The 52,076-nt window shown below is 47.7% G+C and overlaps 4 protein-coding genes across 10 annotated transcripts; 3 read left to right on the forward strand and 1 right to left on the reverse strand.

The window, feature by feature from the left end:
* Nucleotides 1-2,734: 2,734 nt before the first annotated feature.
* LOC135974849 (myb/SANT-like DNA-binding domain-containing protein 2) lies at nt 2,735-5,391 on the reverse strand. Its single transcript, XM_065563891.1, has 2 exons — nt 4,465-5,391; nt 2,735-3,338 (listed from the first exon to the last, which is right to left on the reverse strand). Exons 1-2 carry the CDS (start codon nt 5,009-5,011, stop codon nt 2,824-2,826), a joined length of 1,062 nt encoding a protein of 353 aa, XP_065419963.1. The 5' UTR covers nt 5,012-5,391; the 3' UTR covers nt 2,735-2,823.
* A 1,354-nt stretch (nt 5,392-6,745) lies between these two features.
* Nucleotides 6,746-17,725, forward strand: EIF3D (eukaryotic translation initiation factor 3 subunit D). Of its 2 annotated transcripts, none has more exons than XM_005312936.4 (15): nt 6,746-6,943; nt 8,002-8,135; nt 8,577-8,622; nt 9,048-9,184; nt 9,286-9,371; nt 9,868-9,940; nt 10,138-10,250; nt 10,472-10,604; nt 11,362-11,509; nt 11,747-11,877; nt 12,806-12,891; nt 13,211-13,340; nt 13,788-13,930; nt 15,754-16,034; nt 17,569-17,725. In XM_005312936.4, the coding sequence occupies exons 2-15, from the start codon at nt 8,013-8,015 to the stop codon at nt 17,580-17,582; spliced, it is 1,644 nt and encodes a 547-aa protein (XP_005312993.1). In that variant the 5' UTR covers nt 6,746-6,943; nt 8,002-8,012; the 3' UTR covers nt 17,583-17,725. The 2 variants fall into 2 exon arrangements, with proteins under 2 accessions (XP_005312993.1, XP_005312992.1); XM_005312935.4 differs by having other exon boundaries at nt 6,803-6,943; nt 10,135-10,250.
* A 3,673-nt stretch (nt 17,726-21,398) lies between these two features.
* On the forward strand, nt 21,399-34,492 carry FOXRED2 (FAD dependent oxidoreductase domain containing 2). 4 transcript variants are annotated; one of them, XM_005312937.4, is made up of 9 exons: nt 21,399-21,660; nt 22,273-22,830; nt 24,035-24,286; nt 25,160-25,429; nt 26,091-26,257; nt 26,982-27,147; nt 27,685-27,926; nt 31,044-31,214; nt 31,981-34,492. In XM_005312937.4, exons 2-9 carry the CDS (start codon nt 22,292-22,294, stop codon nt 32,241-32,243), a joined length of 2,070 nt encoding a protein of 689 aa, XP_005312994.2. In that variant the 5' UTR covers nt 21,399-21,660; nt 22,273-22,291; the 3' UTR covers nt 32,244-34,492. The 4 variants fall into 4 exon arrangements, with proteins under 4 accessions (XP_005312994.2, XP_005312995.2, XP_065419982.1 ...); XM_005312938.4 differs by having other exon boundaries at nt 21,416-21,660; nt 32,037-34,492; XM_065563910.1 differs by lacking the exon at nt 21,399-21,660 and adding an exon at nt 21,853-21,976.
* Nucleotides 34,493-37,187: 2,695 nt separating this feature from the next.
* TXN2 (thioredoxin 2) lies at nt 37,188-50,435 on the forward strand. Of its 3 annotated transcripts, none has more exons than XM_005312939.5 (4): nt 37,188-37,530; nt 38,110-38,378; nt 43,421-43,544; nt 49,770-50,435. In XM_005312939.5, exons 2-4 carry the CDS (start codon nt 38,110-38,112, stop codon nt 49,884-49,886), a joined length of 510 nt encoding a protein of 169 aa, XP_005312996.1. In that variant the 5' UTR covers nt 37,188-37,530; the 3' UTR covers nt 49,887-50,435. The 3 variants fall into 3 exon arrangements, with proteins under 3 accessions (XP_005312996.1, XP_008174988.1, XP_065420024.1); XM_008176766.2 differs by having other exon boundaries at nt 37,530-37,583; XM_065563952.1 differs by lacking the exon at nt 37,188-37,530 and having other exon boundaries at nt 37,938-38,378.
* Nucleotides 50,436-52,076: the final 1,641 nt, after the last annotated feature.

The raw sequence follows: 52,076 nt of genomic DNA on the forward strand, positions 1-52,076 counted from the left end.
AAACCTAACTTCAGTACCAAGCAAATTGGTTGAAACTATAGTAAAGAACAGAATTATCAGACACATGGATAAACACAATATGTTGGGAAAGCATCCACGTGCCTTTTGTAAAGGGAAATCATGCCTCACCAATCTATTAGAATTTTTTGAGGGTGTCAACAAGCATGTGGACAAGGGGGATCCAGTGGATATAGTGTACTTGGACTTTCAGAAAGCCTTTGACAAGGTCTCTCACCAAAGGCTGTTAAGCAAACTAAGCAGTTATGGGATAAAAGGGAAAGTGCTCTCATGGATCAGTAACTGGTTAAAAGACAGGAAACAAAGGGTAGGAATAAAAGGTCAGTTTTCAGAAGGGAGAGAGGTAAACAGTAGGGTCCCCCAAGGATCTGTAGTGGGGCCAGTGCTGTTCAACATAACTGTAAATGATCTGAAAAAGAGGGTGAACAGAAAGGTGCCAAAATTTGCAGATGATACAAAATTATTTAAGAAAGCCAAGACCAAAGCTGACTGCAAAGCGTTACACAGGGATCTCACTAAACCTGGGTGACTGGGCAACAAACTGGCAGATGAAATTCAGTGATGAAAAGTGCAAAGTAATGCACATTAGAAAAAAATAATCCCAACTATACATACAAAATGATGGGGTCTAAATTACCTGTTACCATTCAAGAAACAGATCTTGGAGTCATTGTGGATAGTTCTCTGAAAATATCTGCTCAATGTGCAGTGGCAGTCAAAAGAATTAATGTTAGGAACCATTACAAAAGGGATAGAAAATAAAAGAGAAGATACTATAATACCACCATATAACTCCATGATACGCCCACACCTTAAATACTGTGTACAGTTCTGGTCACATCTCAAAAAAGATGTATTAAAATTGGAAAAGATACAGAGAAGGGCAATTGTCTACACTACGGGATTAATCCGAATTTAGATAATTCGGATTTGAGAAACAGGTTGTATAAAGTCGAAATGAATGCGGCCACACTAGCACATTAATTCGGTGGTGTGCGTCCAAGTACTGGGGCTAGCGTAGATTTCTGCACCGTTGCACTGTGGGTAGCAATTCCATAGCTATCCCATAGTTCCCGCAGTCTCCCGCGCCCATTGGGATTGTGGGTTAAGATCCCAGTGCCTGATGGGACAAAAAACATTGTCGCAGGTGGTTCTGGGTACAGCCTCACTTCCTCCCTCCCTCCCTCCCTCCCTGCATGAAAGCAACGGACGGCAGACAACCATTTTCGCGCCTTTTTTCCTGGGTGGGTGAACACTGCAGACTCCATACCACGGCAAGCATGGAGCCCGCTGAGCTCAAGACAGCACTCATGAATATTGTAAACACCTCGCGCGTTCTCGTGGAGTTTATGCTCAGCCAGGACCAGAAAAACGAGGAGAGGAGGCAGCGGCAGCGGCAGCGCAGCGACAAGCATGATGAGGACATGGACACGGACACGGATACAGAATTCAGTGAAACCACAGGCCCCGGTGCTTTGGAGATCATGTTGTTAATGGGGCAGATTCTAAACATGGAACGCCGATTCTGGGCAAGGGAAACAAGCACAGACTGGTGGGACCGCATAGTGTTGCAGGTCTGGGACGATTCCCAGTGGCTGCGGAACTTTCGCATGCGTAAGGGCACTTTCATGGAACTTTGTGACTTGCTGTCCCCTGCCTTGAAACGCCAGAATACCAAGATGAGAGCAGCCCTCACAGTTGAGAAGCGCGTGGCGATAGCCCTGTGGAAGCTTGCAACGCCAGACAGCTACCGGTCAGTCGGGAATCAATTTGGAGTGGGAAAATCTACTGTGGGGGCTGCTGTGATGCAAGTAGCCAAAGCAATCACTCAGGTGCTGCTATGAAAGTTTGTGACTCTGGGAAATGTGCAGGCTATAGTGGATGGTTTTGCTGCAATGGGATTCCCTAACTGTGGTGGGGCGATAGACGGAACCCATATCCCTATCTTGGCACCGGAGCACCAAGCCACCGAGTACATAAACCGCAAGGGGTACTTTTCAATGGTGCTGCAAGCACTTGTGGATCACAAGGGACGTTTCACCAACATCAATGCGGGCTGGGCGGGAAGGGTTCATGACGCTCGCGTCTTCAGGAACACAACTCTGTTTAAAGGGCTGCAGCAAGGGACTTACTTTCCGGACCAGAAAATAACCGTTGGGGATGTTGAAATGCCCATAGTTATTCTTGGGGACCCAGCCTACCCCTTAATGCCATGGCTCATGAAGCCATACACAGGCAGCCTGGACAGGAGTCAGGAGCTGTTTAACTACAGGCTAAGCAAGTGCAGAATGGTGGTAGAATGTGCATTTGGCCGTTTAAAAGGTCGCTGGCGTTCATTATTGACTCGCTCTGACCTCAGCCAAAGAAATCTCCCCATTGTTATTTCTGCTTGCTGTGTGCTCCACAATCTATGTGAAAGTAAGGGGGAGACCTTTATGGCGGGGTGGGAGGCTGAGGCAAATCGCCTGGCTGCTGATTACGCGCAGCCAGACACCAGGGCGATTAGAAGAGCACACCATGAAGCGGTGTGCATCAGAGAAGCTTTAAAAACCAGTTTCATGGCTGGCCAGGCTACAGTGTGAAATATCTGTTTGTTTCTCCTTCATGAAAACCTGCCCCCTTTATTGACTGATTTTCTGTAAGGAACCCACCCTGCTCCTTCCCCCAGCTTTCTTTCAAACCAAATAAAGTCACTATCATTTAAAAATCATTTATTCTTTATTAATAGATTAGAAAAAGAGGGAGGGAACCCGGGTGGTATTTGGGAGGAGGATTACTGGGAAGGAAAAAGCCACAAAGAAAAGGTTAAAAAAATGACAGCCTTTTGCTTGGGCTGTCTACTGGGGTGGAATGGGAAGGTGTACGGAGCCTCCCCCCACGCGTTCTTACACGTCTGGGTGAGGAGGATACGGAACATGGGGAGGGGGGAGGGTGGAACAGGGGCTGAAGCGGCAGTCTGTTTTCCAGCAGCCGTTCCTGAACCTCCACCAGACGCTGGAGCAGCCCCAGCGTTGCTTCCTTCATCCTCTGGTCTTCCTGACGCCACCTCTCATCTCGAGCGTCTCTCCTCTCCTCACGTTGGTCTCTCCTCTCCTCACGTTGGTCCCTCATGTCCTCACGTTGGTCCCTCCTCTCCTCACGTTCACTGACTTCTTTCCTATACTTTGAAACTGTTTCCTTCCACTCATTCAGATGAGCTCTGTCACTTCTGCTGGATTCCATAATTTCCGAAAACATCTCTTCTCGCGTCTTCTTCTTACGACGCCTTATCTGTGATAACCTTCGGGATGGAGGAGGGAGGCTTGAGGAATTTGCAGCTGCTGTAGGGAGGGGAAAAAAGAGAGAATTGTTTTAAAAGCTACATTTTGCAGAACAATGCTTATACTCTTTCACGGTGACCAACACTGTTCACATTACATAGCACATGTGATTTCTGTGCAAGGTCGCATTTTGCCTCTTAATGCTGAGTGCCTGTGGCTTTGCTGCTAGAGATCACAGGTCTGGGCAACAGAATTCTGCTTGCATGCGGCCATGGTAAGCCATTCTCTTACAGCTTCTGCGCCCTACTTTCCCACATACCAAGCATAGCTTGTAGAGTGCTGCAGAAGCCTGGCCAATCTCAGCCAGTTGGGGGGGGGGCAGTGTGGTGGGGCTTGTCTGGGCCCCTTCAGGCAAGTAGAGTGCTGCGGTTTTTCTGTTAACATTCAGCAGCACCAGAAAACAAACTAACCACGGTACCCCTCCCCCCCACCGCGTGGCTGGTATCAGGGAAGATCCCTACAGGCACCAAACTAACCCCCCCCCCACCGCCGCCCCCCCCCTCGCCATGAATTCTCTGGGATGATCACAGTACCCCTCCCCCCACCACGTGGCTGGTAACAGGGAAGATCCCTGCTAGCCAAACGCGAAAAACTCAGGGCCAATTTCCCATCTGCGCTTGGCTAACTGCAGGGAAGGATTTATTTTCCGCCACAGGCAAACAGCCCAGTAGGAACGGCCACCTCTGTCCCCTTAATTAAGTTCCCGTATTTCAACCAGGTTACCAGGAGTGATATCACTCTCCTGAGAATTACACAACAAGATAAAGAACGGATGTTGCTTGAATGCCAGCAAACACCGGGACCATACGCTGCCAGGCTTTGTCAGGCAATGATACCAGATTACTTGCTGCAAGCATGGCGTGGTCAAGTGTCCTACCATGGAGGAGGGAATAAAGATGCACTGCCCAGAAACCTTCTGGCAAGGCTTTCGGAGTACCTCCAGGAGAGCTTCATTGAGATGTCCTTGGAGGATTTCCGCTCCATCCCCAGACACGTTAACAGACTTTTCCAGTAGCTACAGACTTTTCCAGTAGCTGAACTGACCGCGAATGCAAAGTCAGGCAAAGTAATCATTAAAAACCGTTTGCTTTTAAAACAAGTTTTATATTTTAAAAGGTAAACTCACCTGAGGTGCCTTCCATGGGGTCAGAGTCTTGGGTACTGGCTTGGGAGGCTTGGGAGGCTTGGGAGGGTACTTCAGTCGGGGTGATAAAAAGATCCTGGCTGTTGGGCAGAATGGAGTGCTGTGTGCTCTCTGCAAGCTCATCCTCCTCCTCCTCCTCCTCTACCCCATCGGCAGAATCCTCAGGCGTCGAGACTATCCCCGACCCAGAATCCACGAACACAGGTGGGTTAGTGGTGGCAGCCCCCCCTAGAATTGCATGCAGCTCGGCGTAGAAGCGGCATGTCCGCGGCTCTGACCCAGAGCGACCGTTTGCCTCCTTTGTTTTCTGATAGGCTTGTCTGAGCTCCTTGACTTTCACGCGGCACTGATCTGAGTCCCTATTGTGGCCTCTCTCCATCATGCCCTTGGAGATTTTTTCAAAAATTTTTGCATTTCGTCTTTTAGAACGAAGTTCTGCAAGCACTGAATCCTCTCCCCATACAGCGATCAGATCCAGTACCTCCCTCACGGTCCATGCTGGTGCTCTTTTTCGATTATCAGCCTGCATGGTTACCTGTGCTGATGAGGTATCTGTGGTCACCTGTGCTCTCCACGCTGTGCAAACAGGAAATGAAATTCAAATGTTCGCGGGGCTTTTCCTGTCTACCTGGCCAGTGCATCCGAGTTCAGATTGCTGTCCAGAGCGGTCACAATGATGCACTGTGGGATAGCTCCCGGAGGCCAATACCATCGAATTGCGGCCACACTAACCCTAATTCGAATTGTTAAAATCGATTTTGGCACTACTCCGCTCGTTCGGGTGGAGTACAGAAATCGATTTAAAGGGCCCTTTACATCGAATTAACTAGCGTCGTTGTGTGGACGGTTACAGGGTTAATTCGAATTAAAGCTGATAAATCCGAATTAAAGTCGTAGTGTAGACCAGGCCAAAATTATTAGAAATATGGAACCGTTTCCGTATAAGGAGAGATTTAAAAGACGGAGATTGTTCAGCTGAGAATTGGCAACTAAGGTGGGAAATGACAGAGGTCTATAAAATCATTAATGATGTGAAGAAATTCAATAAGGAAGTGTTATTTATCCCTTCACAGAACACAACTAGGGTATGAAATTAATAGGCGGCAGGTTTAAAACAAACATAAAGAAGGACTTCTTCACACAATGTACAGACAACCTATGGAATTTATTGCCATGGGATTTTGTGAAAGCCAAAAGTACAACTGGGTTCAAAAAAGAATTAGATAAGCTCATGGAGGATAGGTCCATCAATGGCTATTAGCCAAGATGCTCCAGGTATCCCTAAATGTCCAACTGCTAGAAGGTGGGACTGGAGTGGGGGACAAGAGATGGATCACTCAAAATTGCCCTGTTCATTCCCCCTGAAGCATCTGGCATTGGCACCTGCAGACGACAGGATACTGGGCTAGATGGACCATTGGTCTGACCCAGTATGGCCATTCTTATCAATATCTCCACTTTATAGATGAGAAACTATGCAGACGACAGGATACTGGGCTAGATGGACCATTGGTCTGACCCAGTATAGCCATTCTTACCAATATCTCCACTTTATAGATGAGAAACTAAAAGGCCACCCATCACCCACCCCAATTAACTAATTCCTGTGGCAATTCATGTTCCAGCATGGTACCAGCAAAGGAGATGTACTACTGGAGTTCAGTTTTAAATAAATAACACCCCCCCTTCTTTTCTTCAGATGATGCTCTCTATGTCTCCTGTCCCCCTATAAAGCCCACGGCACATAGGTGAGATGAGGAATATTTGTTATGCTGAGCAATGCCCTGCAGGAACAATGCATACAGGTGGCAAGGCCTAGCTCTGAGACACGAGGATGTGGTGGCACCACACTTATGGGTCCCATCATGGGGCCTTAGATTAGGCCCTCACCCCCACAGCTTGGGTCCTAGCTCAGCCTTCCCAGGGCACATGGGCCCCGAGCAACCTCAACCCCCTCCAGCTACCCCGCATTGCTGGACTAGCCTGGGCGGGTGGAAGGGAAGCAATGCATTATGGGACACTGGGGGATATGCTGGGCGTAGGGCAGGGCTCGGTGCATTGTGGGAATGGATGGTGATGACACGCAGTGCACTGTGGGAAATTGGGGGACTGACTGCGCTCTCTCTCTCTCCCCCACTTGGAGCCAGCCTCGAGACTAGGGTGGGGTCTTTCTAGCCTGGCTCGTAGCGAGCTCTCGGCGCTCTTTGACGTCCTAAAATGACGTGTGCTCTTTTCGTTTACGACAGCCCTAGCGGGCTTTTGTGCTTTACGGTAAGACTGTCTCCCCACCGAGCGGGAGCGGAACCGCCCTGTCTGCTTTTACGACAGTTCGTCCGGGGGCGGGCGCGGAGTGATGACGTGTGTGACTGTGTGCGCGTTGCCCAAGCCCAGTCTTTCCGGCAGCCGGCACCCCCGGCCCGCTCGCATCTGCCTCCATCGGGACCCGGCCGGGCCCCCGCAGGTGAGGGGGGCGCGCAGGGCTCCGGCCGGGGGGGGCGCGCGAGGCCCCACGCGCGGCTCAGAGTCTGCCGGGCCTGGATCCGCCCCGGACACGGGACCCCCGGCCCAGAGGCCGCCTCCCGCGGGGAGCCCAGGCCTCGCCGGGCCTGCTGGGGCCTCAGCCCGCGGGACGAGACCGGCCCGCGCAGCTTCTGCCCTGGCCGGGACAGAGGCCCGGCCTCCCCGCTGGGCTGCTCGGCTGGACCCTGGTTCCCGGGCACGGCTCCCGCACACGCAGAGCCGGGCCCTGCCGCTCCGCTGAGCCGAGTGACCATGTGCGGTGCGGGGCTGCTGGCTCGTCACTTGTCACTAACCAGCGGGACTCGCTGCTGCGGGACCTACCCATGACCCAACATGTAGGCCCATATCCTCGAAGGTGTTTAGGTGCTTAGCTCCTGCTGATTTGAGTGAGCGTTAGGTGCCTAAATACCTTTAAGGATCTGGGTCTTAGTGACTCAGGATTAGGTGTTTCTGTGAATAAGGATAGCTGCTTCAATGACACTAGCTAGGACAATAAATAACTATAAGGACAGTAGATCCCCAAGCATAAAGGCATAAAGTGATCTCCAGCTGTGGTCAGAAAGAAACATCCATCAGGGGAAATAATTGTGCTATTATGCACAGTAAAGAGAGAAATTAAACCTTTTTTTCTGGGGCTTTTTATATTGCCATTGGCAGAGGCAGGTTACTTGACTATTGATCAGTTTTATCTAGCAGTTCAGTTCAGGTGATAAGATTCTTACACAGGGAAGTAATTATTACATTACATACTGACAATGCTGTCAACTCCTGAGACCTTCATCTTTTCCTTGACCCCCAGGAATTCTGGGCAATGACCCTAACCCTGGAAACTTTTCTGTGTGTGTGGCCTCATTGAAAATCTTATCACCTACTCTTGTCTTTTGAATGGGCATCATTGCCCAGTCAGTGTCAGATTAAGTTTCCCAGCAGCCTCATCTTCAGTCTTGTAGGGTTAAAATGTTCCTAACACTTGACCACCCCCACCCCATTTTTTTAAAGGATTTTAGAAGATGGCTAAATTCATGACACCTGTGATCCAGGACAATCCCTCGGGCTGGGGTCCATGTGCTGTTCCAGAGCAGTTCAAAGATATGCCATATCAGCCCTTCAGTAAAGGAGATCGTCTGGGAAAGGTACCTGTGCTAATGCTGCTAAATGAATCACTGGAGCAATCAGTTAATGCCCATGGCAATTCCTTTTAGCTGTTCTTGTCATGTTGGCGGTCTGAGTCCTGTACTGTTCCTTACAGTGCCCCTACACACACACTCACACATACCATTGGTGCTCTGCCCCTTATAGCTTCATTATCCCCTATTGCAGTTGCTACAAGAAGTGGTATATGAACTGTGACCTCTTATTAGTGTCTGTTAGCAGAGTGGGGAATTTGAAAGAATATTGATGGTCATAAAATGATTGTAAGTTATGTTCTGGAACATAAAGCACTGACTGCTCTCGCTAAGTGGCATCCATCTGCATTAAGAGATTATGAGATTGTGGGGAGAGTGTTTGAAATGTTGGTTGACACACACTCATCAACTTTGTTTCCTGTTGTCTTTTTTTTTTTTTTTAATTAGGTTGCAGACTGGACAGGAGCCACTTATCAGGACAAGAGATACACGAGTAAGTGCTATTTTGGTGGCTGCTCTTGTCTGAGATACTTCATATGAGGTTTCTTCCGTCATCATCCCTGCCTCCCTCTCTCATCACTGTCTTTAGTGGTGTCTATGAAATCTGTGTCCTACAAATCTCCACCAAGTGAGAGAAGTTTCTTGAACTCAGAAGTGTGCCCTACCCTTGGAGAGAGGCACTTGGGGCTGTCTCCATCCTTCGGTGTTGCTCCTGGCTTTGAGCTTCCTTGTGAAAGGGAACTTGTCTGGGAGTATGGGGGACCCTCCCCCATTGGGCTGCTCTAAGAGAAAAGCCCTACCTCTGGTTTCAAGCTCGGGTGAGCCAAGTGACAGGGCGGGAGTGCTAACTCTGAGTTCTTCTCATGAAGCTTGGTTTGCAGACGGGCAGCAAGATAATTTGGGTCATTGTGTCCTCAGATAAGTACTCATCCCAGTTTGGTGGGGGAAGCCAGTATGCGTATTTTCATGAGGAGGATGAGACCAGCTTCCAGCTTGTGGACACAGCACGTACACAGAAGACGGCATACCAAAGGAATCGTATGAGATTTGCACAGGTATCTTGCATATTTCCTGAAACCTTTCTGAAACAGTGGAATTGCTGTAAAGGTCTCATTTATAACCTGAACATCCGTTCCCTTCTCTTCCTCATTCTCAGAGGAATCTTCGGCGAGACAAGGACCGCCGGAACATGCTTCAGTTCAACATGCAGACCCTGCCTAAGAGCGCCAAACAGAAGGAGAGGTGAGGGCCCCAAACCTGAACTCACTGCTGGTATTGGAGTCTATGATCAGGTGTCTAGGTTTGCTAATTGGCTTCTGTCAATTGAGTTATTGTAACAAAAACCCAAGACTTCAAGACAGGTCTTTTGCTAGGCTCTGCTGTGGTTTGAAGTGCTGGTTTCATGTGATGATTGTGGAATCAACAAGGTTTTCTAAGCCAAACTCAGGAAAAGAAATTACTGTTGTAAAAGTAGCATGTGCACCTTCTGAATGCTGTGGTGCAATCTTCAAAGGCTGGGTTGTCCCACTAAAGTTGCCATTTTCAAAGAGTCATTGAGAGCAGAGTTCCTAGTTACAGTGCCTCAGCCAGCTGTGGGGTCCAGTCATTCAGCAGATGCTCTCAGTGGCTTGGGACCTGAGAGCCCAGTGGTTTCAGCAGTGACTTGGGAAGGTGGGAGTGCTGGGGATGCGCCGTTGGAACTATTTCTCATGAGGTTGTCACATTCCTCTATTTACAGAGACCGTCTACGTCTACAAAAGAAATTTCAGAAGCAGTTTGGGGTGAGGCAGAAATGGGACCAAAAATCACAGGTAAAGTAAACTGATTTTTAACTATACTGTTTGATCAGTTCCTCTGGCTGCCCCTGTTATACAGACCTCGGTGTACCCTGTTCCCTGTGGTAGCATTCCTCTAACCCGCTCCTCCTGCTGCTGTTCTCACACAAATCCTGATGTGCTGTGTCTCTCTATTTCTTTGTCCATCTGCCCTTCCTCTGGCCACACAGCAGAAGCCTCGCGATTCTTCTGTTGAAGTTCGCAGTGACTGGGAGGTGAAGGAGGAGATGGATTTCCCGCGGCTGATGAAGATGCGCTATCTGGAGGTGTCAGAGCCACAGGACATGTGAGTTAAATACAGCTAGGGCCCCTGTGGGTATTTCTTTTGGCGTAATCTGTGTGGAAAGGGATGGGTACTGGCTTGTGATCCAGTTTCATGAAGTTCCTTTTGGAGGAGGTGCAAAAAGTCAGTAGAAATACTCCTGCCAGTCACTGTTGTCCATTGACACTCCGAGATGGGGTTATTTGTGCTAGTGTCTCATGACTATGCTCCCATTATGTCTTCAGAGAGTGCTGTGGTGCCTTGGAATATTATGACAAAGCCTTTGACCGCATTACCACAAGGAATGAAAAGTCCCTGCGGAGCATCAAGCGCATCTTTCACACTGTCACCACTACTGATGACCCAGTCATTCGCAAGGTATAATTGTCCTTTCTGCCCATCGGCTCACAAGATACACTAGTATGTATCTTTCTGTGTGATATTCTTTGGACCCTGCGGTTCCCAGTCTGTTCTAAGCCAAGGGGTCCAAGATGGTCCTGCTTTCTGGAGCGAGAAGAGATTAACAGAAATAACCCAGGACCCAGCTCTTTAGACAACAGAAATTTGTGATCTCCATAGCAAAGGGAATGGTATTGGCCAAGGCAGGAACTCATTAACACATGGATAGATATCAGCCAAAGGAAAGCTCTGTTCTGGAAGGGCAGATAGGCAGACCTAAAGGCAAGAAGTATGATGGAGAAGAAAAATGTCAGGGTCACAGATCTCATTCCCAAGATTTCTGGTCTTGAGAGGAAAGGATAACTCTTGAGAGTGTTGATGAAGTCAGGGACAGAGGATAAAGAACTTATTCTCATCCTTGCAGATGCAGTTCTCCCTTCTGCTCTAAGTTCTGACTTTTCTCCCCAGCTTGCTTGGGCATTTTCAGGGCTGGATTGTCTGGGCAGCATTTGGCTGCCCAACTTGCTGAATGAGTTCAGATAGGATCAGTAGCATTTGACATGTTTGTGTCCAGATCTCATTGGTGTGCATCAGAGTATTGTATCAGCCCAGCCTCCAGAGTCCAGAAGAAAGGAATCTGTGTCTGGTTTGCTAAGGCTGCAGTTTACTTTTGGGTGGTGGGGAGAAGAATGTATGCTGTCTTTGCTCACACTCTTCCCTCTGTCTCCGTCTGCAGCTGGCGAAGACCCAGGGGAATGTGTTTGCCACAGACGCCATCCTGGCCACACTGATGAGCTGTACTCGGTCTGTGTATTCCTGGGACATCATTGTCCAGAGAGTTGGATCCAAGCTCTTCTTTGACAAGAGGGACAATTCTGACTTTGGTGAGGAGGATCAAGGTTGGGCAAGGGGACAAGTTACAGCTTTCTGCATTTAGTGTTCCTTACCCCCTTTAAGTCAATATTACATCTCAAGTGTCCACACTGTGTCTGGAGCAACCCAACTGCTGCACTGCCTGCATGTGCTTTGAACAGATTTGGGGCACAGTATGGGGGTTGAGTGTCCTTTTCAGAGGGGTAACTATCCTCCTGATGATCGTTTGACCTTGGCTTTTTTTCCAGACTTGCTGACAGTGAGTGAAACTGCAAATGAACCACCACAGGACGAGGGCAACTCCTTTAATTCACCTCGCAACCTGGCCATGGAAGCAACCTACATCAACCACAACTTCTCCCAGCAGTGTCTGAGAATGGTAAGAGGCAAGTGGGCTTTAGCAAAGCCTGTTATGCAGACAGTACTGTGGAAGACTGCGTCTGCAGGTCTGGAACTTACTATTAATATCAATGCTGGAGCAGCCTCTTATTAGAGCAAGAGGCACCTTTATTGGCAAGGTTACTTTACATAGAAAACATTCCAATTTGGGGTGTGTGGATTAACTTTATGGAGATGGGGGGGGTTGTAGGGAGAACACCCCTCTTCTTCATGGAGCATTCCATGAACTGAACCAGTCAGGACTGTGACAGCATAGAGGCAAATTAAAATGCTCCGTGGAACGCTGGATGCTGATTGGCTGAGGGAAAGAGTCTTTAGTTCCAGGGGGAGTGGGGAGGGGAGTGGCTGATGGTGATGTAGGCAAATTGGAGAAAGTTCAGAGAAGAGCCACAAAAATGATTAATGGTCTGAAAAATGTGACCTATGAGGAAAGATTGGCGGGGGGCGGGAGTGGATAGAAAAGAGAAAACTGACGGGACATAGTTTTCAAGTACATAAAAGGTTGTCATAAAAAGGAGGGTGATAAATTGTTCTCCTTAACCCCAGAGGACAGGATAAGAAGTAGTGGGCTTAAATTGCAGCAAGGAAGATTTAGGTTAGATGTTAAGAATAACTTCCTGTCGGGGTAGTTAAGCAGTGCAACAAATTATGTAGGGAGGTTGTGGAATCTCCATCATTGGAGGTTTTTAAGAGCAGGGTAGACAAACACCTGTCAGGAATGGTCTACTCTAGATAATACTTAGTCCTGCCTCAGAGCAGGGAACTAGACTAGGTGACCTATTGAGGTCCCTTCGGGTCCTATGTTTCTATGATTTTATTATTCATATCTATGATTGTGTTTCTGATCAGCTGCCTTAATTCTCTCAAGTTGTTGGGCTTCTCGTGATCTGTCCTGGTTTTCTCTGCAGGGGAAGGAAAAATACAAGTTTCCCAACCCAAACCCATTTGTGGAGGATGACATGGATAAGAACGAAGTGGCCTCTGTTGCATACCGGTGTGTTATTTGCTTGAAGCGTGTGCATAGGTTTAGGGAGGGAGGTTCAGAACGGGGGTGGAGTGTGACTTCTATTAACAGCTTGCTAGTGGTGGTGTGACTGAAGTTTTATTTCCCATGAGCATTGCCACACTCTGTGATGAGAGAGATTCTGGGACTTATGCTTCAGGCTGGTATCTCTCACCTTCATATTGGGTTTGAAGGAAGAGGGGTGAAATCCTCACTGTGGGCTGATAGGGGAGGAAGGGAATGGCTTTTGTGAGTGCTGAAGTGGATCCAGGAGTGGGGGTGGAGAATAACATAGATTCTTTGCTTGCAGGTACCGAAGATGGAAGCTGGGAGATGACATAGACCTGATTGTACGCTGTGAACACGACGGAGTGATGACAGGAGCTGGCGGAGAAGTGTCATTCATCAACATCAAAACACTGAACGAATGGGATTCCAGGGTGAGGGAGAACCAGATACCAAACTTCTCTAGCTCCTCCATTGATGTCTGATGTACCAGGTACAGCAGGCAAGACATGAGATAAGCTGCTTGCGTTACCCCATGTATCTGTTATGTCATTACATTCCATCAGAAGAGAATGACTGCAGAGGACCAGCAGTGCCAGCTAAACTGACTCCGCATCTCCCAGGTGCTGGGTAGTCTGTTTGAACCCTCTTCCAGGCTCCTGCGTTCTATGTGATAGCCAGTCCGATGGAGCTCTCCCTTGACTTTTTTCCCCAACCAGCACCCTATATATTGGCCAATACTCCAGAATCAGAAAGTCCTTTTAAGCTTCCCATCTCTTCTCTGCATAGTATCATTGGGTAGCTCACTATGTGTTCTCATCATAGTTGCAGAGATAATAGCACCCATGGTTTGTTGACTGTGGTTTGACCTCTCTTTTCAGCATTGCAATGGAGTAGACTGGCGTCAAAAGCTAGATTCTCAGAGAGGAGCTGTGATTGCCACCGAGCTGAAAAACAACAGTTACAAATTAGCCCGCTGGACATGTTGTGCGCTGCTGGCTGGATCAGAGTATCTTAAACTTGGGTGAGGCCAATATAAGATTTGCCAGTCAAGGACCTTCTAAGTGCTTTTGCTGTCGTGTGTGTGTCTGTATGTGAGTAAGAGAGAGCTGTTTTTAGGAGCTGTGTAATCACAGAATTCCGTCCCATTTTTATTCTGTTTGGCAAACCAAAAACTTCTTTTGAATATATTTTAGCATTGGTGACTGGGGCAGAATGGGGTACAACACAGACTGTGATTTGGGGCAAGCTGCTTCCCCACAATGTCCTGCTGACTGACCTGGAAAGACCACCTGTACATGTGATAGTGGAGTTCAGTCTCCATGGCCCATTCAGTTCTTGGCTTCTCTGCTGAACGTGAGAAACAATTATAGTGATTAATGTGGTACCGATTTAGATCTTGACTGAGACCCCCAGCACATTCTCCAGTGATGTATTGGCGGAGGCCTGTGACTTGAAACTGGCAACTTAAAAGTGAATGGCCCTATGTCCCATTACTGATCTCCTGAGGAATCCATTCCTGATGTTAGCTCTCCTTCCAGTCCCCAAAGCACCTTAGCCAAGTGGCTTTTTCCTTGTTTGCTTCATAATGTTGGCACGGAGTTGATGCAGTTCTCTTAATTAGAACCCCCTCTGCTGGCCAGCCGACCTAGTCAGCTGTACAACAGAAGCTGTGGGTGCTGGTTTGTACCATGTATATTTCTCTTTCATTAACATTTTAAATCAACTTTGTTGCTGTGATACACTTTCTCTTTAACATTTTTTTAATTGCTGGTGACTGGGTGTTTAAAATAAGATGCTTGATATTTTAAATCTAGCTTCTTTGCAGTCTCTCTGGTTTCTGTCCATGTGACATGCAGCTGCCTCAGACTATCTGTTGATTGAATCAGAACTCCCTGTTAATGACTCTTTATTGTTAAAATTCTTGAGTCTTTCCTGTTTGTGGGACCCGGGAGTCATCTCCTTTATCACCTCTTTTATCTTGGATGATGGAGGCTTAGCAACCCTCTGTTTTGGTCTACATTAATCTGACCTGGTCTACATTACAGAGTTGGGTCTACATAAGGCATCTTGTGTTGACCTAACTCTATAAGCACTACACTCTACACTCTAAACTCTAAACTACAATGTAGCTCCCACTGATGTAAATCGCCCACTATATCGCCTTAATAACTCTACTTCCGTGACAGGTGTAGTACTTAGGTCGATGTAGTTAGGATGACACAGTGTCCATATAGACACTAAGTATCAGAGGGGTAGCCGTGTTAGTCTGGATCTGTAAAAAGCAACAGAGAGTCCCGTGTCTGACGAAGTGGGTATTCACCCACGAAAGCTTATGCTCCAATACATCTGTTAGTCTTAAAGGTGCCACAGGACTCTCTGTTGCGTCATATAGTACTTACATTTCCTGTTGACTGTCAGCCCCACCAGGAGCCCCCCTGCTGCTGGGGCTGACTGCCCAAGCTGTGAGCCCTGAGGTCGTGGGGGGGGGGCTCCAGCCATCAGCGCCCCACACAGTTACGTCAATGGAAGTGCTCCTGGTAAGGATACGCACCGCCGATAAAAGGACCATAGTGTGGTGTGAAGCACTGCTTTAATTACTGCAGTGGCTGTACATTGACTTGACTTAATTTGGTAGTGTAGACAAGCCCTCAGTTACTGTCTGAGACACAGGAATGGCTCCCCACCAGGGAGTCCTGTCCATTTTCCCCTTTGAAGTGGGGAGGTTGATTCCTGCAGCTCAACCCAGAAGTTAAAATCTAAGTGATCACCTCATTTTGGTGACTTCCCTGTGAAGTCTGGGCTGGGGCATTGAATTTCCTGACCTTTTTTCCCTTTCCTCCCCAGGTATGTGTCCCGTTACCACGTAAAGGACTCTGCGCGCCATGTGATCTTGGGCACACAGCAGTTCAAGCCTAATGAGTTCGCCAGCCAGATTAACCTCAGTATGGAGAACGCGTGGGGCATCCTGCGCTGTGTCATTGACGTCTGCATGAAACTGGATGAGGGCAAATACCTCATCCTCAAAGACCCCAACAAGCAAGTGATCCGTGTTTACAGTCTCCCTGATGGTACCTTCAGCTCTGATGAGGAGGATGATGATGAAGAGGAGGAGGAGGAAGAGGAAGGTCTGTAGAATGCTCAGGGGCTCTGGTGAAAGGGGTAATGTAACTAGGGGATTAGATCTCAGAATTTCCAAGCTGCCTATCAAGGTGAGAGGTGGTGTGTGGAGAGTACAGTCACTGTGAGTCATTCGATCAGTGGTGAAAACAGAGTAAAAGTGTTAACTACTCCCAGAGACTGGAAGGATAATGAAATAAATACAAAGGAACCTAGAAAAAAGCAACAGAGAGTCCTGTTAGTCTCAAAGGTGCCACAGGACCCTCTGTTGCTTTTTACAGATTCAGACTAACACGGCTACCCCTCTGATAAAGGAACCTAGAGAGATCTAAAAACGTGAGAAGACAGTTGCAACAAGTCTCACCATGGTGGGAGGGGAGGGAACTAATTAATCTGAGAGGAAAACATAATCTGAAACACTGAGTGGAAAGGGGAGTCACTTGGAAAGGAAAGCTCAGCTCAGTAATACCGTGACATTGGAGGGTGGTAGTGATTGATTTCAGCACAAATGGCAGGTGCTCAGTGCTACTGAGACTCAAGCCATTATCATGACATTTTAGATCAGGGGTAGGCAACCTATGGCACACGTGCCAAAGTCGGCACATGAGCTGATTTTCAGTGGCACTCACACTACCCAGATCCTGGCCACCGATCCGGGGGGCTCTGCATTTTAATTTAATTTTAAATGAAGCTTCTTAAACATTTTAAAACCCTTATTTATTTTACAAGTTTAGTTATATATTATAGACTTATAGAAAGAGACCTTCTAAAAAACGTTAAAATGTATGACTGGCACGCGAAACCTTAAATTAGAGTGAATAAATGAAGACTCGGCACACCACTTCTGAAAGGTTGCCGACCCCTGTTTTAGATAAAGAGGAGGAAATCCGAAGTGAGACATTAAAAATGAGTGGCTAGACCAATTAAGCTAATGAGTCCATTTCAAATGGATGACTGGAAAGGAGTGCGGATGCACTAGTCATGCAGACTGGGAGACTTTCTATAAGGAAGGAAGATCCAGACTCTTGCCTGGGGCAAGTGCTGGCTTGCCTCTCCACTACCTGAAACAATCCCTGATATCTGGCATGTGCCCCTCATGTTCTATCTCCATTGTGGGAGGCAAGCTGACTTGAAACTCATGTTCACGGGCTAGTTAAAAAGGTTTTAATGCTGTTTGTAGACTTGAGCAAATCTGTTGGACTTGGATCTGATCACTTTTTGAAGGTTTTCTGAACAGTCATAATAGCTAGAGACATTTTTTTTAATTAAAGTTTTTAAGATTCTCAAGTGAATCATGCAGCAACAAAAATCATCTGTAGCAATTTATGTAGTCATGTGATTTTTATTGTAGACGTGGCCCTAATGAACAGTCTTGTACTGGGTGAAAAGGGCAGGCAAGATTGTGACATGAAGAGTAAAAGATATTACATGTCTTTTTATTATATTGTTTTTTATTATTATTATTATTATTGTGGCATTTTCTCAGGGGAGGGGGTGTCTGCTGCTGCATTGTTCCACTATAACCTCTTTTCTCTCTTTCAGAGGAAGAGAGCTAAACCCTGTGGTCAGGGAGCAGGGGCTTCAGTGACCAAATGCTCATCTCACCCTGTGTTGGTGGTGGGTGGAATCTTAGCTGACCCTTTGCACCGTGCTCATTTACAAGTATAACAAACGGAATAAAGAGTTTTGTTCTGTTTAATGAGTTTGTTGTTCATTGTCTTATGGATAAATATGCTGTACGCCAATACATCTACCTTACAGATGTGGTGTGAAAAGAAATCCTGGGACGAAAGCAGCCTCTGAAATGGCAAGTGAGCTGTTGTAATAAAGTATGCTGCTTTACAAAAAGTTTACCACCTCCAGCTTTTTTTTTGGTCTTCTCTGCCACCATTTTGTGCTAGTGTTTTCCTGCTTCACCCAGTTAGGAAGAGGTGAGCATTCTTCTCTACTGCAGTAAAGGAAAGAGAGGTTAAACAGTTTTTCCTCTTCTCCCTGGTACAATGAGTGGTGAGATCAGAGACCTGAGAGCATCTGAAATATGTGTAACTATCGGTCCCCCTTTCTGACTGAGAGCATGCTGGTATAGAGCCAATATGAGTATTCGCTCCTCTGACAGCTTGTAGTTTCGGCACATCAAAAAGTGCCTTAGATTGGGGTTTCTCCCATGAAGGAATTCCCAGTCAAGCTAATATAGATGTCTCAGTTGTGCAGATGGGGTTGGTACTAATAGTTTTGGCAGGCTGAACTGGTTGGATGAGGGTACTGCAGGGTTTTCTCTATCCCACCAGTTCCCCTGTGGCCTTATGTCTTATCTGGTGCAGGGAAAAGAACATGCTAATCTTCAGGTTGTAAGTGTGAAAAATGGGGAGTGGTTTCAGAGAGGTAGCCGTGTTAGTCTGTATCAGCAAAAACAACGAGTCCTTGTGGCACCTTAGAGGCTAACGAATTTATTTGGGCATAGGCTTTCGTGGGCTAAAACCTACTTCATCAGATGCATGGAGTGGAAAATACAGTAAGCTATAAATATTACAGCACATGAAAAGATGGGAGTTGCCTTACCAAGATGGGGGTCAATGCTAACAAGGCCAATGCAATCAAGGTGGAAGTGGCCTATTCTCAGTAGTTGACAAGAAGGGGTGAATATCAAGAGAGGGAAATTTAATTTTTGTAGTGACCCATCCACTCCCAGTCTTTATTCAGGCCTAATCTGATGGTATCCAGTTTGCAAATTAATTCCAGTTCTGCAGTTTCTCATTGAAGTCTGTTTTTGAAGGTTTTTTTGTTGAAGAATTGCCACTTTGAAGTCTGTTATTGAGTGTCCAGGGAGATTGGTCACCCTACTAGGAGAGCAGTTCAGACAGCAAGTGTGAAAAATCGGGACTGGAGTGGGGGGTAATAGGCGCCTATATAAGACAAAGCCCCAAATATCGGGGTTGTCCCTATAAAATCGGGACATCTGGTCACCCTATCTCCTACTGGTTTTTGAATGTTACAATTCTTGATGTCTGATTTGTGCCCATTTATTCTTTTGCATAGAGACTGTCCGGTTTGGCCAATGTACATGGCAGAGGGGCATTGCCGGCACATGATGGCATATATCACATTGGTAGATGTGCAGGTGAACAAGCCCCTGATGCTGTGGCTGATGTGGTTAGGTCCATGATGGGGAGTTTAATTCCAGGCTACTGTCAATAGGTTGCTAATCCCCTGCCTCCCAATGTACTGGTGTATTAGTGGAAGGAGTTACTAAATACCATTTCATTAGCACTTTGGATCGCAAAGTGCTTTTCAATTTAATACATAGCACTCATTTTGCCTGCCACAGAGGCCTAACTGCCTCTGCCATTTGAGAGTGCCACCCTCTTAATAATGCAATGTATTACCAGTCCTACTTTGGTTAGTGTATCTACAGCTGTAATAGTGGAACCTCTTAGGGCAAACTACTTCCCCTGAATTTGCTGCCAGGTGTGTATACAGTACTTCCCTTGCTTTAGATCATACAGATGGAATGCTGGTCTGCTCTTCTCTCCCTGCACCAACCTCTTCCAGCAAGAGTTACTTCTCAGCCTCCTGCAAAGAGATTTCACGCAGGCCTGAAATTCAGCTCCCTTCCAGATGCATCAGGCTGTGCCCCCTCTCCATGAGTTACCCTAGACTCCTCTTCATCCTGGAAAGAAGCATTTGCCCCCTTAGCCTTATTGGGTGGGGACAGTGCTATGCAGAGGCCTGTACTCTCAATTGTCCAAGGTATCAAAAGTCCAACTCACCCTGTTACATATAATTGTTTACAAGTCAGCAAAGTTGGACACGAATAAACTAGTACAACCTGGCTTATTTATATTAAAAGAACTGTGATACGGGGTCAAGTTGAGGTAATAAGAGAATGAGCAAAGTCTAGAAATTAGAGAAAACATTTATAGTTTAATCACTGATGTGTTTTGATTGGTTAGTGGTAATGGGAAGAGGTTGCCATTCCTTTGACATTGTTTATTTGGGGGCTCACTAAATGAGAGCAAGCAGGGGAGATACAAGTACTGGAAGAAGTGAGCTTTTTGATTGTAGATGTCATTGTCTCCTAGGCTTTACCATCACACCATGTGGCTTTCTGGAGCTTGAGGGACTTCCAAACTGGGCCAGAGAGTGGGACCTAGATGACATGACTCCCCTCGCCCCACATACTTTGGCTAGAGCTAAATCCCAAACAACACCTGGAATGCAAGGCTAGGGATCCTGCTGTCACCCCCACCACCACCCTCGTATCATATTCCTTACCCACTTGACTTCTTCTCTTTCTCAGCCTTCTGTCTAAAGAGAATCTGGTTTCGGCAGTGGAGGCAATTCCATCTTTTGCAACACTGTGACTAGAAAGGCAACTAAAAGCAATGCCTTAAAAGCCTGTCTCACCATTGCTGATGACACTGTGCTGTGCCCGTGTTTCTGCAGCAGTGAGGTTGCAAGTGAAAGTTGGCACCAGAAACAGAAGCTGCATTGTCTTATTTTTGCTGCTATTCTCCCCATTTGTGTGGTTGTCTTATTTTGTCTTAAAGGAAACAGGATCAGACTTCAGCAACAACTCCAGCCCATCTCAACTCTTTCCCATTTCCCCAAAAGGGACACTTATTACCATGTCTAACACCAGCTAGAGATAGGGTCACACTTACAGTGGCATGTACTGTACAGATACTGCACAGCCAGCTTGCACAGATACAAAGAGCAGTGCAGACAGTGAAGCACGGCTTAGGGGAGTAGAGTGCCCTACACACCTGAACCCCAGGGTATATACTCTAAATGGCTCTCTGCACACCCAAGCTGTGCCTCCCATGTATACACTGCTATTGTTGACAGGGCAATAGTGCCCCACTGCCTACCCTGCCGGAGCCTTTCCCCTCTACAGTGCACAGCTGCCGGAGCCTTTCCCTGCCCTATGGAGCTGCAGCAACAAGTGTGGGCGCAGCCTGCCTTCCTCTGTGGCAGGTAGCTGCAGTGGTAGTGCCGGGACTCCGCATGCCACCGTGCAGAGGGGGTGGAAGCCTGTCAGATGGGGGTTTCCTATCACAACACTGGGCAGCGAAAGGAAAGGCCGAGAACTGCAGCTGTTTTAGGGGGAAGGTCTGGGGGACTGGCTGCCCTGGGGATCGCTCAGCCCTGGCTGCAGGGTTCAGCCCTGTGACAGTAACCCAAGGTGTCAGTGCCCCAGGCTGGAGCTCACCCGGGCACCTCCTGGCCCTGGCTCATCCCCCACCCCAGGCGCCCTGGGCTCTGCCTAGCCTGACTCAGCTCCCCGCCCTCCCAGCCAGCGGGGGAATTCATCTGGGCCTGCCCCTTTAAGACTCCCGCTGGGAAGCTTCACCCCCGACACGTGACACGGGTGTGACAGTGCGGCTCTGATAGGAAGCGAGTCGCCTATATCACGTGATACGGCTCCACCGGGCAGCTAGTAGCGCCGATCCTATCTCAGTGCCCGCCTGCCCCTCGGGAGGAATAGCCTCTCTTGCAACTTCTCTCGCTGGTGGGGTATAGTCTATCCGCCGCAGGAGGAGCACAGTCGCCAGGACTCTATGGTCCAAGTTTGGTGTTTACGGGGCGGCCGGACGGGACCTGCCTGGATCGATTCGCTACAGCCTGACGGATCAGGTGTGTCAATACATCACATGTTACGCACCATATGGACGCTGGTCACGCCTCTTTCCTTATTGGGCGAGGGGGGGGTGTCAGTGGGGTTGTGCCTATTGGCTAGCAGTGAGGGTCGAGTCACCTTTCCCCACTGAGGGAGCTTAGCAGAGCAGCGACACCCCATTTCCCTATTGGCTGGAAGCTTCACGTCCCCTTTCCCCATTGGCTGGGATGGAGTGGGGCGCGCGGGGGGGGGGTGATTCACCCTATTGACTGGAGGCTTCACATCCCTGCTTCCCATTGGCTGAGGTGGAGTGGGGCAGTGTGTGTGCAGGAGGTGTGTGACACCCCCTTTTTCCTTTGAGTGGGGGGAAGTTCACTTAGGGGGTGGTGCTCCCTGGTCATGTGGGATCTGCCAAGATGGAGGAGTACCAGGGAGGGGAGAGGGTTTAGCACCAGAGACTGGGCAAGGAGGTGGCAAGATGTGGACTAGGTGCATTCATAGCAGCGCCTGGTGGGTCTGCAGTGCCCGTGCAAAGGTGGATTCACCCCAAAACTGAGCGCTGGAGTGATTTCCTTGTAACCCCACTGGGCTCTTGCAAGTTTCTTGTGACTGGATTTTGTTTTGAACAGAGCTGGCCTCGCTGTTCCCATGATGGCCCCGCCTGCTGCCCAGTGTGCATGGGGCCTGCTCCTAACCTTTACCTTCTACATGGGCTCTTCCTGCACTGACGGTGCCTCCGCCCTTAAACACCACAACTATTGCATCATTGGTGCTGGCCCCTCAGGCTTGCAGATGGCCTATTTCCTCCAACGTGCAGGCCGGGACTATTTGGTCTTTGAGCGTAGCCATGCGCCTGGCAGCTTCTTTGCCCTTTATCCACGCCATCGCAAACTCATCAGCATCAATAAACGACACACTGGCAAGTCCAACAGCGAGTTCAATCTTCGCCATGACTGGAACTCCCTTCTCAGCCATGACAGCCGACTGCTTTTCCGACACTACTCTCGTGACTTCTTCCCTGAGGCTGACACCATGGTGCATTACCTTGAAGACTTTGCTTCTATGTTGGAGCTCCGGGTTCAATACAACACTGCCATCATCCATGTGAGACTGGAGAGGGACTCACAGGCATGGAATGGCCATTACTTCATTCTTACAGACCATAACAGCCAGAACTACAGATGCAGGTAACCAGCAAAGTGAGCCTGGTCGGCTATGCAGCTTTCCATGAGCCTAGTACATAGCTACCTGTTGGGTTGTAGGTGACATGACATAATTCTTGAAAAAGTGCCACCTTCCTTGAGCAACATGCCAACAGAAAAACTGTGCCGCCTGCTTATATCCAAATCATTAATGAGAGCATGAGGCATTATTTTATAAATGTCCAACTGACTCAAGGCTTTAACCAACTTCATCAGTGGCTTACAGCCTCTGCGAGAAAATGTACTTGGCTACACATAGTTTGCAGAAGTTTGAAGTGCTGACAGGGGTGTTATTTCTGTTCCCGTGGTAAAGCAGTTTCAGTAAACAACCATTTTGGCATAAAACCATGAAAGTTTTGAGTCTGAGATGGTTGTATTCTAAACCCCATTATATGATTCCAGTTACTCGTTAGGAGCCCAGAACTGGACTAGCAGGTCAGGACTGAGGTGCATTGTCTGAAGGATGGATTTGGGGCAGAACTGGAATAATGGGGTGCTACCAGTTAGGAATGAGGTGCTGTCATATAATTGTGTGGACAGCTCAGAACTGGAACAGTAGACAGTGCTGCTAATCAGGATTACCTGATATTCCTTTCCACCTCTTAGATGTTGCCCTAACATTAAATAACAGTTGGAACAGAGGGCCAGTGAGATGATTCTGCTTGCTTTATTATCATCTAGTTTATTTTTTGAAATTGAGATATTTTCTGTCCCATAATAAAGTGACATGGAGCACTCCATATACTGTATTAAAAGGCAACACATTTAAAATGCGTAGAAGGAAATACTTTCCATGCGCCATATAGTTAACCTGTGAAACTCACTGGCACTGGGTTTTTTTTAATACAAAAAGCTTAGGGAGACTTGGAGAAGATTAGACATTTATGCATAACATCTGCAATGGCCTTTGGTAGGATAAAATTACAAGGGTTATTGACCCTCATGGTATGGAGAATAAGCAGATCAGTAATTGAAGTTGGGATGACGCTTCCACCCATGCTATGTAGCACTGAGCAATGAAAATGCATTAAACAGCTGGGTCAGTATGGCAGGCTGCAGAACATTACACTGAACAAGGTAGCAGTAGTGTAATCCTGTACTACAGGAGGTGGATGGTGGATGAGATCTTATGTGGCAATTCCTATGTTCCCTAATGTTGACAATGCTTTCTCATCATGTCTCTTTGCAGCCTATTGTTGGTAGCCACTGGAACATGGGTTCCCAATGTGGTAAACTTCCCTGGCTCAGAATATGTTGAGGGCTATGAATCTGTGTCCATCAACCCAGAGGACTTTGCTGGCCAGAGTGTGTTGATCTTGGGTCGGGGGAACTCGGCCTTTGAGACAGCAGAAAACATTCTGGGCGTCACCAATTTCATACACATGGTGAGCCGCTCCCGCGTTCGCCTCTCTTGGGCCACCCACTACGTTGGAGATTTAAGGTATGAGGCTGCTCTCCTTCATGGTTTTAATGTGAATTGAATATTAACCAAGTGAAATTGCCATTGGCTGATGAGACTGGTCAGATTGGTGCAGCAGACTAATGGCTTGGAGGATTAGTAATGGGATATGGGGCCTTTCACCTTTAGGCCCATGTTTTAATCCAGCCCAGGTTTGCAGTTACTGAAAGTTGTCTATTTCATGGCTGTGAAATGAGTTGGTAGGGGGAGTCTCTGACAGTTCCTAATGGAAACAATCATAAAATCTGTCATCATTACAATCACTAATTGGCCTCTTGCTTGCTATCTCAGAAGGGAGGCCCAGGATTGATTGGACCATGGAAGGATAGTCCAGTGGTTAGGGCACCAGCTCAGGAGACCCAGGTTCAATTCCTTGCTCTGCCACAGATGCCCTGTGTGACCTTGAGCAAGTTTCGTCTGTGCTTCGCTTCCCCACCTGTAAAATGGGGATAATAGCACTGCCCTACTTCACGAGGGTGTTGGGAAGATGAACACGTTAATGACCATGAAACACTCAGATACTCTGGGAATGGGGGCCAAAGATAGAATGGAGACTGAGCTCTCCTTTTATTGTTGTGAGGTGTACTGGTGAGGCAGTATGAAGGAAGCTTGCATTGCCACTATCTACGTTGTACCTGCTTGGGTGGTACATAAAGGATGCCTGTCTCCAGCACTGTCAATCTGGCACATCTCACCAGCACCAAATTCCCACAGACACAAAATGCACCAATTGTGGGATAGCTATCGTGTGCTTCGGGACAGAATCGTAGGAAGCGTAATACACTTGTCATGTTTCCAGGAGCAGTTTTTGAACCCCAGATCCCTCTTCTTTCTTATATTCTCCCTGTTCCTCAGAGCAATTAACAATGGCCTCCTAGATACATACCAGCTGAAGTCTTTGGATGGGCTCCTTGAGGGTGACTTGGAAGATCTGGCTATTGTCAAGGATAAGAAAGGGAAGCTGCACATCACTCTCAAATTCTATCTGGAGAACAGCAACAGCAGTGCAGGTGCAGAATCCATCACTCTCCCGCAGGATGAGCTGGACAACTTTGCCACCCGGGCACCCTATGACCGTGTTATCCGCTGCCTGGGTTGGAAGTTTGACTTCTCCATATACAACAGGTGAGGGTGAACCGGGGCCTGGAGGAGGAAGGAACAGAGAAAGTGAGATTATGTATGTGGGTGTGTGAGAAAGCGTGTACCACTGCTCTCTACCAGATGGGAGGTCAGACCTGAGTGAGTGGAGTTGTTTGAATTTGCAGACCTGCTTCCTTGGCTCCCTGGGGAGAGGCCTATGTCTCTGGAGCTGAAGGCCCTGAGTCCCTGATGTCCCGTGGGTATTGTCAGCTGGTGATTGCATCAGTGGTGTACAGATCCAGATCCATACAGCGAAGCTTTTTTCTAGTCTTCATCCCTCAGTGCATATTCTCGTCACTCTCTGCCTTGGCTTGTTTCCTAATACAGACTGGAAATGATCTCCGTAACTCTGCTTTCTTCTTAAATGGGAGTGTTACTCATAGACTCATAGTGTCAAGTGGCTCAGACCCAAATGTGACCCCATCCAAAACCACCTTAAAATGGATACTCTTGGTTTCTAATAAAATTCCCTCGGTGTGCTCCTGGCTGGAGAAAGGAATGAACCCTTTTGAGGGCAGTGGAAGCAGGAAGCGAGATCTTTCAAAATGACCAAAGCATAACCTGTGCCCCTCCCGACACGCTCGGCCACCTACCCTCAAATCTCCCCTTCCTGACTGGCTTAATCTGCTCTTTTTTGTGCACCCAGATCTCTTAGACTGATGCCAGGGAAAGGGAATAAGAAGAAGTATCCTCTGATCAAACCCAGTTATGAGGCAAGAGGCACCCGGGGGCTCTTTGTTCTGGGCACTGCTAGCCACTCTATCGACTTCAGGAAATCTGCTGGGGGCTTTATCCATGGATTCCGATATACAAGTGAGCGGTGGATGTACAGAATGGGCAAAAGTTGGGAAAGAAGGGCTGAGGTGGGAAGGAACAATTCACAGGCTAGTAGTGGATTAGTGAATGTTACCTGATCACCTTCAGTCTTTAGTATATCACACAGTCCTCATTGTGAGGATGTGATATATCCAGTTTGCGATTGCATAGCAAGGTATGGGGTGAAGGACAGGCTGTGGAAAAGATTTTGGCCCATATCTGTTGTCTTTAGTTATGTCATTTTTTGTTTTTGTCTTTGTTTGCGTGTTTGTCTTCCTATCTCTTGCCTTCTATCTCTTATTTATATAAAACAATGCATAAGTTCTTGCCATCACGTATACTGTCTTGTGAGTGGTTGTGGGTGAGAGGTCTGTTTTGTGGAGCAGAGTTTTGGACAGAGGCCTTAATATTTTTTTTAAATTCTTATACTTGAGAGTGCTGCTGCTCTGGTGAAATGATTCACAAAGAGAACTCCCTTACTTTCCAGACGGTTAGAATCACCTCAGCTTTCTGAGGACTGTCCACTCATTGTGAGCAACCCTGGGGAGAATTCTTAGTGGCGATTGGCTGAGGTGGAGATCACATGATTTGCTATAGTCTCGTATCTATCTTGTCTATCCTGATGTTGCTTGTATGTGTCTCCTTGTTGTGCGATTCAGTATCTTAAAGGTGTGAGCTGTATTTTAAAGTGAGCCTTTTCTTTCTTGACTTGCTGTCCTAGCTCGTGCTGTCCATCACTTATTGGAACATCGTCATCACGGAGTCCCCTGGCCATCATCAGTTTACCCCATTACACAGCTGACAAATTCCATCATCAAACGGGTGAATGAGGCGTCTGGACTATACCAGATGTTCAGTGTCCTGGGTGACATCATTCTGCTGAGAGAGTGAGTGAGTAATTATTCCTGGCACTCTACTCCATCAATAAGTCCCTTCTCTTTAGGGGCTAAAACAAACCAAAAACTCCTGCTGAAGTCAAAACTGTATTTCTGGATTCCCCTTTGAATGTCCCTGATGAAAAGCTTTCAACAAGATATGCTGTCTCAGTTTTGGATGGGGAGAAGCAGGGCTTAAATTCTCTCCAAATATTTCCCGGAGCCCCAGGGATCAGAGCTCCAGCCCCATGGGGTGCACTGGGACTCTGCGCCGGATGGCTTCGGCTGAATTTAAGCCCTGAGGAGAAGGGTCCCTTGGTCTGGAAATAATGGAGACTTGTAATAGGATATTGAGCTTTTTAAATCTCTACATCACTAGGTGTGGTCCAAACCAGATGAATAATGACTGAAAGTCATTACCATCTGATGGTGTTCAGTGGCCTCAGCCAATGAGGATATATTGCATGCTATATATTTGCCTTAACCCCTTGTTGACTGATTAGATTGTTCCTTGTAGAAAGATCTCATGAATGTGGTTGTGACTCCTAGGAATGCCACGGCATTTGAGTACCTGGAGGAGTATCCAGTCGGGATCCTGGCAAAGCTGGAATTGCACACAGGGAGAAAGGCCCACAACGGGCTCTTCGTTGTCATCATGGAGTATGGGAAGAATTTCTCTGGGGCTGACAAGGATGTCTTCTACTACAATCGAGCAGTGGGGGAAGCAGAACATGCCTGGCAGTCTAACTTCCTGCATCCTGTTATTTATTACTACAAACGACTCCCCACAGGTAAGCTGACAAGCATCCCTCCTCACCCTTCTACCCTGATTATCCCATATGTACAAGATGGAAAGTTAAGGATGGTTCAGGACAAGAGGAAATTTTGAGTCCATCCTAGACATCTTCCCCTGCTTCTTTGAAGTTGTTCCCCTGTGGTATACTAGCCACTGCTGTAGGTGCTCATGGTGTACTTGTAACCAACCCACCCCATCAGTGTATATTAATTTGTTGTCTCTTGTCTGATCCTTGGAAGCCTCTTGGGTCAGGGATCATCTGTTTGTACAGCACCTGGCACAATGAAGTCCTGGTCTAGGACTAGGGCCCCTAGGCCCTACAGTAGTACAAATAATAAGAATACAAAATAAAGAAATGGAAGAGGGAAGGGAAGTTCCTTTGGAACTCATCAGCGCTGCTCTTCAGTCATCCAGAAGACATCACTGATGAGTGGTGTCAGATATGGCAACTTCCTGCAATATCTTTGGGCTACAACAGCTCCTCCAGGAAGTGAAAACAGTAGAGGATGATTTAGGGAAAACCCTGATTATAACATCTCCAGAGAAGTAACATTTCCTGGGAAGGCTCACATATTCTGGTTCAAATCCACTGACCAACAGACAAATAAAGGACTTTTGGATAAATAGCCCAAGCTTAAACCGATTCAGGGCCTTCATTCTGGTCTAAAGACTGATATGAACCGGTGTTGGGAGCAAGAAATCTTTAAGTGGGTGCCCTCGAGGGACCACAGAGAGGGAAATACAGGTGCGTTTACCCTGAAACTGTGACAAGTGGCCAGGTGGTGGTTGAAACCTCAAGTTGGGGGCAGAAAAGGAGTGTTGGGGAACATTTCAACTGTCCAGAAGAATCCAGTATCCTATGGAAGTGATGTGCATGGTTTCCCTTTGCCTGGTGCCATGTGTGATGGGTTGGATCACAGAAAGCCCGTTGGGAACTGCCAACTGATGTGCCAAGACTACTTCTGCCCCTGCTTTCCTGCCTTGCCAGCCTGGGACTCCAGCACCCTGTCTTGCTGGGCCAGACACGCCAGTCTGCTCCAACACAGACCCAGGGTCTGAACCACATTCCCCAAAGCTGCAGACTTAACTGAAAGCAACTTACAGACGTGTTCCTGTCTTTAACACTCAGATGCCCAACTCCCAATGGGGTCTAAACCCCAAATAAATCCGTTTTACCCTGCATAAAGCTTACACAGGGTAAACTCATAAATTGTTCGCCTTCTGTAACACTGATAGAGAGAGATGCACAGCTGTTGCCCCCCACAGGTATAAATACATACTCTGGGTTAATTCATAAGTAAAAAGTGATTTTATTAAATACAGAAAGTAGAATTTAAGTGGTTCCAAGTAGTAACAAACCAAACAAAGTGAATTACCAAGTAAAATAAAATAAAACACGCAAATCTAAGCCTAATCCAGTAATAAAACTGAATACAGATATAACCTCACCCTCAGAGATGTTTCAATAAGTTTCTTTCACAGACTGGACGGCTTTCTAGTCTGGGCACAATCCTTTCCCCTGGTACAACCCTTGTTCCAGCTCAGGTGGTAGCTAGGGCATTTCTCATGATGGCCCACTGACTTTGTTCTGTTCCACGCACTTATATATCTTTTGCATAAGGCGGGAGTACTTTGTCCCTCTCTGGGTTCCCACCCAGTAGCGTAGCTAGGGGGGAGCAAGGCAGCGGCCGCTCCCCCACTGAGCGCAAGTGGCGCCTTTTTAATTTTACTCACCCGGGAGCGAAAAAAAAAAAAAAGGCGCCATCCGCTGCAGCGCTTTTACTGACGGGGCGGCGCTCCGGGTCTTCGGCGGTACTTTGGCGACGGGCCCTTCACTAGTTCTGGGTGTCTTTGGCGGCACTGAAGCTTCATCGCCGAAACGCCGCTGAAGACCTGCGGAGCGAGTGAAGGTCCCGCTGCCGAAGTACCGCTGAAGACCCGGAGCGCTGCCCTGTCAGTAAAAGCACCGCAGCGGGTGGCCCCTTTTTTTTTTTTTTTCCGCTCCCCCTGTTCCCACCCCCTCCTTTTCAATGGAAAAGCACCAGGTTAAAGATGGATTCCAGTTCAGGTGACATGATCACATGTCACTGTAAGACTTCATTACCCACTTACCAGCGCACACGTATACAGGAAGAGTTACAAGTAAAACAGCCATTTGCAGTCAATTGTCCTGGTTGATGGGAGCTATCAAGATTCCAAACCACCATTAATGGCCCACACTTTGCATAATTACAACAGGCCCTCAGAGTTATATTTCATCTTTCTAGTTTCAGATACAAGAGTGGTACATTCATACAAACAGGATGATCACACTCAGTAGATTATAAGCTTTGTAATGATACCTTACAAGAGACCTTTTGCATGAAGCATATTCCAGTTACATTATATTCATAATCATCAGCATACTTTCCTAAAATCATATAGACTGCAACGTCACACCATGTGACTTCTGAGTTGTGTAAGTACTGCGGTGCCTAGTGTCATTGCCAAAGTCAACTGCTGTCCTGTGGTGTACCCATCTCTGAGACATCGTATACTGACAGGAGAACCCCCAGCTCTGACGAAAGAAGCCAAGAGCAAGATTTAAAAGCAGCATAACATCAAAGCAAATAAAAAAGCACACACAGTGAATTTCCCTGGGAGGATCCAAAGATTAGAGTGTTGACATTTCACCTCCAGGGACCTAGATTCAAATTCTGGCATGGGTCACAAGGGAAGTGAGTTGATTAATAATAACATAAAGCCTAAGCACAGTTTGGCATGACTGGCTGGTTCAGAGGGATCAGAGCTAAAATAGTAATGATGGGTGTCGTGTGTGCGTCCATCCATCCAGGATTGGAAAAGCAGGGGGTGCTGCAGGGCAGGAGTGAGGGGCATTGACAGAGCTGAGAGTCAGTCCAGGACTGGAATAGCTGAGATTTGTGCTGCAGATCAGAACAAGGTGCAGTGTCCGAGATGTTGAAAGTTAGGGGGGCCAGGACTGGAAGCTGGAATAGCTGCTGCAGTATTAATTTCCCATCTCCTTGAGCTCTTCCGAATTCCATTTTGATTCTGGAAAAGGAGGACAAAAGCATATTTTCTCCTTGGTTAATATGATCTGTTCTGTCAACAGTGCGTGAGATGAGGCTCTGTCCTCCAGACTGGCCTCTCCCCCGCCCAGATGCTGTCCATCATATTGTGGAGGATTTCCTGACAGACTGGACTGCCCCAAACGCCCATATCCTCCCACTTAGACGCTTCCTGGAGAATTGCCTGGACACTGACCTGCGCAGCTTCTTTGCAGGTAACCTGGACGCTAACTGGAAATGGGGGATGGGAGACATATCTGACTGAGATAGGATTGTAGCAGGCCAACAGTTTAGTTAACATGAAAGATCCCTCTGACTACTGGGCAGCTGGGAAATCTTACTACTAGTTGGATGCACTCCATGAAACAGGAAGAAATGCTGGGTCATATCAGGAGCTCACCCATTCCAAAATGGCCTCTGATCTTAAGTGCCCCAAGAGGCGGAGGGACAGGAGGGTGCCCCTTGGCAGGTCCTGTCTCCTGGAAGTGTATTGCTAGGTCTTGATTCAATACCCCACAGGCTGCAGCTTCCCCGCTCCTCCATCTGAAATGAGATTTGTGCTGACAAGTACCACACCTGCTTTCAGTTGGAAACAGTAGGGACAGCTTGTGGGATGAGAGAAAAGAACTCTGTGATACCAAAGCTGGAAAACTACAGTCTCTCACCTCCTGAGCTGGAGAATGGGTTAGGAAACCTATATATGAATTTCATGGGGCCACAGAGGGAAGCACTTCTGAGCTACCAAATTGAAGAACCGGGTTTCAATCTCAAATTCTGTTCCTCCCTCTCTGAATTTACATATTCTGCGGGAGACAATTAATTACTCTGGATTAATCAAGCCAGGGTGCTTGCTGGAGAAGTGCTGTCACTGTCCCTGACCTTTATCCTGTTAGTTCCGAATGATTGACTTGTTGGGAGACCCTGAATTATTAAGCATTTACAGAGCATCTCTACATAATCTTGTTTTGGTTTTATTTGTAGAGTCCTGTTTCCTGTTTGCTCTGACTCACCAGAAGCTGCCTCCCTTTTGTCAGCAGGGATACATGCGAATGCAAGGGCTTGTGGGTAACGAAAGACTTAGGCACCATGCAGTGGAAGCCGGCCTACTGGAGGACCACACTGTTATGCACTTTACAGATGAACTGCTTGGTGGCCAGAGAGGTTCACGTGACCAGTTGCTGAAGGAAAACGTGATACCAGGTAGCCCCCTACATTATCTTGTGACTACCAAGGATGAACTTTAACCTTTCCCAATTCATACTGAAACCCCTGGGGACTGTTGTGACAATACCATAACACACATCTGCAGCAGGATTCCAACCTCTTTCATGTGCCATTGGCTTCCTACCCATCCCTCCAGCTGTCCACATATTGCCAAAGACCTGCTCAGATCTGTTGTGACTGATGGAACCGATGTGCTCTGGAGGATAAGTGAGAAGCTGAGATTCAGTGTGGCGGAGGCTTCTCCTTTGTCCCTGCAGAGCCCACAGTGTTTGAAGACAGTGTTGTATTTATCTTCTGGACCAATGTCTGGGGCAACATCTAGGGATCACAGGTATGGGGAGGGAAAGAGAGAAGAGATGCACAGATGGCTTAACGTGAAATATTTTCGGTTTTGATGTGACACAGTCACATGTCTTGAGGGCAGGTTGGAGACTCTGATCGTTGGATGCTGTGTCCAGTACATTCTTGTTTATACTTGAAGATTTGTATGTTCACTGAATTCAGAAGCAAAATTTTTCATGCACTTTGATGGAGACAATGAGGTGCATGCCAGTATATTTAGTTTTAGTGCAGGGTAATATAATGTCACTGCCTGGACAGGGGTCCCAAAAGCCACCTCCCTCTTTAATGGTGAGCAGCTAGCCTAGGAAGCTTAGACCCAATGTGAACTGTCAGTAGATAGGGTAGCAGGGCCAATCCATTCCTTTACTTGGTGGAGTTGGTATTCTTTGCCAGCTGCTCCTATTTAGAAGGGATAGTCCCTGTATTTTTTAGCAAAATCCTGTCCTATTTGCACTATGTCCTTCCAAAAAGCTTCCAATGCATTTCACTCTATTTAAAATGTGTATTCCTAGTTTTCTTCCCAGATGTTCCTATTTACAGCTTTCAGATGTATGGTAAATTGTCTAGCTGCGTTTTATTGCTCATTATCTGATAGGCACAGACCTCTCACTTCTTGGAAACCACTAATCAGGGCAAGGAGTTTGAGTTCAGTCTTCCTATGTCCCCATGATTTCTGAGAGGTAGAGGAGGGGCAAGTGGGAATAGTCTTCCTGCTCTCCCCATATCTATGAGAATACCTTGCATTTGTGCTTCCTGGTAAAATGGGTGGAGGAGAGGGTGGACCTGAATAATCCCTCCCTATTAGCTGATCCCTAAGTAGCCTTTCCCAGGGACCCCTTAAATTTTCTTGCTCTTTGTATAAAGACCCAGTTCCTATAGCTCTTTGCTGCTAGAGATTGGGGAGCAGTTGAGATGAGTGAAGGATTGGAAGGGGTGTCATTCTTAACTGGGAACACTGATGAAAATGCTGCTGCTATCAAAGGATCCTCTTAGTAGCTGCTACTGGGAGAAACAGGGTTGGCATCTCAGCTGGTGTAAATTGGTATTGCTCCACTCCCTTTAATGGAACTACATCCGTTTGCACTAGATGCAAATCTGGCACAGAGGGAGGTGGTTGAAAAGTCTGTATTCACCAAGCAGCCCACACAACTCAGCATGGGAATCCTACATGTGGACTATCCAAGGGGGGTGGAATTAGGAGGGCTAGTGAGAGCGTTAACAGGCCTGTCTGACCTAAAGGTTCAGTTTCATTGTCTATGAAATACTAAAGCCAAGAGCAGGCCCACTGTACGTACACATGCATGTGTGCACACACACACACACACACACAAAGCACCCTCTGTAATATCCACACACAAGATCGTAAGACTGTAAATTCCTAGTATGTGGGTTCCCTTAGATTGCAGTTCTGCTCTGAAAAGTGACTACAAATGACACCTTCTTCACCAGTGTGTGCTCCCTGTTGTGTGTCCGAATCAGATCTGTTAACTTCAATGTCAGAAGGTTTTACTGTTTACTCTTGCCACCCATGCAGAGCCAGAACAGCTGACAGAATGAATCATGCTCATTCCGACTCACACGTAATCAATAACATTTGTTAAGTTCCAACTTCATCTTTGGTGGCGCTTGAACCAATCCAAATCCATTGTCCGTCTGGAATCCCAAGCAGGGATGATAGTTAGAATTGTTTTCCTAATTGTAAAGCAGACAAGTTGGATCTGGATGTCACAAAGGAGCAATAAACACAAACTCTCATGGTGCCATTTTTGTAATAACTTTTCATAGCAGAATATCATTTTAATACTGATGCCCAATTTAATTTTATTGTATCTCCTGTTGAAGTGGATTGCTGCCTCTTGTAATTGGTTGTATATGTTTTGTAGGGTTATATTCTTCCAATGCAGTATAAAAAAACGTCTACATCGCTCCCACTGTTGGCTTTTTAACCCTTTGCTCAGAGGGGATAGGTATAGGTGCAGGTATGGCCAAAACCATGAGAATCAATAGGAGCTTTTCTACAAACTTCAGTGAGCGTTGGATCCAGCCCATAAAGGGAGTAAGGGATTCAAAGTATGCAAAGGTAGACTGACCACTGGTATGAGAAAAGCAATTAACAGCAAAACAAGCCACTCTTACATCCTACCCCCTATATACTTGCCATGTTCAATCCTCCTTTAATCCCGTCCAACAGATTTTGGACAAAAGGAGCTTGTAGGACAAATAAATTGCAAGGCTAATACTCATCTGACCAGTGCCATTTACCCTCCCTAATCACAGCACTGCCTTTGCTCTCACCCTCTAGGACACAGTTCGGGCGGGAGTCCGAGCGCCTTTTTTTTTTTTTTTTTGCTTTGGCAAAAATGGTAGAGCCGGCGCGGCAGGGGGGTGCGTGCTCAAATTTTTTTTTTTACTGATAGGGGTGCGCGATCAAAAAAGTTTGGAGACCACTGTTCTAGAAGGGGGGGGTGTGTGTGAGACCACTGCTCCATCTGAGACTAAAGAGGTGCCTTCAATCTTCAAAGCTGTTGATCCAACAACACCTTTCATCTAAGCTAAATGTTTTTATAAAGCCCTTCCCCGCCATGCTATGAAAGACACTTCCCACCCCACCTGCCCTTTGACAGTTTTTAGATCTTTTAGTTTAACAAAGACAGAGAATAGATTGTGTTGTTTCCAAAGTAGTGGGATGCTGCTGTATTGCAACTAGCAGGGACTAGTTACTTATGGATTTGGGCTCACTGCACAAAACTGGGATCACTTTGCTTTGTTACTACCCTAGCTTGTACCCACTGTAAAGCAGTGGGCAACAAAAACAATAGGTTAGGACGGTTCTTGCCATCTGTCAGGTGAATAAACAGGGCTAGAATGAAGGTGCCACAATTAGCAAGGTTTTATTTGTGGTAATGACTATCATTGGCTTGAAATTTTTTGCCTTTTTGCACCTTGTAGCAGAAGTCACTGCAGGTGGCAGCCTCAGTGTACAGTGAGGTAGTAAGCTAAGGGTTGGCTTATCAGTCTGTTGGCACAAAGACAATAGGCAGGATAATAATCATCTGATATTTACATCATCCTTCATTTTCTTTGGAGCCTGTAGTGGAGCAGCTCCCCCACTCCAGCAGAAAAATGGTTAATGTCAGCCGTGTGGGAGAAGGTTGTGGCTGAGAGCTGCTAAGCTGAGCTGACTGGGGAAGCAGCTGCAGTTGGCCTATGCCCCATCCAGGCCACAGCTGGCCTGTATAAAAAGGCTGTGAGCCAGAGGCCCAAAAGAAGTTTCTCTCTCTCTCCAGGCTGGGCGAGAGCAGGGTGTGGCTGCCTGCAGAAAGGGTACTGGGAGTGAAGTAGGGCTGGGGCGAGCCACAGGAGCTCCAGGCTGGCAACTCCCCAGGTTGCAGGGCCTGCTCCAAGGCCCATAGAGGTACTGGGAGGCAGAGGAAGGCAGTAGGTCTAAACCCCCTTTCCTATGATGAGTGGCTTTTACACTGCAGTCTGCCCCAGGGAATGGGGGCTTGGTGATAACTGGCAGTAGCCCAGACTGAGGCAAAGTGGGGATTAGAGTGTTGGGGGTTTCCCAGAGAGGGGAGACCCATAGAGACTGGTGGGGGTATTGCCAGGGGGCAGCCCCAGGGTAAAGGGGCACCGGGGTCCAGTGGCAAGCAGGACACTGGCCTGCAAAGGGCACTTCAGAGCTGGAAACAGAGCTAATTCCCAGGAACCAGCACGAGGCGCCGCGCCTGTGAGCCGTCGCCCCGCCACAGGGACAATCTGAAACACACTGGCCATTCTACACTTGTGATGCTGCACACACACCACTGTGGTGGGGTACTAGGTTCTGTATTGACACATAAGGAAGAATGACACTTTTGGGTTGCCAACATCATTTAGCGTGGGTGTTCTATGGAGGTTTTGTTTTTCTTAAACCTCCATCTCCTGAACTCAAGAGTCTGCATCAGAATTGCAGCATACTTTTTAGTCACTGAAAGTCATAGTTGTGAAGCAAAGCTTGAAAAGAAGGCTCAGAAACACAAAGGGAAATAAAAATAATCCACTATATATTGAAAAACAAAAAACTTGGGATTATTAAGCAACTTATTGTTTTTAGGACCTGACTCATGATTTTGAAGCACTTGAATTTGACAATCTATGTTTGTACATCTAGCACAATGGGGTCCCAGTCCTGACTGATGCATCCAGGCCCACGTTTCTAGGTCTAAATGTTAAAGGAGGAGCAGGGTGAATTAAGCAACAGCAGCAATGCATCTGCTCCTCTTTAAGCTGTTTAGTCGTAGTGACCAGGGACCATTTGTCAAATGCCTCCTCGATTCACTGACCCCTCGCTCTGAGCTGGTTTGCACTGGCCTCGGGGGCACAGTGTAAGGTGACCAGACGTCTTGATTTTATAGGGACAGTGCTGATATCTTGGTCTCATGTAGGCGTCTGTTACACTTCCCAGTCCCCGTCCTGATTTTTCACACTTGGTGCCTGGTGAGCCCAGCAAGGTGTCACATGGCCAGGCCCACCCCAGGGCAGGGAGTGCGCTGTGAGGCCGGGCAGGGGGCACAAGCTGCGCTCCCCCCCACGGTGCAAGGTCTGCGCGCAGCGGATGCAGCAGGCGCGCGCCCTATGCTCACGGGGTGGGGGTGGGGGTGAGGGAGGCACTGCCGAGCTCGGCAGTTCATGGGCGCAGCGGGTGGAGGACGGTAGAGGGGTCATGCTATTGAACAGCCCTTCTCAGCAGCCAATCAGCACCCAGGAGCCCACCCTGGATTCTGAAGGTAGCCAACCAAAGCCTAGAACTACGCGCAGGGTCCTGAAGGACATCTTCGCCAGCCAATCATCTTCCAGACCTAGAAAACAGCGGCCCGAAGTTGCTGTTCAAGGGCCAATCAGCGGGAAGCCGTGAAAAATTCTATTTCCCTAGCCAATCAGCTCCCCGGCAGCGTCTCCGTCACCTCCGCCGCCGAGAAGGTGAGTGGGGGGAAGTTGGGGACAGCGCTTTGCCGCCGAGCCCAGCGTGCGGGGTGACTGCGCCGGCCGCCTGCGGGGCGGGGGACATGGGGGATAGGGGGGAGTGAAGGGCTGGCACGGTGCGGGAGGGGGAGCGCGGAGCAGGGCTGGCACTGGGGGGGAGGGGGAGCACGGGGGCAGGGCTGGCATGGTGGGGGAGGGGAGCACGGGGGCAGGGCTGGCATGGTGGGGGAGGGGAGCACGGGGCAGGGCTGGCATAGTGGGGGAGGGGAGCACGGGGCAGGGCTGGTATTGGGGGGGAAGGGGCTGTGATGGTAGTGGCTGTGGATAAGAAGGAGGAGCACTGGGAGGCTAGCATGGCACAGATGGGGTGGCAGGGCATGGAGAAGGAGCACTTGTGGGGAGGGATGGCATGGAGGGGCATTGGCTGAGCTGTAGGAAGCGGGAGGGAAGCAGCAGTGGAATTGCTGGAGCTGGAGAGCTGTTCAGAAGCATAATATCCAGAAATGTTCCTTCTCTGCTCTCCTTTGCTCTATGGCATGGGCTGATCCAAAATGCCTTTTCCCCTTCATTATACAGATGGCCCAGAGGCTCGTGCTGAGGAGGTTTCTATCCATCTCCCCCCAAAAGCTCTCTGTGCCACTTGTGTCGATCCTCTCCAAGGTGTCAGCAGCACCATGCTACCCTAGATCACTTGTCCCTCTTACCCAGATCACTGTACCTGCTTCCATTAGGACGTTTTCTACCACACCTGTCTGCAGGGCCACCTTTAACATCCAGGATGGGTCTGACTTCCAGGACAGAGTTGTGAACAGCCAAAAGCCGGTGGTGGTAGATTTTCATGCACAGTGAGTATTGCAGAGGTGGGCAAACTACAACCTGCAGGCCATATCCGGCCTGCGGGACCATCCTGCCCAGCCCCCGAGCTCCTGGCCCAGAAGGCTAGCCTCCGGCCCCTCCCCTGCTGTCCCCCCTCCCCTGCAGCCTCAGCTTGCTCTCTCCGCCACCGGGTGCAATGCTCTGGGCAGCGGGACTGTGAGCTCGTGGGGCAGCGCAGCTGCAGAGCCCGGCCTGACCGGGTGCTCTGAGCTGCGTGGTGGCAACGGCATGGCCCAGCTCCAGCGCTGCCAGTCACCGGTGCTCCAGGCAGCACGGTAAGGGGGCAGGGAGCGGGGGGAAGGTTGGATAGAGGGCAGGGGAGTTCGGGGTGGTGGTCAGGGGCTGGGGATGTGGATAGGGGGCGGGGTGGTCGGGGGGGAACAGGGGGTTGAATGGGGCAGGGGTCCCGGGATGGGGCAGTCAGGAAGGAGGGGGAGTTGGATGGGGTGGCAGGGGGCAGTCAAGGGCAGGGGTTCCAGGGGCAGTCAGGGGACAGGGAGAAGGGGTGGTTGGATGGGGCAGGGGTCCCAGGGAGGGCCATCAGGAATGAGAGGGGAGGGGTTGGACCTGGCCTCATATAGAACTACACTTACTCAAGTTTGCCAGTTTAGCTATACCGGCAAACCCTCTTAGTGGAGAGACAGCTTCTATCTCCACAAAAGCACTTTTGTCAGTATAGTTCATACCGGTTCCTAGAACAGAATAAGCCTTGCCAGCAAAAGGTTACTGTGTGCCCCTCATTTTCCTCCCCCAGCTCTCTGTTCCCATTTCCCTACATGGCAGACACTCTGTGTGGCCCCTTTTCTCCATTTTCCCCCATTCTTCCCTCCACCCATTCCAAAGCATTCCACAGCCTCCCCCTCAGCAGGGGTTTTGTGTGCCCCCCCCATCACTCTCTTATCTATCCTGCAGTATCCCATTCTCCCCCCGTGGCAAGAATTCTATGTGGACCCTCATTACCCCATGGCCCCTATTCCCACCTTCCCTCCCAAACTAGGAGCTCTCTGTGTCTCCCTTTCTCCCTCCCCACATACCAGGGTCCCCCACTTTCCTCCCCCACCATGTCAGAGGCTGTGTGCACAGCCCTATTTCCTCACCGTTATTTTTCTTTCTGGGAGAGAAGTCATTCAGGATATCAATGTGTTAAATTCTATTGGGAGAATAAGCAGAGATGAGACAGGATATGTTATGCTGGAAGACATTAATGGCTACCATCAACCAGTTCTTTTGAGCTGTAGATAATTGCAGAAGTGGTTGTGACTGGGCTAAAGAGCTGGCAGGGCTTCATGTGTCCCCCACATTGCCCCTTCTGATTTCCTGATTTTTTTTTTTTTTTTTTTTTTTACCACAAAATCAATAGGGTTCTGGCCATTGATGTTTAGAACATTCCCTGGAGTTTTGGAATTGATCAAATGCAGCGTTCAGAAGCTATTGCGTGACACAGAACTAAACTTTGTCTACGCTTAAAAGTTATATCAGCATAGCTGCATTGCTCATGGGAGTGGAAAAGCCACACCCCTGACTGACACACCTAAGCTGACAGAACCTCCAGTGTAAAAGCAGCTACATTGAAGGAAGAGTTTCTCTGTTAACATGGGTATTGTCATTCAGGGAGGTTGTGTTCCTACACCACCAGAAAATCTTCGGTCATGTAGGCTGCCTCTGCACTAGGGATTGTGCTGGCATCGGCTCTGTAGTGCAGACATAGCGAAATACTCTTGAGTTTAGTATAAGGTTTTAGCAAGTTTGGTCAACAATACAGAATGCTATACAAAACGTAACGCTTAGGGTATTTCACTGAGATGTTAACATAGATTGTGTAATTGTCATGGATCCATGGGATCTGTGCTATGCCTCAGCTTTAAACGATCCCTTGCAGCCAGAGATGACATATACCAGCTGATTGGGGTGGGGGACACAGTTTAAAGGTTTGGCTGCCCCAGAACAGCTTGAGTCATGGCACCCCACCAGGCAGGTGTCCTCCCTCCCTCCCCCCCAACCTCAACGGCCCCTCCCTGCAGCTCGCAGCTGTTGCTCCTGCCTCTCCCCACAGGGCTCAGCTCACTGGCCCCCCCAGCAGCTGCCTGACAGGGAGGGGGTCCAGCCATCCCATGTGACGGAGCAGGGCTAGCAACCCCTGGCAGAAATATGGGGAGGCACATGATCCTGCATTGTTCCCCGCCCCTCCCCACCACCACCACACACACACACAGGAACCTTGTCAGTGTGCCAGATCCCTAAGGGGGCCCATTCTTCCTTAAAGGTCGGCCACACAGCTTCAGCGTCTCCAAAACTGAGTGTCTGGGCTCTTGAGCTCTACTCAGCAAGTCCAACTTAGATAACTCCTTGTCAGAGACATTTCCTGTCTTCCAGGACCAGTGCACCTCAGCAAGTATTTGCAGTGACACCGAACAGAGTAGGGTTTATTAGTCAAATGTAACACAGCACTGGAAAGTCCTTAAATTAGCATAGAGAATTAAAGGTTAAGACATAATCCATACTGGCCAAGCCAGTGCAATCAGCCAGCAAAGCGGCCGTGGAATCCGTTTCCGCTCTCTCCATATTTTTCTCTTTGTCTGTCAGTCCCATGTCTCTCCAAAGACCAGCTTGTATCTTAGCATCTTCTCATCTCTTGGTCCATTGTCTTCCTCTTGCTGAGTTCACATGTTCCACCTGCCGGAGTTTTGTGTGGAGTTCTCTGTGGATCACTGTCAATTGTTCAGTTGTTGGGATTCCCATAGTCTTTCTGGATCCTCCAATGATATGGGTCAGTCCCTTCAAGGACCCATTCATACTGCCCCAGACAGTTAGGTGACCCAACACCTCATATCTCCTGCTCTACACCTATAGGGTGGCAATCCCTAGTCAAGTAAGTCACTGCCATGCATATCATTCATAAGAATATTACAGAAGATTCCCACTTCATCACAGTAACAGAATGAACAAGCATAACAACCCCGGTCTTAGTAAGCCTTTTATTTACTTAATATTATTTTGGCTTCCACCTTTTTCAGCCCACAGTCTTACAGCGACAAACACCAGAATCTATTTTATTGCTACATTTTACTGCCCTACAGTTCAGCTCTCTCCCATTATGGCTCATGAGGTTCTCTCCTTACTGTGTCATAAGGATACTTGCTAGCATTAAATGTGCTGCACAAACTCGTTATGTTTTCTTTATTGACATTTAGGCCCAAACAGACAACTAAAACAAATTGCTGCATGAAAGCTGTGTATTACAAGTGATCTGTGTCCTCCAAATTAATCTCCATGCAATTTTTAAATCATTCCCAAATACTCCTCTTGTTACCTTCATGTTTTCTTTAGCAGCTACTAGTTCCCGGGTGACCCGAAGTAGTTGCTGAGAAGTTCATAGCTTCATCTATAATCAAATTAGATAATGTCTGTCCCATTTTTTTTTGAACGCTGTTTACACTGGGGAAAGACTTTCACCAGCAATGAGTTGTTTGCAAAAGCCTTTGCAAATACCCTCAGCAGTTGGCGTTGATAAAGATTTTTGCCATTGACTAACAACGAAAATATTCCAAGATTCTATCTGCTAAATTATAATAATAGTAATTTTCTGTCTCATTTGTGTCTGGTGCACCTAGTGCCCCCAAGCAACATAAAGGCCCCCTTTGTGCTTGGTTCTGTACAAATACAGAGCATAGAGTCTGGAAAACTCTCAATCTAAATGGACAAGAGCAACAAACTGAAATAGAAACTAATGATGACTGGGGCCATGAAAAGGAGGATCAACGTGTATGTCTGCAGGTAGAGAAACCAAGAGCTATTGGGAGTAGCATAGGGAGCAAAACCAGCTCTGGTTTCAATCTAAAACATGATGTAAGGGTTTGGGAATTTTATTCTTCTTTTCTTTGTAAGGATAGGTGGGGTTGAGATCAATGTAATTGGGGCAGTATTACTTCAAGTGCAGTTAGAGGAAGAACTCAGCACTTTGACTAGCACCAATGCCTTCCATTCAAACTCTTCCTAATACCAGAGTTTGGTACAGGTAGTCTCTGTTGTTGTTTTTTTTCTTTTTTAAATAGCTACAGCCTCTCCGTGACAGTGATTTTGCTGTGGAAGAGAGCCCTTAGGTAAACACAGCAATCACTTTGGAGACTGAGGTGTTTCAAGAGTAATGGGCTAACACTGAATAGCAGCCTCTTCCCACCCTCCCCTGATTTAATAATGCCTTTCTTATGGAAGCCTCTCTCTAAACTGTGTAGCAATCCAGGCTTGGTCTAGGCTTAAAAGTTCTGTTGGAATAGCTGCGTTAGTCAAGGGTATCAAAAACCCACACCCCTGACTGGCATAGCTTTGCTGACAAAATCCCCAGTGTAGATGCAGCTATGTCAACAGAAGCGGGCTTTTGTTGGCATAGCTGATGTCATTCAGGGAGGTGGTGGTCCTACACCGGGAGAAAAACTCCTCTTCTCAGGCCTGGTCTACACTTGACACTTAGGTTGACCTAGCTACATCATTCAGGGCTGTGAAAACTGTCACCCCTGTGCAGCATAGTTAAGTCGACCTAACCCCCACTGTAAGACACGGCTAGTTTGATGGAAGAATTCGTCCATCGACCTAGCTACTGCCTCTGAAAGATGGATTATCTACGTTGGCAGAAAACCCTCTTCTGTCCATGTTGGAAGCATCTATGCTACAGCAGCAACGCTATACCTGTGCCGCTGTAGTGTAGACATACCCTCAGTGTAGGCTGTGTCTATGCTAAGGGGCTATGCCAGCATAGGCTCCATAGTGTAGACAGTCTCAGAATCTGTGTTACTTTCGGACTGTGATTCTGAGTCTAACAATTGCAAAAGTGGTTGGTTAATGTTCACCCTTGGTGTTTAAATTGTGGTAATTTCCCATAGTGTAAAGGTCAGTGTAGGGAGGAGGGGTTAGGTGGTGATCAGGTTGCCTCTGAAATACCATGAATGGTGTGAATCTAAACTATGGCTGCCCGGCAGTTCCTTGTGTAATGCCTGCTTTTTTTCTCCCCTGTGAGGTGGTGCGGCCCCTGCAAGATCTTGGGCCCCAGGTTAGAGAAGATGGTGGCCAAGCAGCAGGGGAAGGTACTGATGGCGAAAGTGGACATTGATGATCACACAGACCTGGCCATTGAATATGAGGTATGGGCCAGGAGCAGGAGGACTCTGCTCCAGCGGTGGCTAGGAGGGGGCACGATGGTATCTTTATAATAAGGAAAGGCTTGTCAGTAGGGCTGTCAATGAATCACAGTTACCTCACGCGATTAACTCAAAAAAATTAATCGTGATTAAAAAAATGAATCACAGGTTTAATCGCACTATTAAACAATAGAATACCAATTTAAATTTATTAAATATTTTGGATTTTTTTCTATGTTTTCCTATATATTGTAGTCTGTTATAGTTGAAATCAAAGTGTATATTATTTTTGATTACCAATATTTCCACTGTAAAAATGATAAAAGAAATAGTATTTTTCAATTCACCTCATACAAGTACTGTAGTGCAATCTCTTTGTCGTGAAAGTGCAGCTTACAAATGTAGATTTTTTTTTTTTTTGGTTACATAACTGCACTAAAAAACAAAAAATGTAAAATTTCAGAGCCTACAAGTCCACTCCGTTCTACTTCTTGTTCAGCCAATCGCTAAGACAAACTTTTGTAGCCAGCATTGCAAGGTATTTATGTGCCAGATATGCTAAACATTCATATTCCCCTTCATGTTTCGGCCACCATTCCAGAGGACACACTTCCATGCTGATGATTCTCGTTTAAAAAAAAAATAATGCATTAATTAAATTTGTAACTGAACTCCTTGAGGGAGAATTGTATGTCCCCTGCTATGTTTTACCAGCATTCTGCCATATATTTCATGTTCTAGCAGTCTCGGATGGTGACCCAGCACATGTTGTTCATTTTGAGAATACTTTCACTGCAGATTTGACAAAACGCAAAAAAAGTACCAATGCAAGATTTCTAAAGATAGCTACAGCACTCGACCCAAGGTTTAAGAATCTGAAGTGCCTTCCAAATCTGAGAGGGACGAGGTGTGGAGCATGTTTTCAGAAATCTTAAAAGAGCAACACTCTGATGTGGAAACTACAGAACCCAAACAACCAAAAAAGAAAACCAACCTTCTGCTGGTGGCATATGATTCAGATAATGAAAATGAGCATGTGTCAGTCTGCACTGCTTTGGATTGTTATCGATAAGAACCCGTCATCAGCATGGACGTGTGTCCCCTGGAATTGGTGGTTGAAGCATTAAGGGACATATGAAGCTTTAGCGCATCTGGCACATAAATATCTTGAGACACCAGCTACAACAGCCCCATGAGAACGCCTGTTCTCACTTTCAGGTGATATTGTAAACAAGAGGCAAGCAGCAATATCTCCTGCAAATGTAAACAAACTTGTTTGAGCGATTGGCTGAAAAAGAAGTAGGACTGAGTGGATTTGCAGGCTCTAAAATTTTACATTGTTTTATTTTCTATTGCAGTTTTTTTGTATATAATTCTACATTTGTAAGTTCAACTTTCATGATAGAGAATGCACTACAGTACTTGTGTAAGGTGAATTGAAAAATACTATCTTTTATTTTTTTCAGTGCAAATACTTGTAATGAAAAATAAATACAAAGTGAGCACTGTACACTTTGTATTCTGTGTTGTAGGGACCTGGTGTCTCCCCAGTACCTAGTGGACAAAGAACACTGCTGCTGTATTCTACAATAAGACCCTGCAGCAAAAGGATTAATATTCACTCTCCCTTGGGAGAGGAGAGCTGTGCTCCTTCCCCTTAGGGATTAACGCAGGGGCGGGCAAACTTTTTGGCCTGAGGGCCGCATTGGGTTTTGTAAATTGTATGGAGAGCCGGTTAGGGTAGGGGGGTCATGGCCCGGGCCCCACCTCCTATCTGCCCACCCCCCAGGACTCCTGCTCCATCCAACCCTGACGGCCCCTGGGAGAGGTTGTGATTGCTTAAACAGTGCAATGAAGTATTTGAAGCCAAGAGATGTACACCAGGCACTGGGTAAGGATTGTTCTGTCCACAGATAAGAGATTCGGGATCAAATAGGTTAATCATTATTGTTCCAAGCCTTGCTATGGTAACTGGTAGCACTTCTGCTACAATTATAGCAGAGCAATCCCAGGCAACTGGAAAACCAGTATTTAAAGGCACTAGGAAAAAGGCTGAAAATTACAGCCCTGTAAGTGTTGTTCCTCTAAGGGAAGTTTGAGGGATGAGAATTGTTCAGTTTAATGGGGATTTGGCCCAGGGAAATCTTGTCAAACAAACTGGATAACTGAAATGATCACTTTAGATTTGCAAATAACCCTGTCAGGGAGGATGTAAGTATTGGACCACAAGCTAAATATGAGTCAACAGTGTGATGCTGTTGCCAAAAAAGCAAACATGATTCTGGGATGCATTAACAGGTGTGTTGTGAGCAAGACACGAGAAGTCATTCTTCCGCTCTACTCTGCTCTGGTTAGGCCTCAGCTGGAGTATTGTGTCCAGTTCTGGGCGCCACATTTTAAAAAAGATGTGGAGAAATTGGAAAGGGTCCAAAGAAGAGCAACAAGAATGATTAAAGGTCTTGAGAACATGACCTATGAAGGAAGGCTGAAAGAACTGGGTTTGTTTAGTTTGGAGAAGAGAAGACTGAGAGGGGACATGATAGCAGTTTTCAGGTATCTAAAAGGGTGTCATGAGGAGGAGGGAGAGAACTTGTTCACCTTAGCCTCTAAGGATAGAACCAGAAACAATGGGTTTAAACTGCAGCAAGGGAGGTCTAGGTTGGACATTAGGAAAAAGTTCCTAACTGTCAGGGTGGTTAAACACTGGAACAAATTGCCTAGGGAGGTTGTGGAATCTCCGTCTCTGGAGATATTTACGAGTAGGTTAGATAAATGTCTATCAGGGATGGTCTAGACAGTATTTGGTCCTGCCATGCGGGCAGGGGACTGGACTCGATGACCTCTCGAGGTCCCTTCCAGTCCTATAATCTATGATTCATGCTGTAGTCAAGGGCTGGATTATAGGGCCTCTTCCTGAGTCTTAAATATAGACACAGGCAAACTCTGTTAAATTCCCATTCTGCAGAAAGTGCTGGGGATCCTGGGTCCCTGGTGGACCTGCACCCTGTGCTGTCCAGATGATACACCTCTACTTTTGTTAGTGCTTCAGACTCCTCGCTGGGCAGCAGTGGGACCATGGTGAAATGGAAATGCTACGGGGAGTTTTGTTCTGATCCTTACAGTTTCTGGCTTGCTTTTTTGAGGAGGACATTTTGGTTCTTGGTTTGTGCTGTCCTGAGCTCAGGGTTAGAGTAGCTTCATTTTGCTCCTCCCTCTGAAGAGTTGCTAGCCAAGGCAGTGAGAGTGCAAAAGCTGGAGGGGATGGCCAGAGTGGCTCCATGCTGTTGTAGATCTGCACAAAAGAAGAGGAGGCTATGGTGTTTAAAGTAGGGGATCAGAAATCCACCTACACTGGAGCAGGAAATCTGAACTACCCTGCTAGCAGCATCCTCTTCTAGCAACAGGAACCGAGGGCCCTTCCACCTGGGATCCAGGACTCTCAAATTGTTCTCTGCTTGTGTCCTGGGATTTTCAAGGCCCTTTTCTCACTCCCGCAATTCCCCTGCTAGCTGCCAGGAAACCAGTTTCCTCCCACATTTCTCCCTCCCCTCCACACGCAGACCCTGGCCGGCTGCCCAGCCTGAGATTGCACAACTTCCTCTCTGCGGTGGATTCTGGGGGGGCGGGGGATGGAGAGAGACCCCCTCGGAGAGCTTTGGAATGCCTGAGCATTCCTTCACATGGGTCTCTGCCTGCCCTTGGCTCCAGGCTGTCCCAGCAGAGGACATGTCCCAGAAGCATTTCCTGCTGCTAGAAACCTTGCAAATCCAGTTCTGCACAAGACAAGAATTCGTTCTCCTATAATTCTCAGTCCCTTCTCATCCAACACCCACTTTTCAGGAGGTCTCCCCCCACTGTCACTTCCCTTCTTAACCACAAGGGCAAAGAGAGGGGAGTACTTTGGCTTTGTTCTGCTCTGTGTGGGATTCTCTCACTTTCAGTTGCATTGGCTTGTTGCCAGCATGCATTTTAATCCTATCTGGGAAAGTGCAGTCCCTTCTCCCATGCTGCTGCTGGTCAATGCATAGACTGGCTGGTGTGGTAGTTTTGGAAAGATAGCAGTGGGATTCCTTTGGCTGGAGATATCTCAGCAGTAGTAGCTTGTTCCTTTCTGGAGTTCCCTGCATTGTTCCTAAACTTACTGGTGAAATCCTCACCTCTTCTCTGGCCTCTCTATGCTGCATAAAAGTACTGGAGTGGCGTAAATGAGCCCTAACAAACCTGGTTCTGTCTGCGGGAGATTTCTGCTGGTGCAGGCAGTGCAGAACCCGAGGTGTTCCTGACAAACCCTGGCATGGGGCTGCCCATAGGACATCCTGGGATGCTGTAGCAAGTTAGACAGTCCCATGGGACTTTTTTAAGCTATGCTGGGGGCCACTCCGCCCCCCTGGAGCAGTTCAGCATCTGGAAGCACAGAGTAGCTGAAAGCCACTATAGCTGTCCCCTTCCTCCGCGTGCGCGGGGGGGAGGAGATGGAGGGCTGAGCCACAGGTGCACGTGAGGTTCATGCTGGCCCACGCACACAGGCTTGTAACTCAGCATTAAGTGAATGCTCCTCAGCTCTGGAGGCTGCTGCTGTTCCGCACTTGGACCAGTGCTTGCTTTCATCATGTGACCTTTAAAGCAGATGGTTTGTTACCCAAACTCCTCTATAAAATAGCCTCACGTGTAACTCCACTTGCTGTTTAATCTACATTCGAGGCATGGGGAAGATATCCCTGAAAAATAACAACCACGTTGCCCCAGGAGGGCATAATTAAGGCGAGCTCAGTGCTTCCTCGTTATATCCCTTCTTCCTGAAAAAGAGAAAAATTCACACACAGGCACATCAGCTGCACCATATGTGCAGTGAGCAGCTTTCCAGGGCTACACTGCACTTCTGCAACTAGTCACTAGGGGGTGCTAAAGAACACAGATTAAACAGGCATTGGGCAAGTGGCAGGAGGAGCCCCAGTGCCTGAATTATCTAAAACTGGTCTGTATAAAGCCCTGGAGGATATTCTTAGGGAACAGTTCTGGATGGGCGAGGGGGAGGGACAGGGCGAACAAAACCTCTTTCATGTCAAACTGCTGGTGAGAGAGGAGCCATATCTCTAAGGGATTTCCTGTGGGGAGGATTTGTGTGGGTGGCAGATTCCTGATGGCCGCAAGAGACAGTGCAGCTGGGAATGTACTCGCTGAGTGGATGCATTCCCAGGATGCATTCCTACAAGATAAGGATGGGACACATTCCAGGAGATAAGCGCTATACAGATAAGGGCCATGAAGTAGCAGGAGGCATGTGCCTGGCTGTTCTAAAATACTACCAAATTCTTTCCCTTGCCATTCCATGCTGGTCTGAGTCTCGTTACGCCTTCCCCAAAAGATGGCCACAAGGTTTCGTCATCTTCGCCCCCCCCGCCCACCGAGTCCCCCGGGGAGTTTGCTTTGATCCTGAGTGCCATCCTTTGCACTGTTACTTCCTTAGTTTTGAACAAAGCTTGCGGGGGATCGGCTGAGAGAGTAACACCCAAAGCACTGTAGCTGGCTGCCAGCTCAGTTTGAGGGCTTTCCTTCCCCTACCTAATCATCAAGGCTCAGCAGGTGGTGGTCTCTGACTGTGCTGTCAGTGAAGCCATGACCTGTGAGAACAGGGAGAAGCAAAGAGATGGATTTGGGGGGGGGGGGGAGGAGGGGGAGAGGGATGGACAGTCTAGAGCTAACACAAGAATATTTCTCCAAGAGTGGAGGAGGAGCAGGGCAGTCGCCCCGGGCCCCATGCCACAGGGTGCCCCACAAAGCTAAGCTGCTCAGACTTCTGCTTCAGCCCCAAGTGACAAGCTCAGGTCCCTGGGCTTCAGCCCTGCACAGCAGGGTTTAGGCTTTCTGCCCTGGGCCCCAGTGAGTCTAATACTGGTTCTGCTTGGTGGACCCCCTAAAACCTGTTTGCAAACCCCCCCCCCCCCCCCCCCCGATGGCCCCGGACCCCTGATTGAGAACCACTGTTCTAGACCAGAGAGGCCCTGAATTTCTAATGTCAAAAGCAAGCAGGAAAAATAAAACCCTGAAAACTTTTCAGTCCTTTATGAATTATACAGAAGGGCCCAAGCCTTTTCTTTCTTTTTTTTTCTTTTCTTTTTTTTTTTTTTTTTTTTTTGCTTTGCAGGTCATCCTTCAAAGCCATTGTGCAGCTGGGCTCCTCCCCGCATAGCTTATTGTGTGTCTGTTTGCGCCCTCTCTGCCTTCCAGGTCTCAGCTGTGCCGACTGTGCTGGCTATGAAGAACGGAGATGTTGTGGATAAGTTTGTGGGGATAAAGGATGAGGATCAGCTGGAGGCCTTCCTTAAGAAACTCATTGGAGCCTGAACAAGAGAAACCTGCACCCAGGCCTCTGGATTTGGTCATGTTGCATGCTCTCTTGCCAGGAGAGGCATGAAGCAAAACTGAACTGCCTTGTAGAACCTGTGCCCTTTTTTGTGTGTGGGTGTGGCCCACCTTCTTCTCTTGGGCAGCAGTAGTCCTGAGCAATTCTGAGGGTGGGAGAAGCTGGAATTGGGCTTCCATCTGTCTGCAAAGAACTGGCAGTGGGGAAAGCAGGATGACTGCTGAATTAGAGGTGTGTTTATCAGTGTCTGTCCTATCCAGACCCAGAGCAATGGGTGGTTACTCTCTGCAGGATGTGGACACATATTTGCTCTGAGTGGGTTTGTTAAAATCGGGGATTGCTCTGCTTCATCCATGATACCTGCATCCTTGTCCTCCTGTTGCTGGGACAAGTCTGAATCCTCTGTGGCTCCTTGAGCCTATGCCACACTCTCCCCTGCTGCTGATTTATGAAGAGAAACATTTTTTTGTTTTTTGGGGGGGTGGGGAGGAGGGGTTGTAGGTCTGTAATAAAGATAACTTTATTAATCACTTCTGTGTTTTTCTGTAGAAAAAACCCATCTCTGAAATCGTGGGGCAACTCTCACCTGCCCACCAAGGAGGGAGGAATCGTAAGGGGTGCTGCTACTGTGATAGCTGAGCATAGACAAGGGGGCTCCCCAGGTGGAAATAGTGGGGCAGGAGTGCAAGGTGGGATTTAAGAATGTTGGGAGTGTCTCATCAGTATTAAAACTTAATGCACTTGCTTGTTTTAATACCATTATTTCTGTGCAGCTCCCAGCACAGCTCCTCTGGCTTATGGACTAGTCGGACTTGTTTCAGGTGCTGCTGGATTCTGAGACCCAGAAAGTTGATACATCTCCTGATTGAGGAGGAACATTGGATCCTGCCAGTAATGAACCACAGCTTGTTCTCACCCCTCCTCTACTCTCCTTCTCATGAGCAATCTGTGAGAGCTTCCACTCCTGTTTGCATAATTGAAGCTGTTCTTACCACTGAACTCTGGTTCAAGAGGCTGCAGGGATTAGGTGCTGAGAAAAAGGTTGGCGATGTGGAGGGAAGCTATGAGGGGTCTCTACCTTTGGACTTTAACTAGCCTGGCCTTTAAATGATGGTAGTGAGTTTATACATTCATAACTCTAGTTGAGTGCAGTTCCTCCCAGCTGCCTCTCCCCACCCTGCCTGCCCTTTCTGCTTGTTCCTTACATCTGCCTCCATCCTACCTGCTTAGCAGCAGCTGCTGCCACCTTCCCTAACCTCTCCCCTCAACTACTCCCATCCAACGCGCCTTGGAACAACTGCACATTAGTGTTCTCAGGGTGAAACCCATTGCTGCAGCCTGGCTTTTCCTTTATATCAGACAGGCTTAATTTCAGTGCATTTATGCCATGCCCCTCAGAATACTATCAATATTTAATGCCTTTATATGCGTTTTGTTTCTGTTTGTCTTCAGTCTCCCTTACTCTGCCTTGGCTCTGAACTCCATCTTCTCCCAGCACACTTATGTTATTACAGCCGGATAAGGCATTTTCCTCCAGTTGTGTCATTACAGTTTATAACCAGCAGTAAATTTTAAGGAGGGGTGATCAAAGTCTGTAGGTGCTGGGCTGTAGCCACAATACTGCTGGCAGTTTTGTTCTTCTCTCAAAGCTGGGCAACGCTGGCTGATCCACCATAGGAAGTGATACCAGTGGCCCAGTAGGGGGCACTCTTTGCTTTGGGCCAGTGCTGAAGTAATGCTCTGCTGTGTTGCTCTATAGCTCTGCTGCTGGATCTGACCTCTTTTGAAGGAGATTTAAAACCATTCTTAACCAATTATGCTCATTAAAGAGCCCCTGCCAACTTTTTGAAATGGAAGGGTTTTCATCCTGGTAATAGTGCCAGGCCTCCTTAGATTCCCCTAGCAATTCACTACAGTATTTTCACTTCTAGTAAAGACTGTCCATTTGCCAGCATATGCAGGAAAAATGGGGGAGCAACATCATATGTTCCTACAATAGTTAACTTTCATGCCTTACCATCACCCTGGAACAGGAAAAAACAGACTTGAACAAAGTGTGACTTTGCATTGTGTGTATAGGAGACAGTATAAATTAGCTATTTTATCGCTTCCTTCCAAGGGAAAAGTCTAGCTTGGGGTTTCTGTGGTATTCCAGTATCAAAGCACAGAGT

This window comes from Chrysemys picta, chromosome 1, assembly GCF_011386835.1.
Source record: "Chrysemys picta bellii isolate R12L10 chromosome 1, ASM1138683v2, whole genome shotgun sequence".
Taxonomy (NCBI): Eukaryota; Metazoa; Chordata; order Testudines; family Emydidae; genus Chrysemys; species Chrysemys picta.

Excerpts from the sequence above, each read along its gene's own strand:
- TXN2 (XM_065563952.1), top strand. The coding sequence starts at position 38,065 with ATGGCATGGGCTGATCCAAAATGCCTTTTCCCCTTCATTATACAGATG. Across the intron at positions 38,379-43,420 it reads GTGGTAGATTTTCATGCACA|GTGGTGCGGCCCCTGCAAGA; the intron begins GTGAGTATTGCA and ends CTCCCCTGTGAG. Across the intron at positions 43,545-49,769 it reads ACCTGGCCATTGAATATGAG|GTCTCAGCTGTGCCGACTGT; the intron begins GTATGGGCCAGG and ends TCTGCCTTCCAG.
- LOC135974849 (XM_065563891.1), bottom strand. The coding sequence starts at position 5,011 with ATGCAGGCTGATAATCGAAAAAGAGCACCAGCATGGACCGTGAGGGAG. Across the intron at positions 3,339-4,464 it reads CCCCATGGAAGGCACCTCAG|CAGCTGCAAATTCCTCAAGC; the intron begins GTGAGTTTACCT and ends CCCTCCCTACAG.
- EIF3D (XM_005312935.4), top strand. The coding sequence starts at position 8,013 with ATGGCTAAATTCATGACACCTGTGATCCAGGACAATCCCTCGGGCTGG. Across the intron at positions 9,372-9,867 it reads AGCGCCAAACAGAAGGAGAG|AGACCGTCTACGTCTACAAA; the intron begins GTGAGGGCCCCA and ends CTCTATTTACAG. Across the intron at positions 11,510-11,746 it reads GAGGGACAATTCTGACTTTG|ACTTGCTGACAGTGAGTGAA; the intron begins GTGAGGAGGATC and ends CTTTTTTTCCAG.
- FOXRED2 (XM_005312937.4), top strand. The coding sequence starts at position 22,292 with ATGATGGCCCCGCCTGCTGCCCAGTGTGCATGGGGCCTGCTCCTAACC. Across the intron at positions 25,430-26,090 it reads GACTTCTCCATATACAACAG|ATCTCTTAGACTGATGCCAG; the intron begins GTGAGGGTGAAC and ends TTGTGCACCCAG. Across the intron at positions 27,148-27,684 it reads GACATCATTCTGCTGAGAGA|GAATGCCACGGCATTTGAGT; the intron begins GTGAGTGAGTAA and ends TGTGACTCCTAG.